This window comes from Coptis chinensis, chromosome 2 (genome assembly GCF_015680905.1).
Source record: "Coptis chinensis isolate HL-2020 chromosome 2, ASM1568090v1, whole genome shotgun sequence".
Lineage (NCBI taxonomy): Eukaryota > Viridiplantae > Streptophyta > Magnoliopsida > Ranunculales > Ranunculaceae > Coptis > Coptis chinensis.
This window is the reverse complement of record NC_141457.1, coordinates 55,108,898-55,180,986: the sequence shown is the minus strand read 5'-3', so window position 1 is coordinate 55,180,986 and position 72,089 is coordinate 55,108,898. Positions and strand designations below refer to the sequence as shown.

Genomic DNA, 72,089 nt, shown 5'->3' with positions numbered 1-72,089 from the left:
ATCTGTTCTATTGAGAACGTGTTCCATCATTAGTTTCCGTCTTTTGTTGATCTAGTTTTACATTGCAGGTTGGACTCTTATCTAATCCGAACTCTTGTCTAATCCAACTTCATCCCTAATATCAATTCTTATCTTCTCCACATTCTTATCTCATCCGAACACTTTGAGTCCAAGTAGTATTTAACTTCCTTTTATTACTATTATTACTATATTGCCCCTACGTATATTTTCAACGGTATAATCCAAGTATCGCTATTCCGTTGGCACGCCTCGTCGAATTCAAATTTCGTATTATTACGTGACGCGTTCGGTACAGTTTTCGCCACTCGAATTTTTTTGCAATTTTATTTCCGTGCATATTTTATTTATTTATTTATTTATTTTTTTTTCTGTACATTTTCGGCCATCTTTTATTTAACTACATTGCGTCCCGTATACGTTAGTTTGACATTATTTCGTTCCCGATAATTCACGAATTTTTTCGACAGTCAATTTTCCAATTTTTTCTTTTCGCACGACACTTCGTTATACATTCCGCTCATTTTTCCGATCGTTTACGTTCACACTACACTTTGTTATACACTCCGCTTACTCTTTTATTATTTCACGTTTTCCGTGATTTATCTTCTCTTCTTTGCCATGTGAACTTTGTTCGCCTGACAAAGAGGGGGCGGTGTTTCGACCCCCACCTACGTGGCAAATGTCCATTAGTAGGGGTCTCTATTTTATTCATTTAATCAACAGGGCTAAAGCCCAATTCGCAATGTCATGGATCAATGTACAGGCCCATTAACTCATGTGGCTAAGGCTCAGCCACATGGCTTGCCACTAATGTATGCGTTGATTTATGTCCGGATTCATTTCTTATCAAAGAGATAGTTATCGGTTAGCGGTTATATTCTATCACAATTACTCAAGATCTGAGGATTACTTGAGCTACAAGGACTCTCTACTCTACCTATATAAATATCACATTATTTTTCATAAGGAACTACGTTGAAACTTGATCCCTAGAGAATAGATCTTGGAGTGCGTGGCACCATTATTTGGTTCAGTTTCATCTCCCCCAACATCAAATTCCTCTGTTTCTTAGTGCGTTCTTTACCATTGCTCTCGTTGTGTTAAAGCAGTTTACTGCCGAAACAGGTTCCGTTAGAGAAAGTGGGGGATTTGTATATGTTTGACTGAGGTTGTAGGTTTTGCGAACTGCCTACGTATCAAGTTATTCATAGCAACTTGAATTAAGTCAGACGTAGTTTTTCTTCTCATTATATAGGCAAATTGCCACGTCTCTTCCGCTCCCGCATTAGGTGAAGTTCAGGTCTTGACATCATTTAATGAAGTATGCAGGGAGAGTCATGAATGTTTAATAAAGGGCGCAATTGAAGCTCCGTTCTTGATGGTGACAGCTAGGGCATACACTACTAGCCGTTGCGGTATTAGAGAGTGTGAGTGTTTTGGTTTGGATCATTTAGGTGACCTGATCGTGGAGGTCGTCTACTTGATTCGGATCATGTCGAAGTGATCTGGAGATATAGGTCGTAGGGGTAGGTTGAATGTCATTGTACTGGACACATGTCTAATATTCACTGGATGTGAATATTGCTCCCTCACAATCAATAAGTATAGGGTGATCTTGAACACACCCATAAAAACACTCCCATACCCCAACATTAAAATAAATAAATAAAATTGTTTTAGACACATTTATTATGTTCATAATTTTTTTTTATTAGGCGTACCCAAGACAAAACAATCCATTATTAGAATATATACATTGTGGGACTATTAAGGACCCAATACTAAACCATAGATACTCTAAGTTTTTCGATCACTTGTAACTGAAAAAGAACAAGAACGTGTTCTTCTTCTATAAAAAAAGAAAGAAAGATGATTTTGATTTCTTTTCCAATAACCTCTTTTTTAGCAATATTTCTCACTAATAAACATATAAGGACCCACATTTGATTTGAATCAACCATACCAAAGTAATGGGGATGAATACCAACCTAATGAGGATGAAAAAAAAGATCGAAATCAAATTTTGACAAATGGAGAAAGAAGATTGCCGAAAAAGAGGCATGTGTGTTTTTTTTTTTTTTTGCCCTTATTGGAAATAACCCAAATTAGGATTGAGGTGGTTGTTGGGGTATGACAAAAACTTTAAGAGTGGGTTTGAAAATGAGAAATGGAATTCTCGGGATAGTTAGAATTCTAAAGGAATCCGATTCTCATGATTATGCGAGAATTATGGTTGTATATTATTTGTTTCCGTCTTAAACTCATTACATTTGTTTTCATTTGAAACACCTAATAAATATTATTTTTTTAATTTGGTATCATAAATTTTCGATGTAAATTTAGTAAGTGTTTGTTTTCAACTTAAACACCTAATAAATATTCTTTTTTCGATTTGGTGTCCTAAATTTTCGATTAGAGTTTGGACTTTGGATTCATTAAACTCCTACACAAAACTCGAGACACTATACTAAATCTGAGCCATAAATTAACTTTCTCATATTAAATATGGACCATTACTTATGTCTTTAATTCCTCGAGATTAGCCTTCTCTATTATGTTAGATTGATAGGGGATGGTTATATGAACTATACTAAAACGAATTCCAAATGAACTCCACCACTTAACTCAATGAATTAGAAGCTGATTTTTTGTGGAGACATTCTTCACACAATAATAGAGATCATTCTCACAAAAAATCAGCTCATTTAAAGATGTATAACCTTATCAAAAATCGTTTAGAAAGTTATTAAATTATCCAACGGTTTAGATTTTTTTAATTTCGATACAACTTTTGACAATGTTAGACATATTCAATTGAGCTGATTTTTTGGTTGAGGTGTTCTCCATTATCATGAGATGTATACATTCACAAAAATTATTTCTTAATTCATTTTGTAAGTTCACTTTTAGGAGTGGAGTAACATTGGAGTCACTATAAGGTGGAGTTCATATAACCATCCCCATGCATGATTAGAGACTGGTCTTTCTGTTCAATCATATTAGATGATACCTTCAAGAGTTATTGAAGGTAAAAAAGTTTGGACTTGAAATGTCGAAGTGTGAAATGTGAAGTTAGGATCCAATTCAACTCTCAAGTGAACAGCGTATTCAATTAGATCACTTTAATAGCTTATGAAGTTAATTACTTATAAGTTATAACATCAATCGATATATCTATATCTATATTAGGGGTGTAATACGGGGCGGGCCGGGTCAACCGCGGGTCAAATAGTGATGGGTCGGGGCGGGGCAGGTTGAAGTGTCATGTCTTAGTACCATCATCCAGCCTGTTGGGTCAGCTTACAGGACGGGTTTTGGGCGGATCGGGTGAAAATTATCATTTTAACCTAGTTTCACCCAAAAAAACTATCTAATTCTGCAAGTAATATATTTTCAATTCACAACATAGAGAAAAAAAATATAATCAATCAATAAAAAATAAACAAAAATAATAAAAAAAAAAAACTTGAACTTGAACCCAAAACCATATTTGTAAATTTGAAACTTTTTTCTCGTGATTTACCATTTATAAATTGATTATTTTCCATAGCATTATAAAATGAAGAAGAGAGCGAGGATCTATGATACAAAACAATAAAATATAAACTAAAAGAATTCGACACTAATACAAGGATGAATGATTCATCTTCTCCAAAATTCGAAAGTTGAATTTGAACTTTTAATATTTGCCCAATGTTCAAACTTGTAACAGAAATTAATGTTGAACTCATAAGTTTGTGTTCATATCTCTCAAATTCCTACAAAAGTTAAAAGAAAATATAAACAAAATACAAAAATATTAGAGTTAGAGTCTTGAAATTGTGCGGGTCAACGGGGTTGGATCAACGACTTTTGACACGGTGCGGGTTGGGTGGCTTGACGGGTCGGGTTTGAGTATAGAACCTACACCCATAGCCCGACTGCGTAAAAACGGTGGCGGGCGGGGCTATCTATTTTCGGTCGGTCTGCGGGGTTTGGGTGGCAGTGAAAGATGGGGTATCCTACCGGATGATGGGTCAACGGTTTTTTTTTACACTCCTAATCTATATCTATATCTTAATATTAAAACTTCCACATGGGGTATTTTTCGAGCTCTATTAAAATTCCACATCATCATCTCTTATTAAAATGTGAATTCCTCTCCTACTGATTTTTTTTTTGGCACTTCTAATTAAAACGGAAATTATTCTCCTATTAAAATGGAAATTCTTCATCTATTAGAAAAAAGAAATTCTAGCACTTCTGATTAAAACATAAATCATTCTTTTATTAAAACGGTATCTCATCTCCCCCAGTTAAAAAACGGGTTTTTAAAACTTAATTAAAATAATTTGTTGAGAAATTAAAACGAGTTAGCAACGAAAACATGAATCACGATTTGTTAAAAACTATATATATATATATAGTTTTGTTAAAAAACATGAATCACGATATATATCGGGTACGTAGACATACATAAATGACATACGGAATTGACATACGCAATCCTACCTACTTACATAATGAACTAAAAGCTGATTTTATGAGGATGTGATCTCCACAACATGGAGATCATCTCCACAAAAAATTAGTTCCTTTGAATATGTGGCCCTACCAAAAATTGAGTTCAAATTATAAATTTATCTGACGGTCCAGAATTTTAACACTCTTTTGACAAGACTAGACACATCCGATTGAGCTGATTTTTTGTGGAGATATTATCCATGGTAGGGAGATAATATCTACCAAAAATTACCCTTAGAGCAATGTCCAAATCCACTTTTGGATTGCATATGTCAATTCCATGTCATTTCTGTATGTCGACGTAGCCAGCCCGTCCGTATATATATATATATATAATATTGTTGAGCAAGTTTTTAAAAGAGCCGGTGCATATGCATGGGTCTACTTTCTAGTCTTAATATTAAAGCTCCCACAAAAGGTATTTTTTGAGCTCTATTAAAATTTCACGTCATCTCCTATTAAAACAGAAATTTCTCTCCTATTTAAAAAACGGAAATCTTTTTTTACAACGGGAATTTCTATCTTATTATAACGGGAATTATTCTCCTATTAAAACAAATTCTAGTACTTCTAATTAAAGCGTGAATCCTTATCCTATTAAAACATAATCTCTCTCCCAATTGAAAAAACCGATTTTTAAAACTTCATTAAAAACAATTTGTTATAAAATTAAAACGGGTTAACGACTAAAACGGTAGTCCCAATTTTCTAAAAAAATCTAAATGTTTTCAAAAGAGGCGGTGCGTATGTGCGGGTGTTTTCAAAAGATCTGGTACGTATGTACGACAGGCCTACAAGCTAGTATATATGAATTCAAAAGAGCCGGTGTAATATTAAAACTCTTACAAGGGGTATTTTTCGAGCTCTTTTAAAATTCTACGTCATCAATTCCTATTAAAACGAGAATTCTTCTTCTATTAAAAAAATAAATTTTAGCACTTTTAATTAAAACCGGAATCATTCTCCTATTATAATGGGAATTCCTCCCCTATGGAAAGAGAAAAATCTAGCACTTCTAATTAATTAAAACGGGAATCCCTTTCATATTAAAAACGGGATCCATCCACAAATTAAAAAACAGGTTTTTAAAACTTAATTAAAACAATTTGTTGAGAAATGAAAATGGGTTTTTAAGACTTTATTAAAACAACTGGTTAAAAAATTAAAACGGGTTAGCGACGAAAACAGAAATCACGATTTGTTAGAAAATTTATATATATATATGTATAGTTATGATTGTTGAGCAGGTTTTTAAAAGGGGTTAACCAATATCCCCCCATAGATGAGCCAATTAGGACCCCCCCCCCCAGGATGGGAAATTAGGGTCTTTCTCCTAAAAAAAAAAAAAAAAAAAAAAAAAAAAAAAAGGATAGCCGGTGCATATGCACGAGTCTACTTTTTAGTTAATATTAAAACTTCTACAAAGGGTATTTTTCAAACTCTATTAAAATTCTACATCATCATTTCCTATTAAAATGGGAATTCCTCTACTACTGAAAAAATATATTCTAGACGCTTCTAATTAAAACAGAAATTTCTCCCCTATTAGAAAAGAAATTCTAGCTCTTTTAATTAAAACGAGAATCTTTCTCATATTAAAACGAGAATCACATTTCTAAATTAAGTCAACTATTAAAATGAGATCCCTCTCTTAATTAAAAAATAGGGTTTTTTTTTTTAAAACTTAATTAAAACAATTTATTAGGATAAAACGGGTTAGTGACTAAAAACGGGAATCATGATTTGTTAGAAATTTTATATATACATAATTATGATTGTTGAGCAAATTTTCAGATACATATGCACGGGCGTACTTTCTAGTACGTAATATATATAATATATATGGGGATGATTATATGAACTCTACTTAAAATGACTCCAGAAAACCTCTACGTACTACTAGATATAATGAATTAGAAGCTAATTTTTGGTGGAGATGTTCTCCACACACTAGAGATCATCTTCACAAAAAATCTATTCATTTGAAGATGTACAACCTTGTCAAAAATCGTTTATAATGTTATAAAATTATCCAACGGCCATATTCTTTTAATTTCAGTACAACTTTTGACAATGTTAAATATTCAATTGAGGTGATTTTTTGTAGGAGTGTCTCCATCATGCGATTTAATTCATACGGTAAATCAACCATTAGGAGTGGAGTAACTATAAGGTGAAATTCATATAACCATCCCTATATTTATTCCTAATTTAAGTAAATAAATAACAAATCGAAAGGAAATAGTTACACTGGGCCCTACATCAGGCTCCCAATCTTTGAAACTTTCTTACGAACAATGGTAAGTTCATTCACGAATTTGTTGTAGGTTCAAAATTATATTTCCACTGCCATTCGTATTTTTTTGTTGGGTAAACAATGATTGAAAGGTGCGGAACGATGATCGTGTTGGGGAATGGATCTTTGGTGGAGGGTTGATGGGGTATGTAGTAGAGGTTGTTCTGCAAAAGATATGAGATAAAATTTATAATTTAAATAAAAAAAATCAGATACAGTATGTGCAACCTAAATCATACTATATTACTATAATGGTATAGGTATTAAATATTAGAGATTACTATAGAAAAAAGATTGAAGTGTAAATTTATTTCACAAATCTGTCGTTTCAATACGCTACATCTATATAACTACCAGATTCAATTACCTCTATTGTAAGTTTGTGATAGAGTACTAAAGTAGTATAGGTTTCTAAGTTACGTTGTTCTTAATTAAGAAGAAAATATGGCCAGGCATTGTTTCACCCATTTCTTCTTCCTTGTTCTTATTGTGTTCTTAGGTAAATTAACTTTTTACATTTTCGAGCTTTAACAATGTTGTGATAGATGTTTCTTTTTTCTTGGGGCGGAGGGAAGTAATTAGTAAATCTAGTTAATTTTGTTGGTCTAATCTATTGAATGTCTTTATTTTTTGGCTTTCATTTTTACAAGTTAGTTAAGTGTATTTCTGCCTGATTTATGCAGCTACAACTTCAATGCCTCAAGCAAATGCCCGAGAATGTCAAATTGTATTGGATCGAGATGGTTGCATGGGCTGTGAAGAGCATTGCGCAAACAAATACAAGAATGGAAGTGGAATTTGTGAAGCCGATGATGGGACCGGACAACGTTTTAAATGTGTCTGTTATTATGATTGTTGAAGGCACGCAAAAAACTATCATCTTTTTTTGTCGATATCATCAAGTGATGTGTATTCAATTCATGCATGAAATGATGAAATACGTATTTTGCAAATAAACTCTTGGCACATGAGATTTGCGCGTCTCTTAAAGTTTTCGTGCCTTTGAACCAATTTCTTATTTACATTATGGAATAAACTTTCATGAAAGATCGAATAAGGATCATGCTCTATGGTAAATACTATGCGAACATCTCAGGGGTTCTTCTTTTGTAGTTCCTTCATCTAATACAGAACCTGATCCATTGCGATCATCTTTTGTAACAATTACCCTTTGGCTGATGAATCAACACCTGCACTCGTTCATTCTTCCGCTGAATCAAGCTTAGTATATTAGAAAGGTATGCATATACTATTTCCATTGCACTTGTCGTAATCCTTCTAATTGCTATATATCGTGCTGAAAGTATATTTTTCAAGTGCTACTATATGGGAAATTTATGAACTCTGCAGTCTCTGTTAGATGATATAAAATCAGTTCCTTCGAGTAAATAGTTTACCATAACTTGCTCTCGACAGCATGATGCACTGGAAGCAGGGCCGGCTCAAGCCTAGATGTGGCCTTAGGCGACCAATCCAAGCGAGGCCTTTTTTATTTTAAAAATTTATTGAAAAATTGAAAGTAGTGTGTGTGAGAGATGTTGAGAAGGAGAGACGTTGGTTAATATGTATTTAATATGTCTTGTGTGAGAGATGTTGAGAAGGAGAGACGTTGGTTAATATGTATTTAATATGTCTTTAATTAGTTAGGTTGATAAAGAGTGGAAAAGGCGCCATAGAAAGTGGAGATTCTTGCATATATTGTGGAATTTTATATTTTCTTTGATTCTTTCTAATTAAGATATCTAACTAAATGAGGACACTCCCACAAAAATTAAGACAACTACGCACTAGCAACCATTAGATTCATCCTATAACTCCGAGATGCAAATTGTGCACTGGTCTATTGGATTAAACTTTCTTCAAACCAATTCACTCATGAGATTTAGTGCTGGGGAGAAAACAAATAGACTCCTACTATCTTTTTTTGTTTATTTTTTTTTCTGTATAAAAGATGGTAATATCAAATTTATGTAAGGAGAAATAAGGTCGCCTAATTCGCCTTATGGATGAGCCGGCACTGACTGGAAGTAGAATTAAGCTTGCCCTAAGTGAAATGCCATGTTCTTATTTGACACTAAATCTTTAAACCAAAACTTGCAATTGATGGGACTGGTTCGTGACTTTTAAACTACGACTGTGGATCCGCGGCCTAAACCAAACCCCTTTAGGTCAACTTTGCTCAATTGTTGATTTTGGTTGAATTATCATCCGAGAAAATCAATTGGTGATTCATTCCTAAGAAAGAGTCCTCAGCTAGTTTGGATCATAAACAAATCCCCTTTGGTCACTCTTATGGCCTTATACATTCGATCGCTTGGTCATCCTAGTTGAACTTCCACCTAAAACTGAGCGTAAGAATGGGGAATAACACTATCTGGCCTTTGGGGGATTTCAAGAAAATCTTTTGTTTTTTGCTGGGTCGGGGATTTCAAGAAAATCAATTGGTGGTTCATTGCTAAGAAAAAGACTCAATAAGATACACATTTTTGTCGATGATTTCATATATCCACAATAAGAATTCTATCTCAGTTAGCTAAAACTGAAAGTACCTTTCTGAAAATTATTAATGAACCTGAACACTAAATTAAAGGGTGATCTTGGACACACCCATAAAAACACTCTCATAATTCCATAACTAACATAAGTTTTTGTCATACCCCAATAACTGTCTAAATCTAATAATATCTCCCAAATTAATTTGGGATATTACCAAATAAGGGCAAAAAAATTAAAAAAAAAATAACGACACGTCTATTTGGTACCTTTTTTTTAGCAAAAGTTTCTTTTCGCATTTTTTTCATCCCCTGTATCTTCTACACAGAGAAAAACAAAAAAGAAAAAAAAAAAACCTTACGAGCTTTGCAAACGCAGATTTATTAAACTTGAACTTGCTTTTAAATTACGAAGTCATCTCTTTTACTGTTTCTAATCTTTGTCTTGCAACAACTCGGAACAACTCTATAATGAATTCGGAATTGGATCTGTTGAGCCTTAATTGGTTGTCTGTTTGGCTTTCAGCACCATAGTTGTTTAATGAAATGCAACATAACAAGGATAATATCAAAGAGGTATGTTATTTATTTAATCACTAATACAACAATTGAGATAATTTGCTTTATTAGTAATGAAAAATTTATTACTGTATTTAATTGCATCCAGTAGAAACTGACTTTTGACCAGTCCAAGCTTATCGTCACGGTAGTTCTTGCAAAATTGGTATTCTGTTAAATTTTTCATTGACATGCTTTTTGTAACTTTCTGTTTTAGACAAGTCCATTGACATTTTGTAGTCTATGTCTGTCTTTTCTATAGGGATTTGCATTTGCATAAGTTGGTCTTTGAGGAAGATGGCTTACCTGATGGAACTAAACTAGCGTACTATGTCCGTGGGAAGGTGTGATATTAAATTTGACCTAGTGTCTTCCCTTTAATTTATCATATCTTTTTTATTAGATTGTTAAATGTTATGCTTTAATGGTCAGAAATTGCTTGAGGTTATAAAAAAGGGTTTGGAATATATTGCTTTTGCTGCAATAGCGAAGTACCCTTAATATCTTTTGAAAATTTTAACATCATGAATTACTGTATTGGGAATACTAATCTACTTCGTGTAATGAGCAGATCAGCCCTTCCCAGTTTGAAGCTCATGCTAGTTGGGCTACACGTCGCAAACCGTAAGTTATTTTTTGAATCACACGACACATACTGTTGATGTTGTTCATGTATTTTAATTTCTCCTTGTATTCCTTTACCAGTTACTTGAACATATACTCAGCCCACGAGTTCTCCCCTTGCAAGTAGCAGCTTTTTTTTTTGCAGGCAAAATGTGAATTTATTAATATAAATATAAGGTTACATGGTGAAGAAAATTTAACATGTTACATGTTACATGTTACATGAGGGACAAAAGGACAAAAGAACAAAAGGATTGAGCGTACTCTAGCTAAAACGAAAGTACACCTGATCAGGGCTCTCAATTTTGGGAACAAAAGATGGCCGTGATTCACTCCATACCGATTCATCCTTATCCAAAGTCGCCCCATGCTTTGCTGCTCTTTAACATCAACTTGCTTAAAATCTTTGTGAAGTTCCCTCAAATTCCAGCAATCAACCTTGATCATTTAAGTACATGGGGGGTGTCTAAGGAGGCTGGTATTAGTCCCTTCTTTCTTGTTTCTTCGAACCTTTTCACTTATGATGATATTCCTTGATGCACTGGCTGTGTTTTGTCTTTCTTTGCTCTTGTACCCTGTGCGTGCTGTGTTGCTGTTATAATCAAATGCTTGTCTCTGTTTTCCCCGTGCTGTGATAGGACCCCCCATCTATGCGAAGATGTTTTTGTAGTAATTGTGATGTAAACGACTTTGGATGGTTTTTATTTACTTCATCAAAATAAATGTTTGTTTCTCTATGTTTGCTATTAGTGGATCCATATGCTCAAAATGGAAAGAGCACTCACTAGTTGAGAGGTTGATGGTTCGAATCCATCTAGGTCTAATATCATGATACAAGAAAAGTGTCTTTTATCTTTTGAGATGTTATCCGCTTCTCTTTTTGTCGACTATTTGTTCTCTCATGTCAGTTCATGATGTCTCATGATATCGTCCCACCATATGAAGGTGGCCTAACAAATGCAGGTATAGAAACAGACGCTATGCATATGGTAGAAGGCAGAAATGGGAAGTACAATCTAAACACAGATGGACCAAGGGCTATTAGGGGGTTGGGCAATTGTCTTAATAGAAAACACAACTGTAAAGATAGAAACAGAAGTGAAGAAAATGCGCCACATGCAGAAGAAGAAGATAGGAACAGATACAATAAGAGTACTAGAAGCAGTAGCGCTGTAGAGGAAACCAAGTCACAAGAGCAAACTATTACAATTGTAGAGAGATGCAGCATGGAGATAACAGATGCAAACATTTATTCATGAGTAGTGACGAGTCTGAAGGGATTATGGAAGAAACCAATGTCGGCATGCCCCCAAGAATAGATGGATACAACGAAACAATTTCAAGGAATGCAAAGTTTAGTAGCAACAGTGAAGAAGGGCCTAAATCTGGTCTCTTTATACACACTCACCTCCATCTCCATATAGCATGTTGGAATATGAGGGGTTTCAATAAAGCTTTTAAGCAAGTTGAAGTTAAACTGTATTAGTAGATGGAGAGGTGGTTACTGGTGGTACTTTTTTTTTTTTTTTTTTTTTTTTTTTTTTTTTTTTGAAATAACTAGGGGTTTTGGGCTCCCCAACCTTTATTTATGGGACTAAGATACTCGCAGATACATCTTTCCTTCCTTATCCGCCAAGATCAAATCATTAAGTTTGTGATCCAGCGGAGGAATAAAGTACACACACTCATTACAAGATTGCCTACTTAGCTTAGATAGATAATCTGCTGCTTGGTTACCCTTGCGAAATACATGCTTGAAAGTTACTATCTCGAACTTCAAAATCTCAGCTTGTATATGAGCAGCTATGTTCCGGCAGTGCCATGGCACCTCTTCCTCCTTCGCCAAAATCCGCATCGCCCTCAGAGAATCCGACTGCACTTGAATTATGCTAATCCTCATATTTGCCGCGCCTTCTAGCCCTTTTTGTACTCCCAATAGCTCCTGGTACAGAACTGACATTCTCGTTGAGCTGCCATTATACGCCATTAGAGTATCTCCATTCCTATCTTTTACCGCTCCACCATAGCTGGCCCTTCCCTTTTGTACCGATCCATCTGAATTCAGAACTACTAACCCATCAGGTGGTTTACTCCATTTTACCCATATCTCCTCTCTTTGTTTTATAGTAACTCCTATTCCCAGTTTCGCTAGCAGCACTTTCGCAGCCTCCTCCTCCTTTACTTGCTCCAGTGTTTTACCCATATAAATCTTCATACTGCTCAAGACTTTCTGGCTCACAACATCTCCTGACCGAAATCTCTCTTTCTTCAACCTCCAGTTCCGCTCATTCCAAATAGTTTGGACTGCCGCACAGGTAAAGGCTCTTATCACTTCAGAAGCTAAGGTGTTCGCTCTACATAGTCTCATCAAGTAGTACCATTCGTTATGCGATGCTCGCACCATCTCTGGCAGCCCCATGGCTATCTTGAAATTTTGCCAGACCAGTTTTGAGAACGGGCAATCAAAGAAGAGATGAGCTGAACTCTCTTCGTGACCCCCACATAAGCAACACTTTGATTGTGCTATCACCCTCTTTGCCATTAACCTGTTCTGAGTTGGGAGAGTACCCGGAAACAGCTGCCAAGTGGTAAAGGAGTGCTTCGGTACAGTGTATTTCCCCCACACAATCTTAAACCATTTTACCTTACTTCTCACTCTTTTCAGTACAGAGTAAGCTGAGGAAGTAGTGAAAGCTCCTGTACTGCTTGGGGTCCATGTCACTTGATCCTCATCAATGTAGGAATTTATCTCAGTTCCCATAATCCAATCCTTTACCTCACCCTCCGGCATATCAATGATACAGCTTGACCATCTCCCCTCTCTTAAAACTGCGGATACCTTCGCATCCTCTGGGACGATATTGCCTAACAAGCTTCTGGCTTGGTTATTCACGTATAGAGGCCCCGAACACCATGGATCATGCCAGAAACTAGTACCATTGCCATTCGCTATACAATATTGGACAAACTTCCATGCGACTTCTCGGTGTTTCAAAATCCCTCTCCACACCCAGGAGCAATCCCTCGGCACCTTCATAGTCCAAAACTGCTTGTGCTTTATGTGTTGTTGCCATGCCCATCTAACCCACAAACAATCTGATTTCTGCGCAAGTTTAAAAACCAAACCATAGTACGCAGCTTGATTCCAAATTTTTGGATCCACAAGGTGACACTCGCCTCTTTTTGTGTGTGAGATGTGGTATGGATGATGTAGATAGATGGTGGTCGTTGAACAAAAAGAAGCGTATCAAAACCTAATTATCCCTCAATAAGTAAAGGATGAGTAGGGCATCGTTCCACTTTTAAGTGTATGTTTATATGAAGGACAGGATTGGAAAGGGGGTTTGAGGGATTAAAACTATTATTATAGATATTGTAGATTCTAATGTTAAACTAAACTAAACTAAACTAACTAACTAAACTTATATTAAAACTAAGAATTGGAAATAGGGAGAGAATATGAGAGAGATAGATTCAAGAGATTCAAATCCACCAATACTTTTGATTCAATGACTTTTTGCTTCATGTTGTTCTCCAAGTAGACTACAATCCAGACGAAATCGAAATGAGAGTGCCGATGCCTTTTTGGGTGAAATATCGTTAAACAATTAACTCTACTTAAGGTTGTTCCTATGTTCATGTTACTAGTATCTTCTTTCCTTTTATGTGAGCTTGGGCAGCTATTCAATTAATCACCATCTAAGGCAAACACAAGGAATACTTCTCTTACTCTAAAACACTACACAATTAGAAGAAAAGTAGAGAATAATAGTATAATATTCAATTACAATAAATAAAACTCTATTCTAGCATTATATTCAATTGCAATAAATAAAAGCATGTTACTAGCAAATATTCAATTGCAATAAATAAAACCCTAAACTAGCATGATATTCAATTGTAATAAATAAAAACCTTAATCTATACTTCTATCCCCTGGTGTGGGCAATGGAACTAATAACTAAAAAAATAAAGAACTAACCTGATTGAAGAACACCATAAACCAGAAGAATCATTAAACCTTAAGCACCGGCTTCATCTCCTCCCTTGAAAGAGAAGATTAGCCTTCCATAAAGAAGGAAGAACAAGAAGAACGAGAAGAAGAAGAGTTGAAGAACATAAGACTAGAAATACTAATTTATTAAGACTCTCTGCCTCAAGTTCTGGAGACAAGAATATAAGTGAATTGGCCCCTTACATGAGGCACTTAGGTCCTCTATTTATAGGGGTTACAATGAGCTCTAGAAACATTCCAAACCGTCATTTGTTTCCTAATACAAATATACTTCTTTCATAGTCCAACTTCGTCTCCAAAACTTAGAAGGAATTGGCTACAGTGTCGATTCATGCGACTGGACTCATTATCCATGCGTCTCAGACTCAAGCAATGCGTCTGGACTCATGATCTATGCGTCCCAGATACGAGCATTGAGTCTAGACTCACGATCCATGAGTCTCAGACTCAGAAGTCTATTTTCCCTCTTTTGCTCCATCCTTCTATCCTCTTTTGCGGGCTTTGGTCCAAGCAACGAATCCTTTGGCCTTGGGCTTCCAAATAGGCTTTAAAATAGGTCCAAGTCACATCTTTAATAGCTCCAATTCCTTGGCCTTCTCCATGATTGCCCACGGGCTTCCCATGTGATTCTTAATGCTCCGAATTGCTCCATTTTACCCCATTTTCTCTAATATTCTACAAAACTGTCTTTTTCACCTGTAGAATCTTAAAACATAACTTATAAACACTATTAGTCCACTAAGATGGCTGAACAAGAGGCATAATCGAGGGTTAAATAGCACTTTTTGAGCACTTATCATAACTCCCAACTAGCCTTTTGCTAGTCTCTTAGCAAATAAGATAAAAAAAATAGATAAGTGATCAAAATCACATCCTAATAACAAAAATAAAATCCTAACTCATTTTTGCAGGCATCGCGATTGCATTTACCATATGCAACAAGGCTTTAAACCTTTAAGTTCCCCAAAAAGGACGAGTTATAGTCTCGTGAGGGTTTTCAGGTGATATACCCACAAAATCAATCAATAACATGTTCAAGAATGATGATATTTTTCAGAGAGGGAAATTCCTTACCCACTTAGTGCTTACTCCAATAGACAGTCTCCATTGCTAACTACATTATTGCAAAGACTCATAGATTATGATGGGAGATAGTAAAAATTGATAAAATTCTCAATCAAGGCTTATGTGTGTACTTAGTCAATCTCCTATACTCTCCTATCCAAGAAACGAAATCCCTAGTTTACCATAGGTAGATAATCTCGACTTTCAATCCTCACCGGTCATACTCTCAGAAAAGAATCTCTCAGAAGATGGTTTACTATTTTACCTCATGTATGTGGGGAAAAGAATAATGCATCTGAACATCCCACATATACCTTGAAAAACGGACTTACGAGATAAAAGTAGTCTCATGGAAAGAATGTCAATCACATATGAAGTGTCGGGTCCTTCACTTTAGCATCCTCTCACCTATTCTAGACTTAGTACCATCTTGTAGTGATAAGCCATGGGTTGTAACTTGGCTTGGGTATTGGTTTATGAAGGAAAGGTAAAAAGATTCTAAGGTTGTTTCGAAAAACACTAAGGGTTTTGCTTCTTTCTTTGGAAGATTTCTTCAAATTCTATTGTAGAAAAATTCTTCCTTTGTCTTAGCTTTTCCATCCATTACGTTCAACTTTTTTTTTTTTTTTTTTTTTTTTTTTTTTTTTTTTTTTTAGAAAGCTCGGTGGTATATCCTTGATTAGTACTGGATATGCTTGTTTTCCACTAGTTTCTTTCACTTTGAACAGAATGATGGACTTCATTGTATCTCTCTGATATTTCCTTGTAATCTTCCTTTTGTGGTCTTTCTTCCTCTTTGTGCCCCTCGTATTCTCAGAAACATATGGGTATGGTTGATAAAGATTTTGGCTATACTCCTTGTCTGGAGTTGTGTAAAGGGTAGGGGGTTTTATGAAAGAAAATGGCTTATTGTAAGGCGCAAAAGGGTTTAACATGATGGTCCTACTAGGTGGGATAAAGGCTGAATGGGTTCACTACTTGGCTTATCAGTATGATACTCTGTTTCGAATAGACTACAAGACCTAATGGCTATCTCCCAGTTGATGTCACTTAAGTGATTAACCAAATCAACAAATAATGAGACTATATTACAACGACATAAAGAACTCGAAAGATGTTGAGTCACTAAGACTTCGGATTTTTCTTGTAAGAACTCTCCAAAAATGCGATAAAGCTCAAGTCTCACGTGCTAAGTCTAAAAATTCTACTTCCAGTTTACTAGGGGTTTAAATCTCTCTTCTAGCAAAAGTACACAAAACTGACCAAGTACTATGGTGGTGCCTTGATGAATAATTCTATCAACAAGAACTATGTCCGAGCATAATAAATAGTCTAATCGGTAATGAAATCAATAATATCAACTATTTATCAAACTCAACACTAAGCAGTATAGAATATATATCCCAGACTCATCATTAAAATTCATTTTTCTCATGTTTCGATATATATAGAAACAAAAATATTTTTGTTTGTGAAAACTAATTTTCGAAATTCATTTCTCAAGTACACCCTCCCCCAACTGAACATATGCATTGTCCTCAATGTATAGAAATTAAGTAAATAAAATGAATGAGAAAAAGGTAGGATATTACCATTGATGCCGAATTTTTAGGTCTTTTTACGTCAGATCCCCAAGACGTAATGTATTATCAATTTGGAGTGAGGAGATCAGATTTTCTTACCCAAATCTGACGAATGCTTGGAGGACGAGGAGGTCTCACCTTGTGGGTTGTCAAAAATACTCCTTGATATACTGGAAAGATTGCTGGTGAAGTTGCTTCTCTACCTTGAATTATTTTAGGTCTGATGATTGTGTGATAGGCCTTGTGGTTCCTCTGTGGAGAAGATTGATGAAAATCTTTCTTTCTAACAGGACAACAGTATTTGATGTGCCCTTTACCACCACAGTAATGATAATGGATGTCTGGCTGACTGCGCTCAAGGTGGGTGGTAGACTGGTTCACATACTTCTCTTGTTCAGACAATGATGGTGTAGAAGAAGCTTCAACAGTGCAATTCTCCTTATCAATATGGTTCACTTTCTGCTTTAGAAGACTCATTTCAGTTTCTAGATTCTGTTGTTTTTCCAAAACTTCTTTAAGCTGATTCTCTAACAACTGATTTTTCTAGGTAGAAGTCTGTTGTTCATCCTGAAATGTAGAGTTCATCTTCTCAAGATATGATACTCTCTCTGTCAATTTTCCATTCTGCTCACTTAAATCCTGAATTTTCTGCAGAGATTCCAAGAACATGGCTAGCAACGCCTCTGTGGTGGGTTTCTCAGGTTCATCACAGTTTTCTGTAGATTGAGCACTCTCAATTGTATCTTCGAATGGGACGAATTCTTGTATCATACTATCAAGGAAGTACACCTCTCCACCTTCGGTGTCATCACAATCCTTATGCAACAGATGAAAGATATTTATGTCCATAGACATCTTACCAAAGTTGATCTTCATTTCACCGTTGTGACAATTTATCAAAGCTTTTGCGGTAGCGAGGAAAGGTCGGCCTAGAATAATTGGAATTTTATCAAAGGCCTCCTGGGTGTCTATCATAATGAAATCCACTGGATAGTAGAAATCGGCTACTTGAACAAGAACATCCTCAACTGTGCCTCTGGGAATCTTGGTAGAATGGTCAGCTAACTTCAATTTGACTTTTGTAGGCTTTAGGTTCTCCAGGCCCAACGCTTGGTACACATGATATGGCAAGAGATTAACACTAGCACCAAGGTCTAAAAGAGCATTACCCGTGAATTTTTCTCCTATCTTGCATGATATTGTAGGACTTCCTGGATCTTTGAGCTTGACTGGAGCTTGCTGATGGATAATAGATGTTGTTTGTCCAGCTAGAAACGCTCACTTTGGAACATGAGTACTTCTCTTTATGTTGCATGCATCCTTCAAGAATTTGGCATATGATGGCAACTACTTGATTGCTTTGAGAAAGGGGATATTGATGTTATCTTTCTCAAATGCCTCCTTCATCTCTAAAAATTGCTTGTCCTTTTTGCTTTGAGCAAAAAATATAGGAAAAGGTGCCTTCGGTACAAACACATCAGCATGTGTTTGCTCTTCTTTCTCTTTGGCATTCTTGCATATCTTGTCTTGGTCATCTTGACAAATGGGAGTGGAAAGGATTCCCCCCACTTCCTTTTGAACTTTATTTGAAATCTTGACCGATTGTTCTGTAGCAATGTCATCATGAGAAGGTAAGTCAACCTTGTTGTCTATCTTCAATCCTGATCTGAGAGTAGTAACTGAGCTAACATGATCATGGAGGTGATCAATACTAGAAGTTGTCCCAATGTGGCATACATCTTCACTCTTCAATATTGGTTCCAATAAGCTAGGTTGAGTGGCTTGTGTCTTTACAGGCAAAGCAATGGTGAGTTTGTCGACCTTAGCCTCTAGAGACTCCATTCTAGAACATTGACTTGCCTGAGATTGCTAGAGATTGAGCTGAGATTGTGCAATAAGCTCTAGAACACTTTCAAACTTCTGATTTTTCTGTGATAGCAAAGTAATTGCATTCTCCGGTTGGCGGGTCGGCATAATTTCTCCTAGGATCGGTGCAATAACTCTCCACTTGTATTGGAATTTTGTTGAGAGTATAATTGTTGTTGAGGAACCCGGTATGAAGCTTGACTTGTCTGTGGAATATAACTTTGATCTTGAGAACACGGGGGTCCAAAGATTCTCTCCAATAATTACCTTGAAAGTTATTACCACCTTGGTTGGGCCTCTGAAATGAGTTTATATTGTACTCTCCAACTGATGCATGTTGATAGTAACTAGGACATTCTAGAGTTGCATGAGAAGTGTCCAAACAGACTTCGCATTATTGGCTAGCTTGCATGACTGTGAGAGATTTAGCTTGAGAGTTGTTGAACTTGGAGGGATTCATAGAGAACTGATTAAATTTCTTACTCAGAGTTTCAATGCTGGTGGCCAGGCTGGCCAATGTAGACTTCAGTTCTTGATCTGATTGTTCATGTGCTTGGTAGCCAAATTGCTTTCGCTCCCCCTCCATGCTAGCGACATCCTCGTTGCTAGTAGTCCATTGTTGTGTTTCTTCAGCTAAATTCTCGATAAAGTTGTAAGCTTCCTCTCCATCTATTGATGTAAATTTGCCTTTGTGCATTGATTGTATCATCTGCTTGTTCATCATCAAGAGTCCTCGATAGAAAAAATGAGCCAGTGTGCTCTTGTCATATCCATGATGTGGACATGAGACTAGCAGATTATTGAATTTCTCCCAGCTTTGATGATATTCTTCAGTCACTTTTCCTTTGAAATTGCTAATGGCTTGCTGCATAGCATCTGTCTTCTGGGGTGGGTAGAACTTGTTCATAAACTTTCTTCTCAACTTCTCCCAATTATCTATTGAATTGATCGGCTGTGCAGTTAACCATTCGGAGGCTTTACCTTCGAAAGTGAGAGCGAAAAAGAATCAACTTGATACTCTCATCTTTGATATTCTGGTTCTTGAAAGTTCGAGGGTGGATCGATAGAAATTTGTTCATGTGAACATATGACTGAACATTGTCTGAACCATTAAACTTTGGAAGCATAGAGATTACTAATGCTCTAAGCTCAAACTGCTTAGCTTCTGTTTCTGGAAAAACAATACTGTTGGGTGGGTCTCCAATGATTGGTGAATAGAAATCACTCGACTTCTTCCTCTCATTGTGCTTTTGCATGGGTGGGATAGCTTCAGGATTATTGGTGTCCACAACACCTCCATCATTAAGTCGCGACCATTGTATCAATCTGTCTAGTATTCTTGCTATCACGAAGATGATGAAAACTATCCTACTATGCTTGAATGCAATTAAACTAATATGCAACTATTCTAAATTATAATAATATGCAAAACTACTTTTCTTCAACTCGGTTGGGCTTTGCAGCTAGTATCTCGCCCGTTGTCTAAAGCTGTCTCTTCTAGGGTTATGGTGAATCACTTGGATTGCTTAAGTACCACGGCCCACAGACGATAGTCCGTTTGTCAAGATTCAGACAAGAAACACTAGAGTTTGATATTTCGCTGTGTTGGCTTACAACTTCAATTGTTGAAAAGGTCCTAAATGCAATTATACTAGAAAGCAATAAAACTAAACTATGATGCAACTATACTAAGAAAGCAATAAAACTAAACTACGATGCAACTATACTAAGAAAAATAAATAGAATGAATATTCGACTAACCTGGATGGTAGATCTTGTCTCCGAGATGTCCTTCAAGCTTCTTTCTTTCTTAAAAGGATGGATGATGCGCCTAAAATTACCTCAAGATCCAAAATTCTAATCTTGAAAGAAAACGTTAAACATAAACAACTTAAAACGGCAGCGGCGCCATTTGACACTGCTTCCTAGGGCTACAATTAATTATATCCCCGGCAGCGGCGCCATTGACACTCGCCTCTTTTTGTGTGTGAGATGTGGTATGGATGATGTAGATAGATGATGGTCGTTGAACAAAAATAAGCGTATCAAAACCTAATTATCCCTCAATAAGTAAAGGATGAGTAGGGTATCGTTCCACTTTTAAGTGTATGTTTATATGAAGGACAGGATTGGAAAGGGGGTTTGAGTGATTAAAACTATTATTATAGATATTGTAGATTCTAATGTTAAACTAAACTAAACTAAACTAACTAACTAAACTTATACTAAAACTAAGAATTGGAAATAGGGAGAGAATATGAGAGAGATAGATTCAAGAGATTCAAATCCACCAATGCTTTTGATTCAATGACTTTTTGCTTCATGTCATTCTCCAAGTAGACTACAATCGGGCAATCGAGCGAGTGCCGATGCCTTTTTGGGTGAAACATCGTTAAAGAATTAACTCTACTTAAGGTTGTTCCTATGTTCATGTTACTAGTATCTTCTTTCCTTTTATGTGAGATTGGACAGCTATTCAATGAATCACCATCTAAGGCAAACACAAAGAATACTTCTCTTACTCTAAAACACTACACAATTAGAAGAAAAGTAGAGAATAATAGTATAATATTCAATTATAATAAATAAAACTCTATTCTAGCATTATATTCAATTGCAATAAATAAAAGCATGTTAGTAGCAAATATTCAATTGCAATAAATAAAACCCTAAACTAGCATGATATTCAATTGTAATAAATAAAAACCTTAATCTATACTTCCATCCCCTGGTGTGGGTAATGGAACTAATAACTAAAAACATAAATAACTAACCTGATTGAAGAACACCATAAACCAGAAGAATCATTAAACCTTAAGCACCGGCTTCATCTCCTCCCTTGAAAGAGAAGATTAGCCTTCCATAAAGAAGGAAGAACAAGAAGAACGAGAAGAAGAAGAGTTGAAGAACATAAGACTAGAAAGACTAATTTATTAAGACTCTCTGCCTCAAGTTCTGGAGACAAGAATATAAGTGAATTGGCCCCTTACATGAGGCACTTAGGTCCTCTATTTATAGGGGTTACAATGAGCTCTAGAAGCATTCCAAATCGTCATTTGTTTCCTAATACAAATAGACTTCTTTCAGAGTCCAACTTCGTCTCCAAAACTTAGAAGGAATTGGCTACAGTGTCGATTCATGCGTTTGGACTCATTATCCATGCGTCTCAGACTCAAGCAATGCGTCTGGACTCACGATCTATGCGTCCCAGATGCGAGCATTGAGTCTAGACTCACGATCCATGAGTCTCAGACTCAGAAGTCTATTTTCCTCTTTTGCTCCATCCTTCTATCCTCTTTTGCAGGCTTTGGTCCAAGCAACGAATCATTTGGCCTTGGGCTTCCAAATAGGCTTTAAAATAGGTCCAAGTCACATCTTTAATAGCTCCAATTCCTTGGCCTTCTCCATGATTGTCCACGGGCTTCCCATGTGATTCTTAATGCTCCGAATTGCTCCATTTTACCCCATTTTCTCTAATATTCTACAAAACTGTCTTTTTCACCTGTAGAATCTTAAAACATAACTTATAAACACTATTAGTCCACTAAGATGGCTGAACAAGAGGCATAATCGAGGGTTAAATAACACTTTTTGAGCACTTATCACAAGGCCAAGCCCTCCCTGATCCTTGTCAAATCTGAGAGTAGCATGACTAGCATGATGCATCTTCCTATCCATGTTTGGCCCTGCCCATATGAACCTATTGCACAGCTTCCCCACCTTCTCAATCACTGTTTTTGGCAACACAAATGTCTTCGCCCAATAGGTTTCGAACGATGCTAGAACAGATTTCACCAATTGTACTCTTCTGGCTCTGTTTAGATCTTTATTCTTCCAATTTGAGATTCTCTCCGTGATCTTTTCAATTAGAGGCAAACATTCTCTTATACCAAGTCTAGTGGCCGTAAGAGGCATCCCTAGATAAGTAACAGGGGGAGCTACAAGAGAAATATTCATAAATGCCGCTAATTCTCGTCCTTCTTCTTCTGACATGCTACCCGTTAGGAGAGTAGTCTTTTCATTGCTAAACTAAAGCCCTGTAGCCTGAGAGAAGTCCTGCAAGATGTCTTTTATAGCCAGTATAGATTCCATATTACCTTTGCAGAATATTAGGACATCATCGGCAAAGCAAAGATGAGATATATCCAATTTCCAAGTCCCACTAGTGGTACTTCTACTGTAAGTAATTAATAGAATTTACCAGAAAACTGTGATGTGGGTGTGAATACTGATGCTGTCCAGGATCAAGTTATTGATCAGAGTACAAAGAAGTTAATACAGGAAGTAGAGATGGTTATGGTGATTCAAAGAGTAACAGAGCTTGAAGTGGCAACTATTAACTTGGATGAGGGTACAGTGGTGGACTCTGATTTGAGTCTTGTGATCCGGAAGATGTATACGACAGAGATACCAGTTCCTTTTGTAACTGATCATGGTCAATTGAGTGACATTGTCAGTGACCAGAGGGACAGAGATAAAGAGAGGGAACAGAGCGATATGAGTACAGCCATAGTGCCTTATGTGGAGATAGTACAAGAAGTTGAGACATATATGAGCTTGAATCACATGTTGTAATACGACGTTGAGCAGCAGGAATACCATAACAGTTTTGAGGCGCTAAGATATGGGGAGATGTCGGATGATGAGACTTCTACAGAGGAAACTGAATACTTCAAGGATAAGAACTTAATTCCTTTGTCAGGTGAGCCTATATCTCCAACATCACCAGGAGGTGTGGTGACCAGAAGCAAAGGAAAAAAGGATCATGGTTCTAATGAAAAGAAAAAAACAAGGAAACAAGAGTAGGGGCAGGCCCAAGGGTTCGAAAAACAAAAAATGATAGGATCAATGATAGAGCCTATTAACGTTTGGAATGTGAGGGGAGCAAATAATTTGTTGAAAGCTGAAGAAATAAATAAGGTGAGAATAGACAAAAAGTTATGTGTTTTTGGGTTACTGGAAACAAAAGTCAAAAGACCAAAGTATGATATCATTAGGAGGGTTTGTTGTCCTTCATGGGAGCATGTAAACAATTATGACAAGAGTCAGTCAGGGCGAATATGGGTTGTTGGAATCCTAGAGTTGTTAATGTACACAAGATAGCAGACTCTCAGCAATTCATTCACTGCAGAGTCAAATATCTTCCAAGTGCGGAAGAATTTTTATTAACAGTTATATATGCTAGTAACAATTCTAAATGAGACTAGCTTTGTGGAAGGACTTGATGAGTATTCATAAATCAGTTAAAGAGCCGTGGTGTGTCGCTTGGGACTTTAATAACATCAAGGCGGCTAATGAAAGATTGGGGTGACCTAATGCATCCGAATGAAGTTGTTAAATTCAATGCTTGCCTTCAGAATACGGGATTGTCTGATATTACTTCAATTGGATTTTTCTACACATGGTGGAACAAGTCTATTGGTAAAACCAGAATCATGTCAAGGATAGATAGATGCCTAGTGAACAGTTTGTGGCTGACTTGTTATCCTCAGTCTGTAGCGGAATTTTTAGCTCTAGGAGTATCGGATCACTCGCCAATGCTCCTTACGTGGGTTGATCATTCTAGAACTCCAACTCCATTCAGATTTCAAATTTTTTGGGTTTACCAGTCAGAGTTTAAGGCCATACTAGAGGGAGTATGGAGCACCAAAATTTACAATAACCCAATGTATATCTTGATACAGAAGCTGAAGTTGTTGAAGGCAAGAATAAGGCCATGGGCAAGGATGAATTTTTCAAATCTCCATGAGAGAGTGGAATCAGCTAGGCAGGAGTTACAGGATGCTCAATTAAATTTCCAGAATAATTCAAGTGATGTTAATATAGGAGAAAAAGAAAGGGTGGTAATGAAGAAGTATATCGAGCTAGTAAGAGCTGAAGAGATAGACATGCAACAGAAATCAGAGGAGAAATGGAGTACAGATGGGGATAGATGTACCAGTTACTTCTTCAATTCTTTGAAGGAAAAAGTGGCAAAGAAAGGAATATGGGCCATCTCCAATGACAATGGGGTAACATTATATGGGCAGACAGAAGTTGCACAGAGCATTGTAAAGTATTTTACTCAAACAGTGGGAACTGCAGCTCCAACAATCAGTGAGAGAGAGTTCTTCATGGGTTTGAAAGTTAGAAATGTGATTGATCCAATCATGAGAGAGGTATTGGATGCCGATATCACTGATACAGATATCAGAGAAGCATTGTTTGTGATGGAGAATAATAAAGTGCCAACACCATATGGGTATAATCCTTTCTTTTTTAAATACTATTGGGATATAGTGGGGCAAGATGTCTTGAATGCTATCAGGAATGTCTTCAGAACTTGTAAGATGCCGAGGGGAACAAATGCTACGTTTCTATGCCTAATTCCAAAAATGAGCAATCCTTCTAAGGTGGAAGATTATCGGCCTATTGCACTTTGCAATACTCTGTACAAGTGTGCTTCCAAAGTGATTACATCCCGTCTATAACTGGTTATTTCAGAGTTAGTACATGAGAATCAATCTGCCTTTATCCCTGAGAGATCGATACAAGACAACATCCTTCTAGCTCATGAAGTGTTGAGAGGCTACGAAAGAAGACATGGTACCCCAAGATGTTCAGTTAAGGTGGATATTAGAAGGGCGTATGATATGGTAAGCTGGGAATCTATCCTAGTCATGTTGGATAAATTTCTCTTCCCACCAAAGATGAAAAGATGGATACATATGTGTATAAGCTCACCTTACTATTCTATTCTTATAAATGGCTCACTGGAAGGGTTTTTTGCTGGAGGAAGAGGTCTAAGATAGGGCGACCCCATGTCCCCATATCTTTTTGTTTTAATCATGGAGATTTTGGGTTGTGTGATCAGAGAAAGTATTGAAAACAAGATAATCCAATATCATTCTAAATGCAAGAGGAGTCTTCTCACCCACCTGACCTTTGCGGATGATGTTCTGATATTCTGTAAAGGGGAAGTTACATCTGTTGCAGCCCTCAAAGATTGTTTGCATGCTTTTAGTGATGCTACAGGGCTTCAAATTAATTCCCAAAAGACTACCATTATGACTGGGGCTATGGGGCATCAAGATTCTTTAGACTTGGCTCAAATTTTAGGTATTGAGCTTGTTAAACCTCCAGTAAAATACCTTGGTCTCCCACTCTTTTATGCTCGATTAGGTATCAAAGATTGCCAACCTCTGGTTGAAAAAGTAACTGGGAAAATTAAGGATTGGAAAACACGTTTACTTTCTCATGCAGGTAGGCTCCAGTTGATTGTATCGATTCTTAGCTCTCTACATATCTTTTGGGCCAGAACTTTCATTTTACCAATATCTGTTCTAGAACAAGTGGAAAGGATATGTGCTACTTTCCTATGGAGTGGGACTGATATCAAAAGGTGTGTGCATCAAGCAAGTATTGGTACTATCAGCAAAGCAAAGGAAGATGGAGGGTTGGGCATTATGAATATGGAAACATGGAACACAGGTGTGCAATGTGGGTTATTGTTCAAGATAGCGAGTAAAGAAAACACTCTGTGGGTTGATTGGATATGGAAGAACCAGCTCAAGAACAAATTATTGTGGACCGTGGCAGTACCGAAAGACTGCTCCTGGTCATTGAGAAACATTCTCAAGTGTAGAAAATAAGCAAAAGATCTTATCCTCTACGCGATATCAAATGGAGAAGACACATTTTTATGGCATGATCTTGGTGTAACAGCAGCCCTCTTCTGGCAAATACTTAAGCTGTCATGAGTATTCAGCTTCCTCTCAATGAAAAGGTTAGTGAGCTAATATCAAGTGGAGAATGGAATGGAATAGTTGAGAATATTCAGTGCAATCGTCTAAGGGAGGACATCAGGTCTACATCAATTGAGAGACATTTAGAGAAAGACAGAGTTATTTGGAAGCCACATCAGAGTGGGTATTTCACGTCAAGCAGCGCATATGAGGCCTTGAGAAGACATGGAGGGAAAGTCAGATGGCAGAGATTAGTTTGGGGTCGATTAGTCATTCCACAACATTCCTTTACTTTCTGGCAATTGTTCTCCAATAGCTTGTCAACTCAAGATCGGTTAGTGTACAAAAAAATCCTTACCCATTCTTCCTGCTGTCTTTGTAATCAAAGTAGAGAGTTCTCCAACCATCTCTATTTTGAGTGTGAATATTCTCGGGTAATCATTGAGGGAATCATGTCGGTGCTGGGCATTATTTCAGATCGCCGTAATTCAAATCGAGAATGGTTGTCCATACTGAGAATCTGCCGGGGAGTCAGCCAAGCAACTGAAATTGTCAAGGTCTATATTTGTGCTGCTGTAGACGAGATTTGGAAAGAAAGAAATGCCTGAAGGTTCAAGAATAATGTGCAACCAGCAGCAGTGGTTTTAAAAAGAATTCTCAGAAGAATGAAGGAGTATGTATAGCTCAAGATCGCCTCAATGGAAGATTCAATAGAAGCGAGAAGATTATGCTAAGCTCTCGGGCTTCAGGTAGAGTTTGAGAGAGTTAAACAACAAAGTGTATATTAGAGTTGCCCAGAATAGGATAGTGTGAAGTTAAATGCTGATGGGTCCTTGTCAGAGAAGGGAATGGGTCACGGTGGTGTAATCAGGGATAGAAAGGGAGTCTTGTTGGCAGCGTATATAGGAAGTGGAGGTGAGGAATCCATTATCTACCAAGAGATGAAAGCCATAGAGGTTGGAATTTGCATTTGCCAGGAAATGGGATTTCTAAAAGTGGAAGTGGAATCTGATTCTCTCTCAGCAATGCAGATAGTAACAAAAATAGCTAAACCACCATGGCAATGCCAAAATGTGTTGGCACACATTTTAGACACTGCTATGAAATTCATGAGTTGTAAATTTTCACATGTTTTTAGAGAGGCTAATAGGCCTGCAGATCATCTTGCAGGACTAGCTCCTTCACATTGTAATGAACTAATGCATTATGGACCTCCAATAGGTAGAGAACTTAGTAATCTCATAGAGGAGGATGCATTAGGTACCAGATATGTACATTTTGGTTAATATATGTAGGTGGGGGTCAGCCTAACCCCATCTTATTATTTTTTTTTTAAAAAAAGTTAAACTTAAAGACATGAACATGCAGGAAGCATGCGACCAGTGCCATGGGGCTGGTTGCGAAAAGAGTTAAAGGAATTTTTTCTTAACAAAGAGAAGTCAGCATCCGTAGCAAGCAGAAAAGTTGAAAAGGAGTTTGAGCATATAAAGCACCATAGTTCAATATATATATGTCATTCAATATCCACAAACAAAGGAAGTTTTGGATCTCGAAGATTATCCTTCTTGTTATTTCCTATATAATGTACTATCCAATCTGACAAAAGCACTTATCCTATACAGAGTAATTCTTGATAAACTGATGGTTCATCTACATAAAACAATTAGTAAGTTAAAAAGATAGTTAAAAAATACGTTAGCGTCAATAATGGTAACTATTTTGTTTTTCTATCCAACAACTAGCTAAAACTAATCTGGATAAACATATTGTAGGTTCTGTATATTGATCGGAACCAATCCAGCCCACCTGCCCAATTTTCCTTTCAAAATAGTTTCCCACACTGCTGCTTCTGGCCATCTAACAGACTGCCAATCTCGCCAAACCGGAGGTAGAGGAGCAATATCCTTTAGCATAACTGGCACAAAATGTCCTTTGTTTATGTGGCAAAAAGCAATTATCCGGAACATTTCTTCTAGACCTGTCCTCAATGGAAAGTACGTGACACCTAATTGCAACGACGCTAAGGTGACAAAAACAGAATTAAAAGCACTTGCGACTAAGGAACCCATGTCGTCTAGGAGATCAAGCCATTCTTTCTCATTCATTATAGAAGACTTGGTACACTCTCAGACACTTCAATCACAATCATTTCTTCATCTCGTGTTAGCCTTCTGTAGAGAAAAAAGACTTTTTTTTCTCTTTGGTGTGAAGGGCATAACCCTCGCTCGAATTATGCCTGGACAAGGCGCGACCCGCGCTCATGCCTTTGGCGATCACCAGGTCCTTAAGCGCGACTTGCGGTCCACTTTGCCTGGTCGAGGGCGCGACCCACGCTCCACCATTTTTCAGCACGAATTTTGACTTTTTCGGAAGTTTTCTGAAATAGTATAAATATAGGGTTTTTTTCTGTAGAAACCTAATCTAACCAAAAGAAAGAAAGAAAGAGATTGTAAGAGAGAAATTCTTAGTGAGTTGAGTGTTCATTCTTTGTGAGTGAATTAAGAGCTCTTGTAATCTGTCACTCTGGACATCTAGTAAAGCTTGGATCTCACCAGTGTGGACGTAGGCAAATTGCCGAACCACGATATAGCCTTGTCTTGTAGTTGGTTCTCTTTTGTATTATTATCTTTACTTTATATGCTTGTTAAATTATTAATGAGAAACGTTGGGATAGTACTTGGAGGGTGTTAAAGTCTTGTCTAGTGAGAAGGATCAATCCTTGTGTAGGATTGATCTATTTGTTGTGGGTAACATTGTTTCTACATTGTCCTATTCACAACAATTAGTATCAGAGCGAGCTATACGACCTAGGATTTTGAGTTTTTGTAAAGAACTATAGTTCTCAAAATTTGTGTAGACAATGTGTTCGATAAAATTCCTGAGTGAGATATTTTTTGGGTTATTGTGTGTGACTTGAAAAAAAAAGCTCCCAAGATGTCAAAAGCTAAATTTAAAGTAGAGAAGTTTGATAAAGAAGCAAAAGAAAAGATGGCGAGGGTGATGTCGAATGAGATGACTTCCTCAAGCAAGTGGAACGGTGGTTCGAAGAAGCCTTTAAAACATGTACGATGCTACAATTGCAAGGAAAAGGGGCATTATCTATGTGATTGCCCTAGCCCGAAAAAGAGTAACAAGATGAGTGATAAGTTTGAGAATGAGGATGTTAGTGAAGCAAGTCTTGCTTCCGGCTTCGATGAGGATGATGTAAGTCTTTCGGTGTCTACACAAGACGACTACATGATCAAAAAGTGGATTCTTGATTTTGGGTGTTCCTACCACATGTGTCCAAATAGGAAGTGGTTTGCTATCTATGAGAACTTGAGTGGAGGTTCCGTTTTGATGGATAATGATGTTGCTTGTAAGACGGTAGGAATTAGAACTATACGGGTCAAGATGCATGATGGTGTAGTGAGGACTTTAACCGATGTGAGGCATGTTCCCGAGCTAAAGAAGAACCTTATTTCTCTTGGTACCTTGGATTCCAAAGGCCACAATTTTGTGGGAAATGGTGGAGTCCTAAAGATCATTAGTGGCTCTTTAGTCATTATGAAGGGTCAAAGACATGGAAACTTGTATACTTTGTTGGGTAGTACAGTGATAGGTGATGTAGCAGTGGGTACATGTAGTGATGATTCTGAGTGCACAAAATTGTGGCATATGCGCCTTGGGCATATAAGCCAAAAGGGATTGTCTGAGTTGTGCAAGCGAGGGCTACTGAAAGACTTGGAGAAACCAAGTATGGAATTCTGTGAGCATTGTGTCTATGGCAAGCAGTGCAGAGTCAAGTTCGGTATAAGCAAGCACAAGACGAGAGGCATCCTAGATTATGTGCATACAGATGTTTGGGGACCTTCTAGAGTGGCTTCTAAGGGAGGTAACCGGTATTATGTATCTTTCATCGATGATTATACACACTATGTGTGGGTATATATCTTGAAGTCCAAGGATGAAGTTTTCGAGACATTTAAGAAGTGGAAGGCAAGGGTTGAGAATTGCACAGATAGAAAGGTAAAGACACTATGGTCTGACAATGGTACTGAGTATACCTATGTAGTGGTGTCAAATGGGCTGGGCCGGGCTGGCCCGGCCCTCAAACAATGAAGCCCTCATGCTTTGAGGGCCGGGCCAGCCCTACCCTCATTTACTTCGAGGGCCGGGTCGGGTCGGGCCAATGCTTAAATCTCGAAGCCTTTACCCGCCCCTCAACCCTCTCGAGAGGGCTTGAAGGGCCGGGCTTAAGGGCCAAACGTGAGGGCCGGATACTATGTTATACATTTGATTTACAAAATAAATTTAGAAACATTAGTTAAAAATGATAAAATCGAATGCACTTCACAATTAAACCTTCAAACTACTAAAAAAACTTGTTAAAGTTGTATTAGTCAATTAAGATCAATTAAATTCATTTCATAAAATATTATAATGAAATTATAAGGTTGGCAAACTTAATAGATAAACGTTTTTTTAAGTGATTTTTAGCATATTAATGTTAAAATGAAATATATTGTAAATTTTTTTTATTAAAATATATGTAATAAATGTTGAGGGCCTAATGAGGGCCGGGCTTAAGGGAGGGCTTAAGTTTCAAAGTCTAGGCCCTTACCCTCCCCTCAAAGGCTTGAGGGCCGGATCAGCCCAGCCCACGAATGTGTGAGGGCCTCATTTTGAGGGCTTTTTGGGCCCATGGGCCGGGTCGGGGCGGGCGGGCTAAGGGTTTGAGGGCCATTTTGACACCCCTATACCTATGGGCCTTTCCAAGAGTTTTGTGCGCAACATGGAATTGCCAGACACTAGACAGTGAGGGGCACGCTGCAGTAGAATGGGTTAGCAGAGAGAATGAATCGCACGTTGCTTGAGAAAGCTAGGTGTTTGCTTTCCAATGCCAATCTTGGCAAAGAGTTCTGGGCAGATGCAGTGGTCATGGCGTGTTACTTGTATAATTGATCACCATTTCTGGTGATAGACTGCAAAACACCTTATGAGGTGTGGACAGGGAAACCAGCTGATTATGGTACTTTGCGCATGTTTGGATCTAGTGCTTACTACCATATGAAGGATAGTAAGCTTGATTCTAAAGCTAAGAAAGCAATATTCTTGGGCTATGCAAAGGGAGGAAAGGGATACGGATTGTGGTGTCTAGAGAACCACAAGTTCCTGGTCAGCAGTGAGATTACCTTTGATGAGACTTCGGTGCTATATCTTAGCAGGCCGGAGAAGGCTGGAAATAGTGGTAATTCTATAGAATCTCAAGTGATTGAGATAGAAGCGTCTGAGGATGCTAAAGAGAGTGAGGTTCTTAGTGAAAGAACTATTCAACAAGAAGTAGAGTTACAACAACCTGAGAAGCAAGCTTTGGCTAGATCAAAGCCAAAGAGAAGTATGAAACAAATTATGAAGTATGGGAATGATAAGCCAGTGAAGCATTATGGTCAACCAGACTCGGTTGCCTACCCATTGAATATTGAAGATGATGAGCCAGATAGCTTCAAGGAAGCTGTTAGAGATGCTCATTACAGAGATTGGTCGGTGGATATGCAGAAAATGGTGGAGGCTCGTGACAAGTTTTGTACTTAGGAATTTGTTTCATTGCCTAAGGGCAAAAGGGCTTTGGGTTGTAGAAAGTTCTCTATGGAGTTGAGTTCTAACATTGGTTGGAGGTACTCCACAAATGGTGGAGGCTCATGCATTGTTGATTGATGCCTTTCGTAGGCATGGCCCTTTATGGGCGGAATTGCTCTTTGTGAGCATGACTTTTTGTGAAGATAGCTCTTTGTGGGCATGACTTTTTGTGGGTGGCTCTTCGTGAGCATGACACTATGTGGGTGCATGACACTCTTTGTGGGTGGCTCTTTGTGAGCAAGACATTCTTTGTGGGCATTACGGGGCGGTTGACTGCGAGTTCTGGATGGATGTGTTCTTGCTAGATGTGTTCGGCTCGGTTTTATGTGTTAAAACCTCACTGAGGTGGAGAATGTAAAGAAAAAGGACATTTTTTTCTCTTTGGTGTGAAGGGCGTGACCCGCGCTCATGCCTTTGGCGATCACCAGGTCCTTAAGCGCGACTCGCGCTCCACTTTGCCTGGTCGAGGGCACGACCCGTGCTCCACCGTTTTTCAGCACAAATTTTGACTTTTTTGGAAGTTTTCTGAAATAGTATAAATATAGGTTTTTTTATGTAGAAACCTAATCTAACCAAAAGAAAGAAAGAGAGAGATTGTAAGAGAGAAATTCTTAGTGAGTTGAGTGTTCATTCTTTGTGAGTGAATTAAAAGCTCTTGTAATCTGTTACTTTGGACATCTAGTAAAGCTTGGATCTTGTCAGTGTGGACGTAGGCAAATTGCCGAACCACAATATATCCTTGTCTTGTGGTTGGTTTTTTTTTGCATTATTATCTTTACTTTATATGCTTGTTAAATTATTAATAAGAAGCGTTGGGATAGTACTTGGAGGGTGTTGAAGTCTTGTCTAGTGAGAAGGATCGATCCTTGTGTAGGATTGATCTATTTGTTGTGGGTAACGTTGTTTCCGCATTGTCCTATTCACAACACCTTCCCATAAAAGAATGGCCTGTAAGATTTTTAGCAAGACGGTGATTATGAGTTCCGCAAACTATTACAACTTCCCATCCGCCTTGATTACGCTAATAACCCTTCAACTTGAATGGACACTTGCACTTTTTTGTTCCAGTTTGTCGAGGGAGTTTCATGGATAGCTTGTATCAATCTATTTTTTTTTGGTTTTTGAGATCTAAAAACACCACCTCTCTCACAATTTAAAAACACCTAGGTCTTCGGCCACTTTCAACGCTATCCGACTTAGCAATGATAACCACGAAACTAATTTCTCTTCCTACCTCTCTGCACCAATCAACAAGGCCTTTTAGGTTTTCAAATACCTGCAATCATTTTGTTATAGATTGTATTACATCACTATTCGGTAAAATGATATACTAAATTAATAAAAATGTCTTCAAGTTCTTACTGTTGCAGTTGTAAATGCATCGGTCGTATCTGGACAAACAAAATTAGAGTTTTCTGTCGGGCTTTTTTGCTTTTCATTTTTTGACTCATAATTGAGTTGAAGCAAAAACAACGCATTTGGAGATGCACTACTAAAAGGATGAGGCTGTTCAAAGTTAAATTTTATCAAAAAAAAAATATGGATTAGGTTTCTTATACTCAGTATACACCCAAAAGAAATAGCACTTTGCTAAATATTGCGAACAAACTCACATTTTTGTTTGGTGTTTGTGGTGTTCATTGTAGTAATCCAAAATATAATAGTTTTATGAGTTCTCCTATTTGTCAAAATTTGATTTTGAAATTTTTTCTTCATCCTCATTCTGTTGATATTTGTCCTCATTACTTTGGTATGGTTGATTCAAATCAAAAGTGGGTGTTTGCAAGTTTATTGGTTAGATAAAAGAAGCGGTTATTGGAGAAAAAGAAGAAAGAAAAAAAACGACGGTCTTTTTCTTCTACAAGTGAATCACGTAGAAGGTTTAGTATGGGTTCCACGAGTTATAGTTAATAAATGATTTGTTTTAGTCAATAAACTAGATTTTGGACCTGAGCATATGCCCGGGATCTTTTAAGATATTTTGCAGCCATTTCCACCACCCATTCTATCTCCATCACTTGCACCTGCTCGGTTGCTTCTACTCCGAATTATGTCTTAAATTTGTAATGTACATTGTACCTAACGCTATGACTTATGCATTTTTAAGTACGATAGTCGACCACTCTAGCTTTACAAATTGATGATTGAATTCTAACATCTGGTGCTATTGGAAACCATAAGTCGATAGAAACTTACAAATATGAATTATGTGAAAACTTATATGAGCCGCATTGAACCACATGATTGTTCCCTCAGGTTAAGGACTTTACATATACACTCCCAGAATGTTGCACTGCAATATACACGAGCAACAACGCAAATAGTATGTCCCTTTCCAATAACCAACAAAAAGGTGTATCCTATATTTGGAAAAGATATTCGGCTAATGGTTCGCCTTCTAAATTATTTGTGTGCTAAAAAATATTCTGTTGAGTTCTTTGGATTGTTAGATACATTCTTGCCAACAATCTACTTAATCTGGCCATTCTTCCCTGCCCTTGCTATAGTGAATGAAACGTAACTCTAGCTGGATGCCAAGGACCAATGCAGGCTACCTTCAACAAATCTCTCTGAGTCTTGCCAGGAAAGCCAGTAACACCCCATTGAATCACAACACCCTCATAGCATGTCAATTATCTCATCATTCCGAAATATTGGGCGTGACATAGGAGCTTTTCATAATAATTAGTACACAACCTAAACTCGTGAGTTGATTAGGTACGTGTAAATCAACAAAACCACACCAATTTAATCAGTTCCGAGTCTTAAATTTTAATCAACTTATAAAACTCTTGATACTATACTAATCTGCATGTATCAACAATGACCCAAGATCTAGATACTATTTCTACCACAAATTGCATCTGTATAGCATTGTAGCTGTTGGCTACATTGCTAAGCATTTCTATTCTCAATCTGGTATATATTCATAAAAGAACGCAAAGACTGCGGTAACATTAAACCTAGCCGGAGTAATGCTCCAAATTCTTCTATTTAGAATAAATCCTAGACATGCCTATAAGAATTCGCCTGTGGGTACGTTACACCAGTTTCCTCACTTTCCTAGCTTGAGTGTCTTCGATATAAAATGCACTCAACCACTGAAGTACACCATTGGTGCCTTAAAGAATTGAACGCTGTGTGAATGATTTACCTGCTGATGAGAAAAATATCTATTTGCTCGGAAAATCTGCATGCCGTCCTAGCACCCGCCATTGACGGAACTTTCTCAATATTGCACCAGTTCAAAAAAAATTTACAACTCAACAATGCAAACAATAGCTCCCTTCAATTCCCAATAACTAACTAACATCAAAGTTTATTCTAGATAATACTTGGCAAAACTATTCGGCTCATCCCTTTCCAATAACTAACCAAGTTAAAAGTATTGTTTATTTATGAATATGTGAAGTATTGCTAACTAACGAACATAAATGTTTATCCTATAATTGGCAAAAATATTCCGCTATTGGTTCACTCTAAAAATATTCCGTCGAGTTCTTTTCACAAATATATATTTTATACGTTCTTGGAGGTTTGACTATTAGTCAGTGTATTATAATTTTTGTTCAAGAGAACCATAAAAACACAAAACGTAATAATAAACAGAGAAGGAATCACTTGTACCAAAAAAAAAAGAGGGCTAAATACTTCTTTGATATCTATTCGATTAAAACAGAAACTCACATAACTAATCGATCTGCACATTGGAGCATGCTATGAAATCCATGTGCGCTACTATCACTAATTACCATATACACTACACAACTGACTATATACTTAAGTGATCGTCACATCCCATCCATTGGGAGCAAAGAAAAAGATACAAAGATACCATACATCAAATTACAAAGATACATCATACTTGAGCTAAAAAGTCAAAAACCAAAAAACTCACACCCAATGCTCATTAACCTATGTAAAAAGAGAGGTTAAGGCAGAGAGAGATACCTGCTTGAGGGAATCCATAGCTTCACCCCAACCATGAATAATTCACAATGATTAGAACCTTATAATTAACTTAGGATTTTCATATGTTTTTTCGTAAGCTTCGGGGTACATTGGAGAACACGTAAGCTAGAGAACATAACGAATTTGAAAAACCTAATCCTTCGAATTTTGATAGTGAGAGTTCTCTACGAAAACCTTCCAATTTAATTTTTCTATGGGGAGAGAGAATCCGTGTCACAGCCCGAATTTCTAAACAATTAAAAAAAAAATAAATAATTGAAATATAAATATCTCAACCATCACTTGGTTCAATTGTCTAAAAACCCAGGCTATGACGGGGGATACAACACATGTCAAAACCTAAAACCCACATCACAACAGGATCAACTTAACAACAAAAATCTCCAAATTCCTCAACTATCACTTTATTAAAAACTTTCTTCCATCCCAATACAAACATAAACAAACTTTAAGAATAACAGGTCTTCAACATTGTATTTCATGTCATATAAAAATGTAACCTACGTTATTACATCCTCCCAAAAGATCAGACCTAATAAACTAAACTCCCAGACTGCTCCAGGCGAGAATCCCAATCACACGCCAAGGCGGTTTCTATCGCCTTCCACCTATGTTCCCAAGAACACACTCCGCGCTAAACAAAACAAAAAGCAAACATGGGTTAAAAAAATGGAATTTGCTGGTATGAGTAGACTAACCACATATAACCATTATCATACTTTAATTATTCAAACAATCACTTTATTTTATCCCATAACTCAATCATTCACAGCTTGGAAGACAGGTAGTTTCGTCATTTTAACCGACATAATTTCTTCCCAAACAAGACTTCCATTATATAACTCATTATAATACCTCATTTTAATATCTAAACCATTGAATTAAAACTTACCGATATCCACTGCTGTATAAGGGTAGGACCGCGTCCCTACACAAAATGTTATTAAGTCCTACCCTCTTGCAAAAGAAAGTTAGAACTTCTATATATCATATGTAGATATTATATTAGGTATTCACAAGAAAACCCAAACACTCACATAATCAAATTAATACCACTAACCCGCAAGGCGAATACCTTAGTTTCTTTCTAGGGCAGTCCAAACAATCTGGTCATTCATGGCACATTCAATGAATACCCGGGTCATTCATGGCACATTCAATGAATACCCATATATAACACTAACGGGCCATTTATAGCACATTCAATAAATGCCCACCTAACATATGACATCAACAGTCATAAAACTCAATTCCAAAACTTGAGTCGTGGAGTTCTAAAAGAGTGCGGTAAATTTATTTATGCATTATTGAACTTTATTTTATATATCATTTAAGATAACGAATGAGTATCTTGATTCATGTATTTTTGATTTACGCGTTATTAATTTCCTGGATGTCTAAGTGTCATAACGTTGCATATCATAAAATACTGCAAAATCACATATAGTTAATATACATACACACGTATATATAGAGGTCTTAGCCTAAAGCCAAGCATGCTAATAGCCCTAGACCTACCTTAATAATCCAAATCATAATCCGAGTTAAAAGGTCAAATTGGGTCAACTGGTCAAAGTCAACCCTAGTCAACAGTCAACCCTGGTCAAAGTCAAACTGTCGTTTCCAAGTTCAACAGGTTCAGGGTCATAGCCATGGTTCATAGCTAAGGTCAATGTGTATGGCTCAAGGGCTCATGACTAAGGTAATGGTTCGGACCCAACTGGCCAAGCCCAAAACTTAGAACTCGAAAGTCTAAAAGTTGGAAGACCCAAATAGATCCATTTTAAGTCCTATGGACTGGCCCAACAATATTAGAAAGCGGGCCTAAAACACAACCGAAGTTCGCCCGAAAACAAACAAAGAAAACGTCCCCAAAACTTAACTTAAACCGGGCCCAAACTAAACTTAATTAAACCGATCCAAAATACAAATGGGTTCAGCCCACAATTTAAAATAGAATCCGAACCCAAACAAAACAATCTAAACCGCCCAAAACAATCTAAACTAACAAAGGCCCAACAAAGGCCCAACTAAGATGAACGATGTCATCTTCTTCTTCCTCCAAAGAAATCCCACCAAATGACTCACGCCACGCCACCATCTCACCTCTCCATCAAGTCGGTTCGACTCCTTATGAAAAAACAAAGCACTTTCATAAAACCAAAAACTCGATTTACTCACATCACTCACTTCCCCAACTGGATCTACAATCTCGGACACCATTAATGGCTTCCCCAACCTTTCAACCGCCCCATCCACATTCCAACATCAAACAAACATCAAATCCAAACAAAAGCAGTTCAAACGATTTTTAAAACGATAACCCCAAGTTCCAAGATCCGCAAGAATGGCGAAGAACGCCATTAACAAGTCTTGGGAGCTTCCACCGAGCTTCCCAAAGCACCCATTCGACAAAATTTCATACCCACGCCTCAACCCCTTACTACCGAAACTTCAATCAACACAAAAACAACAACCACCGTTCACCTAACTTTTATCCGATTTTTTTTTCTTAAGGCCGCCATTAACGGTTATCCCAAGCTCCCAACAGAGTTTCAAAAATACAGTTTAACCAATTTTCAACAGTATGAGCAGGACAAAATATCGTCTCAACAGTATGAACAGTAGGAGTTTCAAAACAGGACAAAAGCTAATAACCAAATAATGAACCGAAAATATGAGCACAAACTTTATAACAGTATACGCCGGTACACGGAAAACTATAATTCTGTGAAATAGCAAAAATAGCTACTCACCTTAACTAACAGCTCGACGAATTTTCCTAGCCCGAATCGTCGTGCTCCACCTCTCTAGCAAACCAGCTTCTTTCTCTGCCTCCATTTTTTATATTTTATTATCTTCCAAACCCTATTCTCTAGAACAATGTGTTTATATACTTGGGTCCGAAACCCAAGCCCAACACCGACTCGGGCCCAAAACCAAGCCCACGTATCCCGAGTCCAATCCGACGAATTTTTAAAATAAATAATTAAATTAATTAATTAAATAGAAAAATACGTATTTAAAAAAATACGGGCGTTACAGGACGCCTCCGTGCTCACGCCGCCATTAACGGCCTCCGAGCTTCGACAGTTCAACAGCACAGTATCACAGTAATACAGTTTGACAGTTCTATATCAAATCCGAGTTTCTCTAGAGTTTTAACAACTCGACGACACGACATAGAATAAAAACAAGACAATGAGCAGTATAAAAACATTAGACAGTATACACCGATATACGTAAACTATAAATCCGGTGAAATAGCAAAATAGCTACTCACCTTTAGCGCGCTCCGATTATCCACCAGCTACCAGGAAAAACCTTCCTTTCCTTCCTTCAGTAAAACTCTCATTTTTTTCTAAAACCCTCGTTTTTTTTTTTTTTTTTTTTTTTTTCCAAAAACTCTACGTGAGAAAACATCCCCGAAAAACAAAGACAACACTTATCTATTTATCTACGGGCTTTTATCCATATCTGATAGTTATCTATATCTATTCATTTTATCTAGTTTAATTATTATTATTATTAGGATAAAAATAAAAGAATAAAACACGGGGTGTTATAATCCGAGTGTGGTTTCCTTATTAGTTGGGTTGGTCTTGAGTTTGTGATCTACTGTTATAGGAAATCATGAGTTTCTTCTCTATCAGAAACCTCCGAACATAATAGAGAGCTCTATGTGGGCATGGTAGACAGACCTAGGAGAGAGAAAATGCTATCTCTCGTATTAGAGTGCCACCAAGATTGAGAGAATGAGAGTGAAGGAACTTTTGTTTAGTGTCTAGAATTGGTCTCTAAACTTGAGGCGTTGACCAAGAGAAAAAACCATTACTGTTTTCTAGAAATTGGGCTCTAGACACTTTCTTTAGTGTCTTTTTTGTCTAGAGAAAGACCAATATTATCTTTTGATTCTACTCCAATTTTAACAACATGTCACTTTTTGGGTGTATTAACTGTTTTTAAAACTTCTTATTTTTCCTTTTTACCCTTTCATTTGTAACTGCCAATTTCTTCCACAAATAAATAATACGAAAATCTAATGTGCGCAAGCTGTAGGTGTGTGTGTCAATCGAGGCCACTCATCAGGCAAGGGTGCGTGTGTATTGCTCCAAGATGTACTGCAATCAAATAATACAATTGTCTTATAAAAAAAACCCATTTGTCCTTTCACAATTTCACAATTTGAATTACATCAAACAAAGCTTAAACATGATATTCAAAATTATCAGAGATGCATTTTAAATTGTTAAAGCTGTATTGAAATTAGTTGTAATCAACATACATTTTTTCCGTTTTTGAAGTTGATGTTTTCCACATTGTTTTGGTCTCTCTAGAAATTCATCTCACTTTTAATTGGAAATTTGTAGATTTTGGATGAATTTTAGTTATTTTGATTAACCCACTACTCTTTTGGTAACTGATTTAGTTCGTAGTTTTTTTTTTGTTGGTAGTTGGCTTCTTTAGTTGGGACTAATAAAAGAGGTCAAAATTGTAAAAGTCAGCCTCAAATTTGAGACAGATGTCAAATTTCAGTTTTTATGGAGGAAAAACAAAAAAAAAATTTGCTATTTCCTCTGAACATAAGAAATTTGCGTCTGTGTACCTATACCCAATTTTCTGTTACTGTTTTCCCTTGTGCTACCTGGTTTTCTGACAGTTTTTCAGACAAAAGTTCTAGAAGCCATATTATTTTTCAGTTGAGATCGTAGGTTGTGAAGCTTGGGATTGCAGGTTGTGTAGAAGAACCGTCCAAATCCTTCATCCGGTCTGGTTTTTGCTATATGGGAAACATTTTTTTGAGAGTTATTATTATGTAAACTTATTTAGATTGTAGAGAATTGAAATTGGTTTGCTCAAGGAAAGATCCACGGGGCATAGTGAGACTAAAACTCTGAACTTTCATTAAGAGATTAACGTTTAGTAAAACTCTCTTAAAAAAACGCGAGACCAAAGATTATCTGTCATATTAGAGTGCCACTAGGAGAGAGAGAAAAATCTCTTTTAGAAGTCTCTGCTATAGTATATAGATAGTCTACTTTAGTATCTCTACTAGTAATATAGCCTATAATGATCGTGACCTCTTAAATTCATCCGGGTCTTTATCTTATGCATAATACCCCTAGATGAATAATAAAAGGTAATTAGGTATTTGTTATTGACAGACCCCATATTGTGTTGGGCAGACTCCAATAAAAAAAACAATTATTACAAGTGTGCCATTAGTCCCAAAAAAACAAAAAAAACAAATATTACAAGTGTGCCATTGGTTCCAAAAAATTGAATTCGAAAACCCCAAGCTTAAACGACCCGACTAAGCCGTTCATTGTGCAAACCCAACGATGTGGCCACACCGTTCGGACTGAGTCCCTAACGATGTGGCCACACTGTTTGGACTAAGTCTCAAACGGTGTGGCCACATCGTTTGGACTAAGTCCCAAACAACTTGGCCACATCGTTTGAGACTTAGTTCAAACGGTGTGGCCGGCCACACCGTTTGAGATTTGAACTTTGAAAAAATATAAAGTTTTGTTTTTTGGCGTTTGAGACTTAGTCCAAATGGTGTGGCCACACCGGTCAAGAGGCCAAAAAATAGAATTTTATATTTTTTCAAAGTTCAAATCCCAAACGGTGTGGCCACACCGTTTGGACTAAGTCTCCAACGATATGGCTACACCGTTTGGACTAAGATGTGGCCAAACCGTTTGGACTGAGTCCCCAACGATGTGGCCACACCGTTTGAGTGTGGCCACATCGTTTGAGTGTGGCCACATCGTTGGGAACTCAGTCCAAACGGTGTGACTACATTGTTGGGTTTTCACAATGAACGACCTAGCCGGGTCGTTTAAGTTTGGGGTTTTCGAATTCAATTTTTTGAGACCAATGACACACTTATAATATTGGTTTTTTTTTTGGACTTTTTAAGACCAATGAAATACTTGTAATAATTGTTTTTTTTTTGGAGTCTGCCCAACACAATATGGGTCCGTCAGTAATAGGACCCATAATAAAATTAGATATCTAGATATTTATTAATGAAGACTATTTTGTCTTTTTATGCCTTTATAAATTTTCAGTACCGATATTGTCCTTAAATAAAAATATTGCTTAACACTTTTGAATAGGAGCAATCAGTCTTTTCATGTGATAGTATATTAAAAAACCAATTCGACGCAATTTTAAATTGTACGCATTTAACTAGCAATAATTGGATTATTTAATAAGACATTAAGAAAAGATAAGGAAAAGTCTAGCCAGAAAATACAAAGCGATTCTTTTCCCTTCTCTCCCATTTCTTCTGTTTCTCATATTGCCTATCTCTTTGTTTGTCACTATTTCCGATCAGAGTTGCCTTTAATTCAATAATTGAGGTCAGCCATGCTCTGAGTTATTTTATGTAGTTTTTGCAATTTCTTATTCGATTTCTTTTTTCCCTGTAGTACATTTCCCATTTTTTTTCACTCTATTATTGCTTTATAGACTGCGCACTTCATATATATAACCAAGTTATTTTCCATCTGCCAGCCATAACCAAGTTATTCTCCTCTGTTTTCATTGTGTATAGAAGATTCCATATCTTACTTGATGTTTGAATAAGTTGAAAGATTTTTTTTTAACCTTTGTTATATTGTATTCATCTTCAAAGTATCCTTTCTATTTATGTTTTGTTTCTGCTACAGGCTGCTTTGAAAGCTGCAACACAAACCCAAGGTGTTAGAAACGTAGAGGTTACATCCCTTCGGTTGGAAGCAGTGGTATTGAGAACTTCTGTCTCATGTGCCACTTTTCATTTTACTGATCAATCATTTCAATAATCAGCTGCTTTTTAATTAGATTGACATAACTATTTTTGAGTTAGGTTGCTAGGGACGAGGCAACAACTTCTCTTGAGCAGTTCCATGAATCTGAATGTGAAATTACTCACTTTTAACTGTTCCTCCATATTTTTTTTGTACTTTTATTTTACTTTCTAACTTTGCAATTTGCACTTATACTGCAGAGATACTGGGCTTTTGACAATCGAAAGCATTATGATTCTTGATCTGAAGAATATGATAGCACAGATAGCAATTATCAGGTATTTGGATATTATAGCCCAGCTTCAACTATTTCTTGTGGTGGTGCATCCCTGTTAAATTCAGACGCGGAGAGTTCACCTCGAGGAAATACCCTGGACGTGGAGAACTTCTATTTATCACAAAGTTATCAATCAGGTGATCAGGATGAGGAGATAGATCGGCGTAGTCATGGTTCATATGGTCTTTTGGAAGCCAAGGGTTCTCTTGATGCACTCAATCTGCTAAATGATAGTAATCGGTTTGCCGACACTCTGCCGGGTGGTACGCTATGGCCTTTAGGCCTTGATTGTCAGATAAATGCAAGGATTTTGTCTGGGAACAAGGAAGCAATAAAAAGAACTCTAAGTTACTGTGGTCCTCAAAGTGATGAATATGCTGCAGTGAATCAATGTGAAAATGAGTTTGCATATAATTTACACAGGGAAGCAACTTTTCATGAACCATACTCAATTTACAAGGCCACAACATCTCAGCTTGGGAGGATAGCTTCCGAGGAGGTTGAAGATGCCAGTTCAGCCTCTTTTGAGTTATGTGATCTGGACGACACCAATTTGGAGATCAAGTTTGGAGGAAAGCATGCTTTCAGCAATCCCTAGATAGTGCTTCCACAACATTCTTTGGTATTGAGTTTCTCATACCTTATGAAATCCATGGATGCTGGTCCATAAGGACCTTCAACTGAAACTGGGAGGTCTTTCACATGATAAGCGCCAGAATCTTCGGATGCTCCTTTCACAGGATAGGCGGCCCGAATTGCCTGTTCTCCCATTTTATGAGCCTGTCAATTATGTAGAAGTTCTAGCTCTTGCCCTCCTCACGAGAGGTCAAACCTTTACTTGCTACAGTTCCAAGTCTTTAGAGGGCTTGAAGAAGTCAACTGTTACGGAGGAGTCTCCTTCTAGCTTGGCAGAAAGCAAGCACAATTCATGAAAAAATTGTTTTTGGGGCGTGGTTAAAGTACGAGAAGCTAGGTGAGGAGCTAATATCTGAGTTGTTCTGTATGGTGCTAATTACATGCTTTACATCTATGCTTTTCTATTATTTATTAGGGTGTTAGAGAACGATTGGTGGACAAGGACCTTGCACCCAAGGTATTAGCAACATATTTTCTCCTAATCACATGTATTCCATATAAGTGGTGATTGCAGTTTTGAGTAAAACATCCTTGTGGTGTTATATATGCAGTGGGATCCTTCGTGTTTGGACCAAGTTACGAGAGAGATGGTCGATCATTATTTTTCTCCACTTAGTGAATCTGAACCTAAACTGGAGCTGCCCACAAAAATTGCAAGAAGTGTTCTTCTGATTGGAGGCATACAGCAGGTTACTTATTCTTTACTTAACGAAATTTAAATGTAGTTCTTTTGTCTAGAATGAACGTTTGATGTATCATTGTTACAGATTTATGGGAAATGCCATATGTTACTCTTGAAATGTTTTGTCCTATGAAATTTTATTCCTTAGTAATACACAGAAATTATTAATCGAGGCATCCGGTCTTGCTTGTGATATATGTACATATTAAATGATATGTTGATATTTTTTAAAATGAGATTTGCAATGCCCTTGAATGAAATGTTCTCTTTTTGTACTTTTAATTCATTTTCTTTGATGGTCATTCCAATTTCTTTTAATTGGTACTAGGACTGCTTTACTGAAAATTTCAATATTATGGTTTTTTGTTCAATGAAGGATCAAAGACACCCAAGAAGAGTAATGAAGCAGTGTTGAAGGATTGGTTGAAGAAGTCGAATATTCGAGCTAAACGAGTATGGCTAAATTCTTCATTGATTCCAATTTTGGAATACCTGGTGCCATTGCAGTGACTAATAAACACCAAAAGGAATTCTTCTTAGAGAGCATAGTCATCGAAAGGTTGGCGTGTGGACCAGTTCATTTCTCTTGTAATTCATGGGTTCAATCCAAGAAAGATCATCTAGGAAAAAGGGTATTTTTCTCTAACAAGGTAATTTCCTTCTTTACTTCCTATGAATTTGAATGCCCAAGTCAAAATTTTCTCACTGGACGCTTGAATAAAATTCAAAGTGAAACCATTTGGTTTTTTTTTTGTTGCTAAGTTGGTTTTAATCTTTGAGTCAAGCAAAGACAGTTAGTTGTTGTCAAACATTTTGTCCTTGAAGGTCAACATATTCTTCCTCAAATATTACAATAATGTGGGAAAGAGAGACCTTCGAAATTATGGATTTAGGTAGCTAGGGGAATATATAAAAGTTGGTCCTGAGGATCTATTACCACTTACGACTTGTAACATTGAGTGTTCATTAATTATTGAGCTTTCTTTTGTTTTTTTGGTTTGAGCAGCCATATCTGCCTTCTGAGACACCAGCTGGTCTCTTAAAGAATTAAGAGAAAAGGAACTGAGTGATCTCAGGGGTGATGGTCAAGGAGAGAGGAAGTACTCGGATCGAATATGGCTATTATAATGATTTAGGTAGGCCCAAACTTGGAGGTGAAGCGATTCCTTTTCCAACTGATACTGGTTGGTTCCCTGACTATTATACATATTGTAACAATGTTCAGACTTCAGTTACTGGAAATATATCGTATTTGTAGCTATCCCTTCTAGGGACCAAACCACCATTTCAAATTTAGTGAAGAGACTAAGATGTATTTAAGCGTACAATTTCCTACAGATATAAATGCAGAAAACAGAGTTGAGAAGCCATTGTCAATGTATGTGCCGAGAGATGAAGCATTTGAGGAATCAAAACAAGATACATTTGTAGCCTGGAGGCTAAGGGGAGTGCTCCACAATTTGATGCCATCATTAATTGCCAGTATTTCTGCTGGATAATCATGACTTGAAGTCCATGTGTACTGTCACAATATATTTTGGACTTCAGTCATACTTTCTTGGCCCACCTGATAATTAAAATAGAGGCTGGACATCAAAAAAAAAAAATTTGTTGCCTACTAGAACCACCTTCAATTTTATTTTCAGACCACAAGCAATCAAGTTGACCCTTCTTCTGAAAGCACACCCAGTTGCAACTTGCAGTTCTTGTGCTACAATTTAAATGTTTCGAAACACCAATTTGTTCGTAGCCATTGATTAAATTTATTCTTTAACTTGTGTAACAATGTAAGATTGTGAATTTCATTCTATTGCATAAAGAATTGTCACGAGTACATCTCAACTTTTTGTACAGTCGGAAGCATATGCATGCAATCTGTTCTTGGACACTTTGATAATTCATCAGAAAATTCACCAAAGATGGCAGGCGATAAATGCAAGTGCATTGCAACCCAACAAATTAACATCTTTACTCTCATATAAAATTATCGGCCGGTTCAATCAAGCACACACTAACATTAAGAAAATGAAGAAGTGGAATACTTACCTAAATTAAACTATGGTGACAAATTGACAATTATTGTGTCGTTGCAATTAGACTCACACTCTTAGATTGTGCATCAATGCAATAAAATATCCAATTTGTATTAGATTGTTGCATTTGACTCTTCTTCTTTGTACATAAATTTTTTCCATAATCAATATAAGAGACCCATACAAAATGCTTGGAATTAGCAGTGAAGCTTCTGAGGATGAAATACAAGCAGCAAGGAACTTTTTGATTAACAAATATGCAGGACACAAGTTCAGTGTCGATGCTATAGAATCAACACATGACAAGATAATTATGTAGAAGTTTCATGAAAGGAGGAGACCAAAAGTTAGCATCAAGAAAAAAATAAGGGATGTAACTCAGTCACAGGTTGTGTTGGATGTCACAAGTATATTTCAAACTCCTTCCACTAACTTTGTCATCTTTATAGTACTTGATGTCCTTAGCGTACTCTTTCCGTCAGAGGATAGACCGACTTTGCAGGTGTTAATATCTTTTTTGACAACCATATGTTCATTTATGATTGTCTGAAGAGCAAACTCCGAGCTCTACTATATGGGTATGCATACTGATAGTTCTTTTACTACTAAGATCGTATAATACTGCCCTATGGATCTTTGTGTTTGTTTTGTTGGATAACACTAGGATTTACTCACTCAGGATTGATTCCACCTGTACTTCGAGGTCCAAGGAGTTTGGAAGTCACAACTTCACTCTTAATTTATCTGCTGCTTCTTTGGGTTTCTTCTACTTATCTAAAGTGATTGCAGTACCCTTGTCATCATATTTTCTGTGAAGTAAGTGGGTTAGAAGCGGATGTTTATGGATGTTCTGGCATCTCTCTTATTATTATTGCAGCGAGCATTCACGTTTTGTTTGTTTCTCTATCATTTTTATGACTTTCTCGGAGCGCATGCTCCGCCAGTCAATGTGTTCAATACATGTGATAGTACTCAACCTTTCATTCCCGGATGCAAATGTTCTCGCTGGAAACAAAATCCAGGATGGTAACACTTTAACCCTCCCTTATCTCGATCGAGCTGTGGTTAGAGAAATATTCCCCGCCCCCCCCCCCCAAAGGATGAGTACTGAACCAACAAAGATGGATTTCTGCTACATGAACAAAACCATGCATGATCTTTGGGCGCTTTTTGTCACTCTACTCTCCAAACCAATAAGTGGAGTCTCCCCTCTCCCTCTACCTTTTCCTTATAAGGCCTCAAAAACTTACCCATCAATTTTAGAAGGCATGTCAAAGTTTATGATACAATTAACTTTCTTCAAAAAAATCCAACCATCAACAAATTCCATAATAGACGGGTGCTTTAGGATGTGTTATATATGTAATGGTTTACTAACCTTTATATACTCTATAATAAATTTGTTTGTCAACAATGTGCAAAGCACGTGCCTCTTGCTAGTATATGATAGTAGATATTTTGGGTACGTCTAATAAAAAGAAGGGTAATTTAGGAAACTAAATATGTCTAAAATCATTTTATTTATTTATTTTAAAGTGAGGGTACCGGAGTGTTTTTCTGGGTGTTTCCAAAATCACCCAAATTAAATTGAGCTTAAATGCGACAACCTGAGGCCATTTTATTTTCGGGGTATTCGTGTGATTGTTTGAAGTCGTTAGTTTCCTGGTCTCCCTAAGAACCTAAAAAGCGATAAAGGTGTTACTGAGAGTTATTTTAAAGGAAACATTGTTCCCTATAGTACATTATGTCGGTGTATATGCTCGTCATACACCATGCTGTTAAGGGCGTGGCCAGGCGGTGGACATTCTAACTTGTGCCTTGCTGGTACCACGACAACAATCCACAATATTTTCACAAAAAGATTTGCACCTTGGGTGCGTCAGAGGGATTGGCACCTTTGACAACAAAATATGTGCATTATTGAAAAGTACTAAGTGCTTTATACAAACCCAAAAGGCATATGCTAGTAAGTGAAGGTATAGGATGTGCATTCTACCGCTGCCCATCCATCTAGACATCTTTCTTGGTCCAAACGTCTGTAACATTTAGCCTTGTAGAATCACATATAAATCAGTAGGTCCACTGTTCACCTATTGTTGACTTCAGTGTCTGGTTCTCTTTGTTTTTACCCGTTTGCTTAACAACCCAATATTTAGGAACAAGTCCAAGAAACCAGTCTGCCCCATAAATTTTACCATCTAGTCCAATTTTCTAGCCCCAAAACCAGAAAAACAAGAAAAAGAAAACCCGTTGCTTACACTTTGGAATTGTTTATTATATATAGCGTCTCAGTTATCTGCTTCAGTATTGGACCCAAAAGCAGTTAAGTGGCTAATAGATGGAACTAGGGGGGTGCCTGTGGGGGCGGTCGCACCCCCTGAACTTTGGAAGGCTTCACTACCACGTAAGTCATTGTCGAAAAAAATATCCAAACTATAAAGACTCCTCCCCCCCCCCCCCAAATTTTCATAACTATAGTGAGATTATAATCGACAGAAAAGCAATTATAAAAATAAAATAAAAACTAATGGTAAACAAAAAAATATTCCAAAGCCTTTTTTTCACTTCTCATTCTTCCCTTACAAAAGTTGCCTTATTTTGAGGCCAAAACAATTAGAAGGGGACAATTGTGTCAATGTTTGATGGGTCATGGGTATATATATAATTATATACTAAAACAAATAGAAAAAGCCCAACAGCCGGTTCCTATTCATACCTGTAGGCTCTCTCTAACTCTCTGTCTTCTTTCACTCTCAAACTCAAACAACTCAAACAAACGAACTCCTTAACCAAATAACCAAAAACAAGAAAAAAAACAAAAGGCAATTAATCTTTATTTTTTGCATTCCATTCACTTTATGGCTTAACTTCATTATATTTGCATTCTATTATTTTATCTCTTTCTTAACTTTTTGTGTTAAGTTTTTGGCGATTTTAGGTTTTTCATTGAATTAGTTTATTTTTTGGGGTTCTAATTTGGTGAATTGGTGCCAAGTTTTCATAAATGTTGTTATATGGAAATGGAATTGTTGAATTGTGGTGTTAATCACTTAAATTTGGTTTGGATAAATGGAATTAGGAAAAAAAAAAATTCTTTGTTCTTGGTTTGATAAATTGATATTGTTTTTTTTTCCTTGTCTAGAAGTAAGAAGTGGTTAATCATGGTGACAACACTTCTCTCATTCTATAAGAAAAGTGAATCTCGGAATGTGAAAGCACCAAGTACTACTATAATGCCTCCCCATAGTGTTGAAGCGTCTACTAGTCATAAACGTTGTCGTCCTTCCAAAACTCCAAGAGTAGAGTCCGATAAGGTTGAAGTTATCCGCCATCTAAACAAGATGAGATCAGGTGTGCTTATATCAAATGGGGTCCTTATCAGCCCTAGCCTCCAAAATCCAAACCTTATCCTTCAGACAAGTTTGGTCAACATTTTCTAGCTGATTGGTACAAGTTACTTCCTAACTGGCTTGAATACTCTCCACAAATGAATTGTGCATTTTGCTTTCCCTATTTTTTATTTGCAAATTCATCCGGACGACAATGACATACTGCTTTCACAGTTGATGGGTTTTCTATTTGGAGGAAAGTCAATGAAGGAAAGAAGTGTGCTTTCCTATCTCATATAGGAAAAGATCCTAATTCACATCACAAGGCTACTCTTAGTTGCTACCACAGTTTAACAAATAAATTGCAACACATCGAGAATGTTATTCAGAAACAAGTTTCTAAGTAGGTTGCAAGAAACCGTTTGCGGGTGATGACAATGACACAGGTAGTTAAATTTTTTACACTCCAAGGATGTGCTCTTAGAGGTCGTGACGAAAGCAAAGGTTCTAGTAACAGAGGGAATGTTATTGAAATGGTAAGCTTATTGGCTTCTTACAATGCGGATGTGGATGCGACCGTGTTAGGGAATGCTCCTAAAAATGCAACATATGTTTCTCCTCTTATTCAAAAACAGATTCTTAGCATTCTTGCACACAAGACACAAAAATATATTCGTGAGAAGATTGATGATGAATTTTTTTGCTTTATTGTAGATGAAGCTCGAGATGAATTAAAAAGAGAGCATATGGCAATTGTTTTAAGGTTTGTTGACAAAGATGGTTTTATACAGGAATATTTTTTTGACATAGTCCATGTCAAGGATACTGCATCAACAACATTGAAAGATGAAATATGTAAGGTTCTTTCTCGTCATGATCTTAATGTGTATAATATTCGTGGTCAGGGGTACGATGGTGCTAGTAATATGAGAGGAGAATGGGCTGGGTTGCAAGCCTTGTTTTCAAAGGAGTGGCCTTTTGCATACTCCGTCCATTGCTTTTCTCATAGGCTCCAATTAGCATTGGTTGCAGTTGCCAAAGATGTTAAGGATGTTTGGCAATTTTTTTTTGAACTTGACTCTCATAGTTAATATTGTTGGAGCTTCTTGCAAAAGAAGTGATCAATTGAGAGATTCTAAGGCTACATAAATTACAGAAAAACTTGTCATTATTGATGAGTTGGAAATTGGTACAGAGAATGATGAGTTGGACTAAAATGGTAATTTAGTTTGATTTTTTTTTGTGCTTGTTTTTTTTTTGTGTATGGTGATACTGATTACTTCTTTTCTTTTCATGTGGTGTGGAGCCGGTACAGGGAAAAATCATATTCAAACATTGAAACAAGTTGGAGATACTCGATAGGGTTCTCACTTGAGATCCATTTCTAGTTTGATGAGTATGTATAGTGCAACGCTTACAGTCCTTACATATATAATTGAGGATGGAGCCACTGGTAATGTGCGTGCAGAGGCAGATGGAGCTTATGATACTGTGACGACTTTTGAGTTTGTGTTCGTCTTGCATCTTATGAGGGAAATCATGGAGATTACGTACGATCTTTGTCAAGCTTTGCAGCGCAAGTCTCAAGACATATTGAATGCAATGCATGTAGTGTCTACAACAAAACACTTATTCAGAATTTGAGGGAAGATGGATGGATTCCTTTAATGGAGAAAGTTAAGTTATTCTGTGGAGATCATGGTATAGATATTATTAATATGGAGGAAGGAGGGCTAGGCATTAGGTTACAGGAGCTCAATCTGGCATTGTTGATGAAGCTGGCTTGGCATGTCAAGTACAAAGAAGATGATTTTGTTGTGTTTATGCGAAGTAAATACTGTACTAGAGACAAGGAACCCATCGAATACTACACAAAGTCATCTATATGGCCAGGTATCAGATGGGATATACACGAAGTTACTTCAAGATCTCAGTGGCTTATAGGGGATGGGACCAAAGTGGACCTATGGTGATGCCAAAAGGAAGGTTGTTATGAGAGGTTTACTTTCGGCTCAGTTGCATGCGCAATTGGCATTTGAGATGCGGTTTCTGCAGTTAGATTCTTTCGTGTGTTCCTGTGAGTTGCTTTCTAAGTTTGACATCCCCAGATATTATGAGAGCCCTATTTTCCATGATGGACAACCCCCACAAGAATTCCTCCCTCCGCGAGGAGCGCTTAAGAAGGTCATTTTCACTATATTGTGTCGACAGTGCTTCTTTATTTATTTTCATATTTTCATTGTTGAGTTTGGCCATGACATTGTATCATGAGATGTCTTGGTGTAGTTATTGGTAGGTGGAGAAGGTAATTGCATTGTCTTTTTGCTAGGGTATATTGCATCATTGATAGTTGTACATTAGTTATTTTCATTGTCGGTTATGGTCATTACATTGCAGCATGAACAATTAGCTACCTTTATTGGTATGTGGAGAGGGTATATTCATTGTCATGTTTCATTTGTATATTGTGTGTAGATGGACATTCTTATTGTATTTATTAATTGTTCCCTTAATTGTTTGAGTATTGGTGCAGTCGAAGAAAAGGAAAGCTGAGCAGTTGGATTGCTCCATGACGGTTGAAGAGGATATAGAGTATGAGGCATTATTGCTAATGAAATGACCACGTGTAATGATGGCAGGAGCACCAAAAGCACAATTCATTAGTTACAATCTTGGTGATGGAACGCTGGTGATTGAGAACCCATGTGCCATGATGTTGTAATCGGTCAGCACATTGTCTCAGTTTGCATTTTGTTAAGAAGATTGTCTCTGCTAGAAGTTTGCATTTTGTAATGTAATATGTGCAAAAGGTATTTTGAGTAACTCAAATGTGGATGATACTTGAATAGATGGAATTTAAGAGTGTTGCATATTGTTGAATGGTGTGTATAGTTATGAATGCATATCCCTTATTATTTTGGTGAGAGTGTTGTTTAGTGAACAAAACAAGCATGATAGGTTGGACTTATAAGAAGAACAATGAACATAACATTGACATTCTGTTCGTGGACCACGAAGTCAGTCTTTATCATAATACATTGACGTGTTATGCTGTTGTATTTGGTTTCTTATCGTACTATTTTTGAGATTGAGATTTAGTAGTTGTGGAAACAGTAATAACAATAAAATATACAGAATAAGGGTAACGAAAGAACAGCCAAAATCAGCCAAGGAATACTAGAAGATGTGATTCATAAAGGGAATGATCTAAATACCATAAAAAATAGGGGGAAAAAACATGCTTTATGGAAAAAGGTAATGTCTATTGGATTTGAAGCTGTGGATACATATAGTTGTCATTAAAGCCAGCTGCAGGGCTCCAAATCTGAAGCGAATGAATGAAACTTGATTTTGGCATTGTGGGCTAAACGCCAAACCTTTTTCACCTTAATTTTTTGGAGATCGAACCAGACAATTTGCTTGTCAGACTTGGAAATGGCATTGTAGTCGGAGAAGATGTGAATAAACAATGGCGCTGCTATGTTTTTGCTGTGAACATCCACATTGTCTGTGCATAAGTTAAATGCCAATACTGAAATATCCTACACATTCCAGTGTAGCCTACTGCGCCAAAAAATTCCTTTTACCTCGTCCAGGTATCTTTGATAGAAGGGGAGCTCGAAATCCCTCAGTCTTGACCAGGGTTGCTTGAGAAATACAACAATAAAAATCCAGACTGACTCATTTGTACTTGAGAAATACAACAATAAGAATCCAGATTGACTCATTTGTATTTATAAATTATTAGTTGACTTGACTATTTTCTCATAATGAAGAAGATGAGAATGTTAATGTTGCATGCATGCATGGGTCATTAAAGCGTGCTAATAAAGCGTCCTGATCAAATATTTTTGGTACAGTGAATCTATGTGGGTTGATATTAGTTGTTAGAAAAGTGTAATGAAATATATTTGGTTTGGTGACAGGTGACTGGAACTGATTGAATAAGTATATGATCTATCACATTTTGTTTCCTAATTTCTGAAATTTTGATTCATGTAATTAACACCAACTAAACAACGGACCCAGTAATGAATGGCGTGTATTATGTAGTGAAGCACTACAAGAATTAGTTGCAGGGGATGGTCGTGCCAAATGGCATTAAGACGACTGATTTGGTAATGAGACAATGTATTACTAAATTGAAACCATTTGTGGGTAATACATATTTTTGAATGTAAAAGTTTGTGAACAATGTAAACTGCTTTTTGTGTCTATTATTGTAATGTAATGCCTTCGATACTTATATAAGATAATGTTGATGCAGAGTATACAATTGAACATTCCCATTGAACATACAGATCATTGAATGGGAAATAAAGTAAAGGGACAACTAATTGCAGTATATTGCAATAATATTTGATCTATTCCATTAATTAAATTATTAAGTACTGGAAAAAACTAAAGTACCAGATAATGAATGTTCCAATACAACAGAGTAGTCATGTGTTGTCATAAATAAGCATTTCAGCGTCGTGATATCGGAATTTTGGTCGTCACAGGTCTAGGTAGGCATCCCTTTAAGTTTGATTGATGTTGTTGCTAATTAGTAGACGATGTATATGGGGCACATGAATATATATTTTTAGTGGGAGATTGTGAAGACGTACAGGGATTGGGTCGAACTGCAAAACCTTTAGTCACTAAATAAAGAGGGAGAAACTGCCCTATATTTGAATTCCAAATTTTAGTCCCAAATTGAATAGCCAAATTAAATTCCTAAATTGAATCCCAACTTCTTCAGTCGCAGTTTCAAGTAGGAAGTGTTTAATATTTGAATTTCTTCAGTAATTTTAAATTCCAAACCTAATTTCTAACCAAATCGTTTAAACGCCAAAATTTCTTTTATTTCCGAACCCAACAGAGTTTTAGTGGCTGCATGATGGTGAATAAGTTAGAATTTTAGTTTGTTTTGAAGAAATTTGTTATGTTTGGTTTGTCCCTAACGTTGATGAAAATTGGATCTTTGGTTTATGTTATTTGTAGGATCCTGTTTAGAATGGCCACAAATATCACAATTAAGCGATGAATTGTGAACTGTATGTTTTAGTCGTCATTTTCTCTAAGTACATTGTCGTAATAGTACACATGGAATTTATTGGGTTATGCTGGAGTTGAATGGTCTCCCTTTGGACGACTTCGCTAGGTGGATTGAGTGAACGAGTTGGTAGTCTCGCTCTAGTTTCTTACAAACGACTCGGTAGAGTTGAATGAGATATTTAAGCTACCCCAAGCCAATAATTCTAGCAATCTTTTTTAGCAACTCAGCCAATGCCTCATTGTCGTCATAATATCCACGATATTTGTCGATATTTTAGATATATACACGATATTTACATATCAAATAATGTAAAATATCCCCAAAGAAGGGGGCAAACATATCCATGATACATATCAAGAAATTAAGTATTGTTAAACATCCATATCCAGATATTTTGTACTATGGTTGGACATGTTCCCCAAAAGGCCGCTACCACATCAATTAACCTAGTTCTCAACGACTCCACCACACGGATTTAGTGCACTATAGAGTGATCTGTCTGGGTCTCCAGGGATATGTTTTTGGAATTTATAGAACTTCGATTTCAATTAAAAATAACACAATTATATCAAATAAAAACAAAATTAATATAGATATTTCTAACTTTTATTGATTAAATATGATATTTGTGGAGCAATGTAATGACATCATTTTTATTCTATGTGTCTTTTAATTGATATAATTGTGTTTGTTGTTAAGGACTTGGCAATTTAGAAATTGACAAGTGTTTGAGAAGGCAAAGAAGTTGTGTCTTAGAGGGTAAGGGCAATAGGAGGTTGCAATAGGTTACCAGTGATGCTAATGGGATTCTGCTCTGCTGTCTTGTGGACATATTTAAGGTGTCTGTCTACAAATTCTTTCTCTTCAAGAAACTGCAAGTTTGAAGGAAAGTTTTAGAATGGCGATAATATGTACGTTGTTCTGATGAACTTTACATTTTGGTCGTCGTTCTTGCTAACTACATTGTCGTAATGGTACACATTAAATTTGTTGGGTTATATCTGGTTATGGTTATATTTGTGGTTACTGTTAAATGCAGAATTTTAAACGGATCTATTTTTGTGGGACCCAATAAAATTTTAAAATCATAACCCAAATGTCTGAATTTTAAGGGAATTTGATTCACATATTCTCTCTCTAAATGTATGAAAGGACCTTTTCTCTCTCCAACCCAAAAACCATTATTTGAGGCTTTCTCTCTTCAATTTTCCAAAACACTAAATTGAAGCCCCCTAATGAAACACCAGACTCAAACCCTAAATTGAAAATGAAATTGTATTCCCGATTTGCATCTGCAGTGGAAGGTACACTTTAAGTTTTGATTTTAATTTGACGTGATTGTATTCGTATTTTTGCAATTATATTTTCACCATTTTCCCATATTTTTTTTTCGTGAACAAATGTGTAGTGTTAACGAAAGTAAAAGAAGTTAGGGGAAACAATGTTTAGTCTTTTTGATAGGTGAAACGGTTGGGTAATTAGGAAGAAATATGTTATTTTGTCTAGGGTGAAGAAAGATGTGTATAAATATAAGCCTAAAAAAGACGAAGATGGTTCACATCGAGGTGATATCAAGGTTATCAGTTGATGTTGTGCAAAAATGCCCTAGAATAAGATGTATTCGACATTTGATAAAGATGGAAGGGTTTATTTTAGGAAATCACCTTTTGGTTTTCTTCAAGTATTTCCTTACATTTTAGGTTAATTTTGGGTAAAAGGTTTTTCCATAGATATAGATAAATATCTGTCACAATAATACATCAGATAAGAAAAGATTTAACATCATGACAAATATAATAGGGTTTCGAATATAATAAGGGAAAAATCTTAAACAGTAAAATGTCAAGACATATCATTAAATCATATTGATATCTTGGCATTTCTCTATTGTTGTTTATGATATTCCCTAGATATTTTTGTCACGATGCTTAATCTTTTTTCGGATTTTTTTTTGTCATGTAGTAATATGAAAATATTTGAAAATAAGGTTATGATAGAGTTGGCTATCCCAGTGGCTGTTCAGTTATAATTATCTGTCTTCTCAATTTTAAAAAAAACTTTCAATTTGAGAGGATAAATCATTATAACAGTACATCCACCGGAGGTAGGTAACTCTTTCATGTCCAACTTTTCAATTATTTCCTTACATTTTAGGTTAAGTTTGGGTAAAAGATTTAGCATCGTAAAAATATAATAAGGAAAAAATCTTAAACAGTAAAATATCAAGACATATCACTAAATCATATTGATGTTTTTGCATTTCTCTATTATTGTTTATGATATTCCCTAGATATTTTTGTCATGATGCTTAATACATTTTCGGATCTTTTTTTTGTCATGTAGTAATATGAAAATATTTGAAAGGAAGGTTATGATAGAGTTGGCTATCCCAGTGGCTGTTCGGTTATAATGATTTGTCTTCTCAATTTGAAAAAAAACTTTCAATTTGAGAAGATAGATCATTATAACAGTACATCCACTAGAGGTAGGTAACTCTATCATGTCCAACTTTTCAATTATTTCTTTATATTTTAGGTTAAGTTTGGGTACAAGGTTGTTCCATAGATATAGATAAATATCTGCCACATAGTGATACATCACATAAGACAGTGCTGCTGTAGTTACTTTCATTGTGAAATTTGGTAATTACATTTGATCATGAGATATCTTATTATAGTTATTGGTAGAGGTGGATAAAGTATTTTGATTGGGGAAACAATGTTTACTATTTCAGATTGGTGAAATTGTTGCCTAATTAGGAAGAAAAATGTTACAGTTTTCTAGCTTTACCCCCCCTCAAGACCACAATACATCCAAGTCAACTGAGTTTGACCGTGATGTTTTTGGTCAAGACAAATGAAAAGACTCTAATGCCCTTTTCTAGGTATAATTACATAAATACCCTATGACTTTGGCAAATACAAAATTTGAATTCAAATCATCTAGGACACATGTCATGATCTTGCGAACTTTATTCGATGGCTACCACCAATCCTTATCAAATGACATCCACACCCTTTACATTATGAAATTACATAATTACCTTCACTGTTGTTAAAAGCTACATGTATTCTAGGAGAAAACTAACTGTGAAAGGGCAATAAAGTCTTTTTATGTGGTAGTGGTGTATGACTTGGAGAAGATAATGCTACAGTGATGGTAGCAGTGTAATTTTATAATGTTAAGGGTGTGGATGTCATTTGATAAGGATTGGTGGTAGTCGTCGGATAGAGTTCACAAGATCATGACATGTGTCCTAGATGATTTAAATTCCAATTTTGTCTTTGCCAAAGTCACAGGGTATTTATGCAATTATACTTAAAAAAGGGCATCAGAGTCTTTTCATTTGTCTTGACCAAAAACATTACGATCAAACTCAGTTGACTTGGATGTGTTGTAGTCTTCAAAGCTAGAAAACTATTAAAAGGGCGAAGGGCAATAAAGTCTTTTTACATGCATTGACCAAAAAGATAACAGTCAAGCATGGTTGACTTGGATGTGGTGTGATCTTGGGGTAAAGCTAGAAAGCTGAAAATGTCTAGGATGAAGAAACATGTGTATAAATATAAGCCTAAAAAAGTTGAAGACAGTCGACCTCGAGGTGGTATCAAGGTTACCAGTCGATGTTGTTCGAAAATGCTCGAGGATAAGTTGTTTTCAACATTTGATAAAGATGAAATGGTTGATTTCAGGAAATCACCTTTTGGCTTTCTTCTAGATATTAATACAGTAGATCCGACTGACAGTAAAAGGTATACTATGCTTACCCATTGCAATTTGATTATGGAAGTGTTGCAAAAGAGGATTTTACCACTGACTTACAAAATAAAAGAGGTATACTTAACTTTCAAGTAGTCGGACGTGGCCTTTCTTACTGGACTGTCCACAGATCAACCTCTTTACTAGTATTTTTGGATGGATTCAACAGTGCCTACCGCCTTCCGGTTAAGGTATTTCAGGACAACCAAACTTCGGCGGAGTTACTGTGACGATGTTTTGCTAACGGAGATTTTGACGGCAAGGACGTTAGCTAAGTAGAAGTCAGTACGGAGGAATAAGACGACTAGGAATGACATATACCGCCTGACCAGATTGTTTGTGGTTGGGGGTTTTTTTATGCCAAAGTCTACGAGTGGAGTTAGTGTACTTCATGTCAACATTACACAAATTTTGGAATAGTTTGATGCATTTCCATGGGGCTATCTTACTTTCGAAGGCATTAAAGCTGTTGTGGAGCTTCTAAACACTGAAATGGAGAAGCAGTTAACAGTTTTCAGGAGAAGCCATTTACACACGCCCTAGACGGGTGTGCACTTGCTTTCACCTTGTGGATATTCCTTCACATTCCCTCTTTGGATGCTTATCGATTGGATATGAACGTTTTCCCCTAGTTTCTAGGGTGGGTTAAAGTTGCAAGGAAAACCATGCGGGGCAGTAAGTGGGACCCCAGTTTGAAGAACATGAGAAAAGTTCATGTGGTGAATGACTTACAAGTTCCACAGAAGCTGCAAGCAATGAGAGTCTACAGAGATGCAGTTCAGGTTAAGTTGTAAATTTGTTTTGTTAGTAGGGATCCCTTGTTTGTTTCTATTAAAACTGTTTTTGATTGGGTTGTTTGTTATAGAGAGAAGCTACTAATAACTAGGTTCCTCTGGACATTTTTTTATCATCAAGCAAAGCAAACAGAGGTAATGTTTTATCTTCCTCTGTTTCTTTGGTCCATCAGTCTAATAAGTATCAGTGATGTATGTTATAATGAATCCCATGTTATAATGATAGGTGATTAAATGAAAAGCTGAGGAGATGTTATGGGAGCTTTTAAGTAAAGCTGCTGGACCTGTTGTGGAAGTTAAGGGAACTGAAAGGCAAACTGTGGTACTGGAGGACTGTGGTGATGATGCATTTGTAGAATCGTCGATAAAGAAGTTACCAAGAGGGAGAAGTCTTCCCAAGCAGAAAATGAAATCAGACACCAAGCAAGTTTCAGATAACCCTGAACCGCTAAAGAAGAGGCAACCATCAACTAGACTTGTAGTCACATGACATGAACATCTAGTGCAGCAGGTGAGGACCACACACAAGTCCAGTTTGAAGATTTTACCCTTTACTAAGAAGCCCAGGACCCAAAAGACAAAACGTTCTAATGATAATGATTTATCTCAGCAAATTGTAGAGAAGAATGTTGTTGAAATTGAAAAAGAATGTGAAGAAGGAGAAGACCTGCCCAATGAAGTCTTAAGCATAAGTTCATTAGAAAATGAGTCTGCTAGGGGTTCTCAACTGCAAAATGTTCGAAACACCATTGGTGGAGTTGTTGAGAACAATGGCGGTGAAGTGGTTGATAACAACGGTAGCGGAGTAAAAACTTCAACTGCTGCAAAATTCATATTTCCAGGCTTTTATCTTTTTTGTTTGTACACTGTGGTTGGTAGATTGCAATACTGGATGCATCTTTCTTCCCTTGTTTTTTTGGCAGTCTAAAAGGGAAATCTCAATTGATTTGAACAAGTCAATTTATGATGAAGGGGTGGGTGGTTTATTCTGTTAAAATGATTCTATCTACTTTTGTCTTAAATATTTACAAGTTATGCGAACTGTAAATTCAATTGTTTTGACCTCAACTATTGTAAACTCAAATGTTGATTTTGCAAAATGCAGACATGGATACTGCTAACGATTCGTCTGGACAGTCAGAGTGCTCATTACAAAATTGGCTTAAGCTGAGTGTGGGTAGAGATAGTATGTCTTGTTACATCAATTTTGATGCTGCAATAAACATTGTAAGAGTATGCAGGTGAACTTTTAAACATGTGAGGAATGAATCCATAACTAAAACTGGCTTTTACATGGCTTTGCACATTGCACAGGGTAAGAGTATGCGGTTGTCGATGTCTAATAGAGAGCTCGCTCAATTGTGGAGAAAAAGATGGACTAGCTTGACATTTCCTTTTAGGTAAACTTTTTAAATTGAATAATTTTAATTACCCTTTTAATTATTCATTAGAAAATAATGAGAATGCTCTAATAATCAACTGTTGACTTAAGACGTGGAGTAGTGAGAGTGCTTGCGGAATCTAGCAGCATAATTGGTGGTTAACAAATTCGGACTCAGTTTCTGCGTACTTCATGGGGACCACCTCAGCAATCCCAAATATTTAGTTTTTGGGGGGACAACTAGAAGTAGGAAAGTTTCTATTCCTCTCTCCATCTATCTTTTCATAAGTTCTCTCTCGAAAGCTTAACATTGAAATCAACTTTTCAACCAACATTTTTTTTTTGTTTGGTATGCCTGTTTTAAATGAGATCAGTAACTCTTTGATGCTGGCGGGATTCGAGCTCGAGACCTCTGGTATCATCACCCAAAGGTTTTACCGACTTTGCTAGTCGGCACCTGCAAATGTGTGGGCAAGCCTGTTTTTAAAGAGATCAGTAACTCAATAGTGTGTAGCGGGGTTCAAACCCCAGACCTCTGATATTATCACCCAAAGGTTTTTCCAACTTATCTAGAAGGCACTTACTTTCAACCAACATTTCACCACCTCAGCAAACCCAAATATTTAGTTTTGGGGGAAGACTAAAAGTTGGAAAGTTTATGTTGCTCTCTCCATCTGTCTTTTCATAAGTTCTCTCTCCAAAGCTTAACATTGAAATCAACTTTTCAACCAACATTTCAACCCAAATTTTTGTCGTTTAAATCGGATTTAAATTTCGGAACAACGTGATTTGGTTTTTCCTTAAAGGTATGAACTTTACTGAACTATATCGTTTAATTTGACCATATTTGTTTTCCTTAATTATACCCTAATTTCTATAGTTGAAAATTTGTAATTGACTTGAATATTTGGAACAGAGTATTCCATTACTACTTTTAATTTTGGAAATTATCATAGGGGCCGTTCTCATATTTAGGTTACAATGTTCGAAATTGAAATTTTAATTTTCTTCTGTAGAATGAAAAAGGGTAGGGGGAAGAAGAAAGTAGTGCCCAATTGGAACTATGTGGAGAAAGAGAAGGAGGTGAACAAGAAGGTTGTTTTAAAGAAGAATGAAAAGTCGAAACCTCCTCTGCGAAGAAACATCAAGGTTACTTGTCGATGTTCTCCAAAAATGCTGGAAGAGCAACTGTTTTCGACATTTGACAAAGATGAAACCAAACATTTCAAAAAGTCTCCATTTGGTTTTCTCTTTGATATGAATTCAGTTCATGTGGAAGGCGGTGAGAAAACTCATTTGGTTACCTACCCAAATTTGATTGTTGAGGTTTTGGAAAAGAAGATTTTGCCAATGACTTTCAACATCGGAAACCGATATTTGACTTTCAATCCTTCCGATGTGGCCCTCCTTACCGGTCTATCCACAGAGCCACCACCTCAGTGGTTTTACAAAATGGACGTGTTTGACTCTTCTAATTTTCGTCTAAGGTATTTTTAGCCAGAGGGAAGATGCTTTACTCCGCTTGGGGCCGTTTTGCTGACCGAGTTTGCGGTAGCAAGGAAAAAAGCTAAGAGTTTCGGTACGTAGCGATCCGAACACCTGTGATGACATCCACCAACTTAACCGTTTGTTTATGCTCAGGGCTTTCCTCTTGCCAAGCGGTTCGAAGGGTGTTGTTGTCAAACATATTGATATTGTAGCTGATTTGATGAAGTTTGACAAATTCCCTTGGGGGTATCTGACGTTTGAAGGCATTCGTGATGGTGTTGAGGTTCTACATACAGATATGGAGAAACACTTTCAGGTTCAACCGAAAAAGGTGTTCACGCACACCCTATATTGGTGTGCACTAGCATTTGAGTGTTGGCTTTTCCTTCATGTGTTCGCTTTGAATGTTGATAACCCATAAAAACACGATTAGATTACTCTAACTTCATTCTTACGTTATCAATTATTTATTTTCTACTCTCACATATATATTCTTTTAATATATAGATTACGAAATCGTTCCACTCTTAATCTATCTAGACTTAAACGAATTCAACTAATCAAACACAAGGAACAATGGTGAGAACAATGAGAGTAGTGTTGTGATTTATTTAAACGAAAACAAATTATAAATTAAACTAATTTAACTAAGCAATTAAAAGGTGAATTTAATGAATTGGAAGAACATAGAGGGGGGAAATTCCACCATGCAATTCGATTGGCTATTAGTTAGTTATCGAATTGAATATTGATCCCTAGTGAATACCAAGTCCTCTCGAATCAAGGTTCTACTAGCATGAGAGTTTAGCTCCACCACAAATCTCTTTGATGGTGGCTCTAAACTCTAGTTCATCATTATGAGGTTTATCTCTAAACACTCATAATAATGAACTTGAAATTCTATTCTAAATAACAACTATTCTAGCAAGCAATCATCCTCACATGGCTTATTTAATCTCCTCTAATGGAGTTTTTAGCCTAGTTTCATTGGATTAATTAAACTAAAATAATGAAAGGAAAACATAATGTAAATTAAACTAAACTTGATTAAACAAATAGAACAAGTCATTATTGAATAAGTATTAAACTCTATTAATCTATTTGAACAATAACAATAATAATTCAAAATGAATTAAAACTAAAATTAAAACTAATTTAGAACTAAGATTATGAATAACTACTTATCAAATTAAAACAAAGTAATTATGAATTTAAGACAACTAAATCTAAAATAAGAATTGAATCCAAAACTAAATTGAAATGAAAAACTAATTCTTTGTTATAAAACTAATTTTGATTCTAAATAATAATCTACCTTGTTCTAAAACTAATTAATTGAATGTAATAAACTAGATCTAAAACAAGTTATTAGAACTAATTAATGGAGTCTAACCTAATTTTCTAATCTAGATCTAGGTAATCTTAAGAGTTAAGTCTTCTCCATACAAATGGAGGAGACCAGATCCACTTTTTCGTGCATGGGCTGAGGAGCCATGTTTTGGGCCGGAAAATCGAGCCCAAAACCTAATTTTTTCAGTCCACAGAGGCCTTCTCAGTTGGATTTGACTTCCACAGACTTTTCGCCTACTTCTGCTCCTCTTCTTAGGTCAAGTCTTAGACCATTAGAAAGCTCTTTCTGAGCCGGTCGTTTTGACGTAAAGTAGGCCCAATTCCGAGGTCTGAGTCCAAAGATCCTTCGGAATGTTTGCTGACTTTTATGCGTTGTTTCTACCCGCGTTGACTTTGACTTTTCAACTTTGACCTGGCTTTAAAATGGCTTTTTCTTCTTGAATCTTGGCCTTTTATCATAGAACTTCTTAGCAACCAACCCTTGCTCCTTTATCTCGCAAAAGGGACACATTTCTACACATATTCGACTCCAATGCTTAGAATACACAGAAACACGATAACAGTACTAACTCTTATTTATTAATCACATAATTGGTCTAAAGCAATATTGTTAAAGGGGTTAAAACTACAATTTTGGACTCTTATTAAACCACCCCCAAACAGCATTTTGCTTGTCCTCAAGCAAATATGAGAAATTAGAATAAGTGACCAAAAATGGAGTTCTAACTAATCTCGTTTCGCCGAGTGCGATTGCATTGACCATATGCAACATGGTCTTAAACCACTAGGAATTCCCTAGTGGACGAGTTATAGCCTCATGAGAGTTTTCAAGTGAATGTACTCACAAACTTCATCTATACTACAACGACTAAGAAATAAAACTATTGTTTCCTTATTTATGTCTCAATGATCTATACATCTCACTGGTATTTAAACAAGAATGATCATTCTAAAACTTAAACTAATACATGCATAATAATCAAATCATCTTAAGATAAACAACTATACAATGAACTATGATATGAAATGCAATGGCAGGTCCGTTTTTGAAACTTTTGGGTAGCGTGCCTAAGTAGGTTCTCACAAGGAATGTGTCAAAACACATAACACTCTAATTTTTCCACTCAAGTTTGCTAATTCTAGTGTGCAGTGGGCACACGTTTCCTCACAATCTCAATGACAATCCAAGGAAGCCGAGGTCAATCAAACACATCTACCACTTACTATCACACCAACCTATTCCTAATTGAGCTAGAGGTCTTTATTAAGTGATACGGGGCGTAAGTATTGGTTAAAGAATGAAGAAAATGGATATTCAAAAAGACAAGTCTGAGAAAATAGGGTCTTCATATTATATAACTAGAGAAAACCTTGTTCTTTTGCTTCTACACTTTGTTTCCATCCTTAGCCTTTTTATTTTGGCTTTTTGACTCCTTTTATTCTATTTTTGGAGTTTTTATTTTATTTTATTTTTCTTTTCTTTTCTTTGGATGGAAACTTCTTTTCTTTTTCTTTTCTTAAGCAACTAACTAATTTTTGTTTACATTTCTCTTTTCTTTTCTTCACTCATCCCATTTTTCAGACTTATCTAGATAGGTAGGATGATTTTATTTTTTCTTTTGTTTTATTGGGTAAAGGATTTGTGGTTTGTGAAAAGGCTAATAAAAAGCTCATTGGGGCGACTAGCGGATAATAAATTCCATATAGGTGTGAATTTCTGGCTATATTGATCCAACGAGGGCCTAAATTCTCGCTTAGGATATGGTGTGGTGATCAAGCAAGTGAATGTGTGATTTCTCTACTCGGAATTTATTTGTCCCTTGTGTCATCACTCAGATATTTCCTCTTATGAGGCTTTTAGGTTAGATGCTCACAGGATATGTATTAAGTACTCTAACCTAGGTCTCAGAAAAATACTACCAAGTACAATCAAAGATGCTCATGCAAGATGTTCGTGAAAAGATGCAATAACAATTACCTACGTATTAATCTATGTTTCAAAAATTAAATCCTAATTCAAGTACTACGTGAGATTTCTAGACTAATATCGTCATGGAGAAGGGAACAATACCATTATCACTAAGTGCCTAGTATAAACAATATTTATGATTTTTAATTTTTTTATATAAAGAAAAGTGCGTAATTTACATCCTAAAAGTGCCTATTTTTTGCAAATGTTTCTATCCCACCCCCAAACAATCGAATGCTTTGTCCTCAAAGTGTAAAGAGATAAGAAAAGAATTTACCATAGAAACGTGGCAAAATTTGGCAGTATCTGTAACAGAAATATTGTAAAAATGATATGATAACATGAAGCACAATTAAACTGTTATGTACTAACTAAATTGGAGTAAACATGACAGATAATGGGTGGCAAAACGTTTTGAAATGAAATACCAAAATACACCACCCCCATACAAAATTGGAAAACTCTTTTTAAGTTTGAAAATTTTTGTTTGGCCTATACTCCAGAAAAGTGGTATTGTACAAAACTTGGGTCTTTTAAAGTCAGATTCCTTAGACTTAATGTGATATATATGTATTAACATGCAGTTTACCATATATCAATAATCTAAATAATTATGGATCTTTCCATAAATAGTTAACATGGAAAGCACCATCAAACAAAATTAAGCACCAAGATTTCCTATGGCATGGCTTAGTAGAATGGGAGTGAATTCTGATAGATCTAGAACCTAATCGAGCATAAAGTTTCTTCTTCTTTTTTAACGAAAAGGTGTCCAAGTGAATGATCGTGATAAAATGGATGGTTGTGGAAGATATGTAGGGTATGGATAAGTTTTAAATTGAAGGAATGGAAAAAATGAGTGCGTGGTTTTAGCATAAAACTTATTAGTAGCATGGGTTGGTATTATCACACATCTGAAAATGAAGGTATCAGGTGGTTCTTTAGGTAGTTCTTGAGAGGGTGGATCATCACAGGCTCTTAGAAACTCATCGAATTCCTCATCTAAGTTGTTTGCATCCATATAATTATGGTATTCATCTCCATCTTTGAGAAATTCATCTATCTCGTCTATTGTGAGGTTTACTCCATATCTTGTAAGGTCGAAAGGCAGGGTGGAAAATTCTTTCGCTAGTTCAGTTATGTTCAAGAAATCAAAATTATGATCTTTGTTTTCTTCCATAAGAGGGGTATCTACTAGTGTAGGGACGAGATCATCAGAAACACTAATGTGATATACAGAACTCTCAATAGACTTAACTTCACCTTATACAGGAAAACCTAGTTGTCTCTGCTTTTGTCTAAACATGTTAACTTCCACAGAAAGATTTCCAAAAGAAAGAGTCATTGAGCCATCCCGACAATTGATTTGGGCATTGGCGGTTGCCAAGAAAGGATGCCTTCAAATGATGGGAATGGAATCATGAGCAACTTCTGTGTCGAGAATAACAAAGTCAGCTGGATAGTAAAAATCCTGAACTTTAACGAGAATATTTTCAACTACACCCTTGGGATACTTAATAAAACAATCGGCTAACTACAAAGTCATTTTGATTGGTTGAAGTTTTGTTAGACCTAGTTGTTTATATAAATAAAAAGGGAGTAAGTTAACACTCGCTCCCAGGTCTAATAAAGCAGTTGTTATGAAGGTATCACCTAAGGTGCATTGTACAGTAGGACGACCAGGGTCCTTGTACTTAACAATTCTGTTATGTTCAGATAAAGAGGGATATTGTTCAGTTAAGAAGGCTTTATTAGGTATGTTGGTTTTCCTCTTCTTGGTGAACAACTCTTTTAGAAACTTAGCGTGTCCAGGTAAACTTTTTATAACATCTAGAAAAGGTAGGTTTATAGTCAGATTTTTAAACACTTCCCTAATCTCATCAAAATTTTCGTCATTTTTAGACACAATTAGTCTCTCCAAATACAGTGGTTTATCTCTATATTTAGCATAAGGTTCCAAAGTATTATTAGTCTTTGCTTTATCTTTAGCCGTTTTCCATCTAGGTGTCCATATTGGAACCTCTACAGATGTAGGATCATCAATTTCTATGACAGTATTCGATATGGTTTTATTTTCAGTTTCTGTTTGCGGGTGGTCTTTAGGCATAGTTACTTTGTTATCAACTACTCTCCCTGAACGAAGGGTAGTGACTGCCTGTAGGTCCCCTGGGGTTATATTATCATTACACTGAATAGTTTTTATTTCAAATGCGGTGTTTGTTGACTTAAGATTACACATTGCTTGACCTGGAAACACGCCTGTTTGGTTATTATTTTGGTTAGGAGACATGTCAATAACCTTTTGGCACAAAGACTGTGTCATTTGCATCGTTTGTTTCATCATATTAGAGTTTTGATCATGCTGATCTTTCATCAAGTTGGAGTTTTGTTGCATAATTTGATTTTGTTTTTCCAACAAGGTTACTACTACTACTTCTGTAAATGGTTGAACTGGAATTAAGGCTTGTTAAGCGTTCATGTCTTGATGTTGATAGTCTTAAGTCATGGGTACTAAACCTCTATTCTGATTACCTAAGTTTCCTTGTCCTTGATGTTGAGTTAACTGGTTGAAATTTGATGGTTGTGGTGGTGGTTGTGCATAGACAAGAGGACAATAGAAGTCGGAATGCTCAAGACTAAAACAAACATTACAACGAGTAGATTTAATGTTCATGACTGGAATGGGTTGTTGTTGAACAGAGATGGCATCTACCTTTTTAGTGAGGGCATCGATAAGAGTTTTAAGCACGGAATCAAGTTTAACCTCAAAAGAAGAATGAGTGGAGTGGGAAGAGTTGTTACCTCCTCAATTGTTGTTCCTCTTATATTGATCTTCTAAGAATGTATAAGCCTCCAAGGCTCCTTTACTAAGAAAAGTACCCCCAGTCATGATATCTAGAACCTCCTTATGACGATGTAAAAGCCCCTTGAAGAAGGCACGGACAAACATGTCTTTTGTAAGATTATGATGCGGGCATTCAATGAGAAGATCAATGAAATGATTCCAGGCCTCTGAAAAGGATTCATGAGGATTTTGGCGGAAGAAATGAATCTTTTGAAGCATTTCATATGTCTTCAGTGGTGGGTAAAACTGTTCCATGAACAATTGAACAAGATTAGCCCATGAGTCCACCGAGTTTGGCGTTTGGACAGTTAACCAAGACGCTGCCTTGTCGGCTAGGGTGAAAGGAAACACCCTAAGTTTAACTTGATCCGGACTTACGCTAGGATGATGGAATGTAGTGAGAACTTGTTCTATTCTACGCATATGCTGGTAAGGCTTCTCGTGGTCTAAACCATGAAAAACCGGTAACAAGTTAAATATATTAAGGGGAATTCGGAAATCCCCCACTAGGTCTGCAAGAACGATGCACGATTTAGGGCCATTGTTTAGGGATTTATAAAAATCAGAGAGAGGAGTCTCTTGTTCTTTAGCCATTGATGCAGGTGTAGTGTGTGAAATTCTAGATAGGCGTGTGGTGTTTATGTCTACAAAAAAACAAGCCTGATTATACTAGAATTGAAACTCCTCTGACAGAAGAAGCGAGGAGTGTAAGAAGGAGTACCTGAATGCCTCCTTGCTACACTTATGAATAGCATTTTGTATACGCGAGCTCAATGTATTTAACAAGTTAGAGACACTGAATAATTTGAAGAAATGGAAATTTGGACTAACCTGTGAAAATCGGGCTGCTCAAGAAACGGGCGCGGGTCGCGCTCAGAAGTACCCTTGATAGGGCGCGGGTCGCACTCAAGTGAAACTCGAGTTACAGTGTTTTGGGCGCGGGTCATGCTTAAACTTTGCCTTGTATGGGCGCGGGTCGCGCTCCTTCCTAGCTCGAGTTACAGTGTTTTAAGCGCGGGTCGCGCTCAAACTTTGCCTTGGTAGGTCGCGTTTCTTGCTCTCCAAAAAATTTGAAATTTTTACAGTAGGTTGCTAAGACGTCCAGTAAGTAGTCTGTAAAATTTCAAAACAATCGGAGCTATGAAAGTCCTTCTACTGCCCTTCAAAGTTTGCAAAATAGTTTTCAGACATAATACAAACAACTGAATGGTTAACCAATCAAAACAGAGCTAAAAATCCCCAAAATTTTACTGGAGACTTTGGACAGATCACTCGTGTTTGTGTAAAAATTTTAGAGCAATGAGAATTCTAAAATTCCTCCTTATCAGCTATTGTTCAAGAAATTAAGTGTTGCAAAACTGTAGAAACACACTAGAAACAATCCACTAGTTAGGTGGTCAAAACAAATAAAAAACTCTTCAAACTTTTACTGTAAACATCTGACTTATTATAGATACTCGTGTAAAACTTTTAGAATTTTTAGAACTGCCTAAGTAACCTTACTCGTCTGTTTTTCAATAACTTACGGTTTGAGAACTGAAATACAGCATTGTAAAGATTGTATTTGTTCATAAGGTAAAACAATTAGGAAAATTATGAAATTATTCCAGTAAATAAAAAACACCTTAAATATTATACCTGAAAAGTTTCAGAATTTTTGGAAATTTAAAAATATCTTTACTGCAGCATTCTTCACTGTGATTCCGCAGACACAAAGGAGGGCGGGCGCGCTCTGAACAAGGCAAAATGGAAGGCATGTGCCCCTGTGCTTAAAACAGTGAACAGTAATGAAAATATGAGAAAAAAGAAAAAAAAATGAAAAGGGTGGGTGGGTAGATAATGGGGGATTGCCCCTTGGATTCAAGCAATTGAATTCTTGTCTTGAACGAGATTAAGATGGCAGTGGCGCCATTTGATAACCAGTAAAAACTCAACTAGATTACTCTAACCTCATTCTTATGGTATCAATTATTTATTTTCTACTCTCACATATATATTCATGCAATATATAGAGTACGAAATCATTCCACTCTTAATTCTCTAGACTTAAACGAATTCAACTAATCGAACACAAGGAATAATAGTGAGAGTAATGAGAGTAGTGTTGTGATTTATTTAAACTAAAACTAATTATAAATTTAACTAATTTAACTAAGCAATTAAAAGGTGAATTTAATTAATTGGAAGAACATAGAGGGGGGAAATTCTACCATGCAATTCGATTGGCTATTAGTTAGTCATCGAATCGAATATTGATCCCTAGTGAATACCAAGTCCTCTCGAATCAAGGTTCCACTAGCATGAGAGTTTAGCTCCACCACAAATCTTTTTGATGGTAGCTCTAAACTCTAGTTCATCATTATGAGTTTTATCTTTAAACACTCATAATAATGAACTTGAAATTCTATTCTAAATAACAACTATTCTAACAAGCAATCATCCTCACATGACTTCTTTAACCTTCTCTAATAGAGTTTTTAGCCTAGTTTCATTGGATTAATTAAACTAAAATAATGAAAGGAAAACATAATGTAAATTAAACTAAACTTGATTAAACAAATAGAACAAGTCATTATTGAATAAGTATTAAACTCTATTAATCTATTTGAACAATAACAATAATAATTCAAAATGAATTAAAACTAAAATTAAAACTAATTTAGAACTAAGATTATGAATAACTACTTATCAAATTAAAACAAACTAATTATAAATTTAAGACAACTAAATCTAAAATAAGAATTGAATAAAAAACTAAATTGAAATGAAAAACTAATTTTTTATTATAAAACTATATTTGATTCTAAATATTAATCTACCTTGTTCTAAAACTAATTAATTGAATGTAAAAAACTAGATCTAAAACAAGTTATTGGAACTAATTAATGAAGTCTAACCTAATTTTTTAATCTAGATCTAGGTAATCTTAAGAGTTAAGTCTTCTCCATACAAATGGAGGAGACCAAATCCACTTTTTCGTGCATGGGCTGAGGAGCCATGTTTTGGGCTGGAAAATCGAGCCCAAAACCCAATTTTTTCAGTCCACAGAGGCCTTTTTAGCTGGACTGGACTTCCACGGACTTTTTTCCCACGTCTTCTCCTCTGATTTGGTCAAGTCTTGGACCATTGGAAAGCTCTTTCCGAGTCGGTCGTTTTGACATAAGGTAGGCCCAATTCCGAGGTCTAAGTCCAAAGATATGGCATTCGGAAGTTCTGCTGACTTTTATGCGTTGTTTCTACCCGCGTTAACTTTGACTTTTCAACTTTGACCGGGCTTTAAAAAAGATTTTTCTCCTTGAATCTTGGCCTTTTATCATAGAAATTCTTAGTAACCAACCCTTACTCCTTTATCTCGCAAAAGGGACGC

The 72,089-nt window shown here is 36.5% G+C and overlaps 1 protein-coding gene, 2 long non-coding RNA genes and 2 pseudogenes across 8 annotated transcripts; 4 read left to right on the top strand and 1 right to left on the bottom strand.

Annotated features, from left to right (window-relative positions):
- The first annotated feature begins 24,317 nt into the window (after positions 1 to 24,317).
- LOC147516672 (uncharacterized) lies at positions 24,318 to 25,493 on the top strand. The gene has a single exon (XM_086593344.1). The coding sequence runs from the start codon at positions 24,318 to 24,320 to the stop codon at positions 25,491 to 25,493; it is 1,176 nt and encodes a 391-aa protein (XP_086449470.1).
- Positions 25,494 to 34,547: 9,054 nt separating this feature from the next.
- LOC147516671 (uncharacterized) lies at positions 34,548 to 36,534 on the bottom strand. The gene is made up of 2 exons (XR_015213718.1): positions 36,318 to 36,534; positions 34,548 to 35,568 (listed from the first exon to the last, which is right to left on the bottom strand). It is a non-coding gene; the product is annotated as an uncharacterized LOC147516671 (long non-coding RNA).
- A 6,061-nt stretch (positions 36,535 to 42,595) lies between these two features.
- Positions 42,596 to 45,850, top strand: LOC147516670 (uncharacterized). Of its 5 annotated transcripts, none has more exons than XR_015213716.1 (7): positions 42,596 to 42,709; positions 43,019 to 43,093; positions 43,198 to 43,249; positions 43,339 to 44,508; positions 44,603 to 44,740; positions 45,110 to 45,383; positions 45,740 to 45,850. It is a non-coding gene; the product is annotated as an uncharacterized LOC147516670 (long non-coding RNA). The 5 variants fall into 5 exon arrangements; XR_015213717.1 differs by having other exon boundaries at positions 43,194 to 43,249; XR_015213714.1 differs by having other exon boundaries at positions 43,019 to 43,249.
- Positions 45,851 to 46,935: 1,085 nt separating this feature from the next.
- Positions 46,936 to 47,549, top strand: LOC147516669 (protein CHAPERONE-LIKE PROTEIN OF POR1, chloroplastic-like; annotated as a pseudogene).
- A 2,764-nt stretch (positions 47,550 to 50,313) lies between these two features.
- LOC147516668 (uncharacterized) lies at positions 50,314 to 53,011 on the top strand (annotated as a pseudogene). Its single transcript, XR_015213712.1, has 2 exons — positions 50,314 to 52,279; positions 52,629 to 53,011. The product of XR_015213712.1 is annotated as an uncharacterized LOC147516668 (transcript).
- The last annotated feature ends 19,078 nt before the right edge of the window (positions 53,012 to 72,089 follow it).

Coding starts and splice junctions, on each gene's coding strand:
- LOC147516672 (XM_086593344.1), top strand. CDS start 24,318: ATGAAAGATTGGGGTGACCTAATGCATCCGAATGAAGTTGTTAAATTC.